At 35.7% G+C, this 72,089-nt stretch overlaps 5 protein-coding genes across 5 annotated transcripts in view; 3 read left to right on the plus strand and 2 right to left on the minus strand.

Annotated features, from left to right (window-relative positions):
• The window catches only part of OR4C11 (olfactory receptor family 4 subfamily C member 11), a 933-nt gene extending 554 nt beyond the window's left edge, over window positions 1–379 (minus strand). Inside the window, exon 1 of the mRNA XM_002755253.5 lies at window positions 1–379. This exon is cut by the window's left edge and continues 554 nt beyond it. Coding sequence (XP_002755299.3) covers window positions 1–379 — 379 coding nt within the window.
• A 17,593-nt stretch (window positions 380–17,972) lies between these two features.
• OR4P4 (olfactory receptor family 4 subfamily P member 4) lies at window positions 17,973–19,989 on the plus strand. Its single transcript, XM_002755323.5, has one exon. It carries the CDS (start codon window positions 17,973–17,975, stop codon window positions 18,900–18,902), a length of 930 nt encoding a protein of 309 aa, XP_002755369.3. The 3' UTR covers window positions 18,903–19,989.
• A 14,007-nt stretch (window positions 19,990–33,996) lies between these two features.
• Window positions 33,997–36,806, plus strand: OR4S2 (olfactory receptor family 4 subfamily S member 2). Its single transcript, XM_078339316.1, has one exon. It carries the CDS (start codon window positions 34,035–34,037, stop codon window positions 34,959–34,961), a length of 927 nt encoding a protein of 308 aa, XP_078195442.1. The 5' UTR covers window positions 33,997–34,034; the 3' UTR covers window positions 34,962–36,806.
• Window positions 36,807–41,982: 5,176 nt separating this feature from the next.
• LOC100404315 (olfactory receptor 4C16-like) lies at window positions 41,983–43,569 on the minus strand. The gene has a single exon (XM_009008191.4). It carries the CDS (start codon window positions 43,542–43,544, stop codon window positions 42,603–42,605), a length of 942 nt encoding a protein of 313 aa, XP_009006439.4. The 5' UTR covers window positions 43,545–43,569; the 3' UTR covers window positions 41,983–42,602.
• A 28,046-nt stretch (window positions 43,570–71,615) lies between these two features.
• The window catches only part of OR4C6 (olfactory receptor family 4 subfamily C member 6), a 4,384-nt gene continuing 3,910 nt past the window's right edge, over window positions 71,616–72,089 (plus strand). Inside the window, exon 1 of the mRNA XM_002755254.7 lies at window positions 71,616–71,663. The gene's annotated coding sequence lies outside the window, so the exon portion shown is untranslated. The remainder of the gene's footprint in view (window positions 71,664–72,089) is intronic.

The following is a 72,089-nucleotide window of genomic DNA, read 5'->3' on the forward strand; positions in this document are numbered from 1 at the left end:
GCTTACAGATGGCCACATAGCGATCAACGGCCATGAGGATGAGAACAAAGACCTCCATGCAGCCAAAAAAATGTAGTGCAAAGACTTGTGTCATGCACTCATTGTAGGATATAATTTTCTTTGCAGAGAGAGTATCCACAATTAATCTAGGGGCTGTGGAAGTTGAAAAGCAAGAATCAGCAATGGACAAATAAAATAGGAAGAAGTACATGGGACTTCCCAGAGTATGGCTAGACTTGATGGTCACAATAATGAGCATATTCCCCACCACAGTTCCCACATAGAAAATTAAGAATATTATAAACACAATTTTCTGCCTCAAGGGATCCTGTGTTAATCCTAACAGTATGAATTCAGTCACACTGTTATTTTGCTGCATTGTTTCAGTTGGTGTGGAGAAGCCACAAATTAGAAATAGTTAATCTGCAAGGGGAAAAAAAAGGAAAATAAATGCTAAATTTGGAGGTCAAGTACTTATTCTTAGCAATGAAATTGCAACTTTACAATGAATTAGTATTTTTTTTCTGAGTAAGATGGAATTCATAGTAACTATTCAATATATTTACCAAATTACTTTTTTTTTTTTTTGACAGAGTGTTGCTCTGTCGTCTAGGCTGGAGTGCAGTACCAAGACAAAATTACACATGAAAATAATGCAATGAGGAATAGAAAATAATTTAAAAGCAAAGGATTTTTTCAAACAATGTAAACATTAATTTAGGGGTTTGGTATGAGTAGATATCTTTCTAAGCTGAATGTGTTTCTTTAGCTTATAACCAGGAATAATAAATATTTTGTACTGTGTTGCAATAACAGAGGAAAATGTACATGACTTACTTCAATAAGCTTTCACACTATTTGAACCTGATAGTACCATTATAATATATTTACTTAGTAAATATACTGATTATTCTAATAAAGATTGTATAAATACCTTCATTAATAAAATCTACATGTATATGCACACATACACACATACAGAGGAGAGAAAAAGAATAAACATAAAATTTTTGCAATGAGCAACAAGTCAGCCATTCCAGTCCAAACTGAGACTTATTTTAACCTCTTGGCTTGACTATCTTTATTTCCTTTTAATTTACCTCTGAAAATTTTCTAATTTTTTTCAGTTCTAAATTCACCCTTTATTATTCAACTTGGCACTGCTTTGTTATACTGTGTTGTCCAAAGTTAAATTCTTCCCTCTTTCATTATTTTTTCTGGGTTCTTCAAAAAATTTTCTTAAGAGACAAGTAAACACTGACAATTGACATGTAAATCAGGACATTTTTTCAGATTTACAGGTAAGCATCAGAGATTTAGAAAATGATATCTATGTGCACCAAGTCAGGACTGATACTTTCAATAGAATTTTTAGTTTGTATGTTCTTGAGTATTTCATATTCTGACTGCAAGAAAGAGAAAATAAATGTATAAAGGCCATTAATATTTATGTGCATATTTCAAATACTGAACAAATTGCTCTATATACCTTTTCACATATATATTCCAAATAGTAACACAGTAAAAAATCAAAAGGTAAAGTGCCAATATGATAAAATACATTTACAACACATATGCCAGAGAAAATCGTAATTTTTTCAAATGTAAATGGAATTCACAGGTAAGTTTCTGAAAAACATGACACAAATGAACATTAGGAAAAGAACCCATTTTAAAAGAGACTGTTCTTATTATAAAGCTTAAGCATATGGAAACATGCTCAATTTCATGAACAGTTAAATACATTCAAATTAAAATTCCAGTCAGCTAATTTTCATCTATCAGGTAAATAAAGCGATCCTATTGATAACTATTTTAACAAACAGTGTTTTTTTATTTTGATGAAAAATAAAATAATTTAATACATTTTTTTTTTTTTACAAAGTTTGTTCCCAGAAGAACTTCTGATGTCAGTAAATCACAATCCCACCTGTACATTTTAACATTCATGGAGTTGTAATGATGATGGTAAAAGCTAGCGGCCTAGTAAATATACTTACTTTATTTCAATTTCATGATAGGACAATTTCAAAGTAATTATTCAGAATTCTGAATATAAAATAGCCCTAGATCTTAAAGGACAAAAAGTCAAATTTGAAATAAGAATTTAAATCTTTGAACAAGCTGTTAGGGCTTAGTGACTCCTCTTCTACTTTGAGCTTCTAAAATACTGACTGTTCAAAATAGCAACCAACTCTTTTAGACATAGTAATAAACATGGTCAGAAGTTCTGGCCTATGACTTGAAACAAATAACCCTGAGCATACATTTTTGAAAACGTTCTCAGATTCATAGCTATAATTATGAAGAGTTAATAATCTAGAAGGGAACCATTCTTAGGCCAGAGTGGAATGGGATAGGAGGTGCCGAGAGAGGACTGAGGCTGCTGGGGACATGGAAGCGCTGCAACCTTGGAGCCAGGGATCCGGCAGTGCAGCCCTAGCGGCGGCCTAAGAGCTCGAACACTTTCAGGCTCGCACAGGAGGAGGAATGGCGGCGGCGGAACAAGACGGACCTCACTTACGTGGCCGCGGTCGCCGTGGGCATGCTGGGGGTGTCCTACGCCGCCATACCCCTTTATCGGCTCTACTGCCAGACTACTGGACTTGGAGGACAACCACTGTTGACAAAAGTGTGGGAAATACTCAACCCGATGAATTTTTTTTTTGTTTTTGTTTTTGTTTTTTTGTTTTTTCTTTGTTTTTTTTTTTTTAATTTTTTATTGGATTATAGGTTTTGGGGTACATGAGCAGAGCATGCATGACAGTTGCATAGGTGCACACATGGCAGTGTGCTTTGCTTTTCTTCTCCCCTTCACCCACATTTGGCATTTCTCCCCAGGCTATCCCTCCCCACCTCCCCCTCCCACTGGCCCTCCCCTTTTCCCCCCAATAGAGCCCAGTGTTTAGTACTCCCCTTTCTGTGTCCATGTGTTCTCATTTTTCATCACCCACCTATGAGTGAGAATATGCGGTGTTTCATTTTCTGTTCTTGTGTCAGTTTGCTGAGGATGATGTTTTCCAGATTCATCCATGTCCCTACAAACGACACGAACTCATCATTTCTGATTGCTGCATAATATTCCATGGTGTATATGTGCCACATTTTTCCAATCCAGTCTATTATCAATGGGCATTTGGGTTGATTCCAGGTCTTTGCTATTGTAAACAGTGCTGCAATGAACATTCGTGTACATGTGTCCTTATAGTAGAACGATTTATAGTCTTTTGGATATATACCCAGTAATGGGATTGCTGGGTCAAATGGAATTTCTATTTCTAAGGCCTTGAGGAATCGCCACACTGTCTTCCACAATGGTTGAACTAATTTACACTCCCCGATGAATTTTTGGTGGGAATGTAAGTGGGTGCATGCAGCCCTCTAGGAAGTGACTTGAGTATCTATAATGTGACAACTGCATATAGATATTGATCCAGTTATTCTGTTTCCTATAGACATACTCATTCATAGAAACAAGGACAATCATTGTGCCTTTTTGGATGGTAGCAAGAGATAGGAAACAACTTGAGTGACCATCAGAAGGGATATTAGTGAATCAGGGATGGTATTTTTTATGCAAACATTAATTAGAATGAAGCAGATACATATATCTGTGTGTGTACACACACATCCCCCCACACACATAATGGTCCCTGACATATGGTGTAAATTGAAATGTAAGAGATCAATACTGCATGCTTAGAATGGTAACATTTTCCTTAACACCCATACAGTATAAACTACACACACCTACATATTTACATACATGAATTATAGTAGAAGAGTATGAAAAAAACGATAATGTGTCTGAGTGGGGAAGTTGCATTCTTGACCTTAGAGATGGGAGAAAGATCCTACTTTCAAAAATATTCACTTTGATAATATTTGAAAGTATGTCATAATGTTACATCAAAAATGATGCTTTAAAAGCTTTACCTTGGGAGATGGGTTGTTATTCTCCTTGTGATGGGATATCACTGAGCCATCACAACTGTCTTCTGTCATAGACAGGAATTCTAGTGGTATTCTTAGGGCCACATTAAGCTTCATAAATTTGAGTAAGTCAGGTATAGAGTAGTTTTGAAACTCAGTGCTCTGTAAATACAACATATGCAGACAGATTGTCACTAACTGGAGCTTCCCTTCCTGTATTGAAGGTTTGTCAAAGCTCTTTAGCAAATAGAAATAAAAAATTGCGTTTGTCTTCTATGAATGAAGAATAATAAAAAGACATACATGCACACACATCTCCAGAACAGATTTGAATAAACAGGAATAAACAGACATAAATAAAAATCATTACATGTTTTCATGGTACTATACATTAGAATGAAGCAATATAAGGAAGATAATTTTTATCTGTTCACTGCTGAATTTCAGCATTTATAAAAAAGAGGATGTTTGATAAATATCTGTTGAATAACTCAAATAATTAAGAGAATTTCCTATAGATCCAAATCATGAATGTTTTATACTATTTTATACTTAGCTGCCATTAAGGAGAAGGAAAGCATTTATTAAAAAGAGGATGTTTGATAAGTATCTGTTGAAATAAATCAAAGAATTAAGAGAATTTTCTATACATCCAAATCATGAATGTTTTATACTATTTTATACTTAGTTGCCATTAGGGAGAAGGAAAGCCGGCATCCTACCATGGGCGGCATCGTCACCTTCATGGAGCCCATCCTGCAACACCTCATTCTATTTTATTCCTGTTTGTTTGTTTATTTATTTATTTACTGCTCCTTGCAGAGCAGGGCTACCCATGGGCAGTGTGCCCAGAATAGTCTGTTTCTATTTAATTATCTCCTACCCAAATCTACTAGCATTTCTTACCTGGTAGTGCCTATTTCCATCAAGAAATGCTGTGCGTGAGTTTTATTCCCATGTTTTCACTTTAGATTGTAAAGCACTCCTAGAAAAGTCCTTGAATTTCCCCACCTTTCACCAGTGTCTTGTATGTGTTAGTTCCTGGCTATCGAATTGATCACATCCATCTTCTCTGGACATTAAATACAACTAAGTTGTTCTTCTAGACAGACCTTATCAGCTTTAGTTAAAGAATATGCTACATTAGGATGTTCAGTTGCCCTCTTTTCTTCCCAAAATAATTTGGAGCCTCATTACTCAAATTTGAAATTTTGATTACTCAAATGAGAATTTTAACATGCTTATAAATTAATATCTGACTATTCTGATATTAGGATCTCTTTGATCTCACAATGAAACTTACATTCCCATCCTAATGCTAGAAGGCAAACTAAATTGTTTCCAGAATCATCCAACACTTTCTGAAATCTACCCTCACATAGCATTTTGACTGGAAAAATTTTCTCTTTTGCCTTCCCAGGAGAAGAACTTAATATAAATTATATGTAAAATTTAAGAGTCTGGGGAAGGTCATTCCCTCAAGGGTCCTTTCCCTCCCAATTATGGAACATGAGCCAGATGTGATAAATAACTTAATCTTTAATTTGACTTTGATTATGGGAAAAAGAGGTAACCTGTTCTTGCAATTAGAGATGTTCATCTGGGTGATAAATGACATTTTTTGACTAGAATTAAAAAGGATCATCTATCAACCAAATCTTTGTTTCTAATACCATTCTCCAATAAAATGATCAGGGTTTCTTGAAGAAATGTTTGATTCTAGATTTTGAAGTGAGAGTGTTAAAAATAAACGAGCGTTTAGTAGTAGAAATATGGAAGTGCTAACACATGGACACAAACAGTGATGAGGACATGGGAGTCAGCTGAAAGCCTATAATGGCCAAAGCTGTAAAAATTTTTAGCAAAAAAATAAATAACACAGTATTGAAATATAACCTTAATTATAAAATATATATCAAAAACTTCATGTTTATAAATAATTGAATAATTAAATAAAATGGAATTATAGAATAATTACCTTTCTTTAATTTTTTAGTAGATATGTAATAATTCTATTTATTGGATACAAAGTGATATTTTCATATGTCTTTACAATGTTAAATAATAAAATCAGGGTGATTAGTGTGCCCATCACCTCAGATATTTATTCTTTATTTCATCATTTATGGGTTCAAGTTTTTTCATCAGAGTTTTCTTACTATCTCTGTGGTTAAAATGATATTATTTTAATGACTAAGATTATCCTCACTTGACTTTTCACTTTTCCTTTTACCTCTGCTATCAACAGTAATGATTAATCATGTTCTCTTAAATACTGAATGACAGATTAAGAGGTAGTAGAGATTAACTGCCAGTGATGATCTAAAAAAAAGCAATGACCTCGACTTAGGAATTTACATTTTGGTAAACAGAAGGGAAATTATTTTAATATGATTTAGAATCAGATAATTCTGAAACACATATTTGTATTAAATGTACAATATTATTTTTATATACATACTCAGGAAAACAGATGGAGTGTTCTGGTAACCTGTCACTTTGCATATTCTTCTCTCCAGAAATGAGCTTTCAAAGTAGTTACAAAATAGTTCAAAATAAATGAGCTTTCAAAATAGCCTCCATGCGACCCTTCCCTCCATCCCACCCTGTTTTCAAGCATGGTATGCAGCCCCAGCAGGACTGAGAAGGAGCATGTGTGTTTTCCGATATCCATAACATGTAACTTCAGATCATGGGAAACTGCTTAGATCTCTTGATTTGCGTTTTTTTTTATTTAAAAGGCAGAGGTTTGAGGTAATCAAATGATTTCCACTTTTAAATTATTCACCGTCTACTTATGTAATAAATCTTTTAAAATCAAATTGTTTTAGGTACATGAATGTATGTGAAAAATTAACACCTCAGAAACAAAGAATCACTATCAGAGGTAATAGAAGAATGTAAAACACGTGTAAAACACAGTTCCATCCCAATTTTTCAATACTTTTTAATTAGTAACTTCTGAACACTGTGCAATAATTATTTTTGTTTTGTTATATAAAGGAGGCTAGAAGGCCTTACAGTGATACTGATGACAAAGTAGGAACAAACTGAAAATTCTCTTTGCTAAAGCTGGAGGTTTGAATATTGAAATAGAATTGGTGTCCTATGATATAGAACAGCTTTTAAATGTCATAACTGTTACTTATTTGCCATCTACAATAATCTCAAGCACTATAACACAGATATTGATTTATGAATTACTAGATTTGATGTCTTCTAAATAATTTTGTTACACAAACATTTTATGTTTTTACAATAGACACCCAAAGGCCCAGACATGATTGCCATGTTAGATTCAGGGTAAAGTAAAATGTGTACTGGAGCCTTTGCATCCCCACTGGGATGAGAAAATTTCTCATCAGGGGTGTATTAGTTCATTTTTATACTGTTATAAATAAATACTGGAGCCTAGGTAATTTATAAAGGAAAGAGGTTTGATTTGACTCACAGTTCAGCACAGCTGGAGAGGCCTCAGGAAACTTACAATTATAGCAGAAGATGAAGGGGGAGCAATGCATCTTCTTCACAAGGCATGAAGAAGGAGAAGTGCAGAGCTGAGCCAGGAAAAGCCCCTTATAAAATCATCAGAGCTTGTGAGTACTCCTTCACTATCATGAAAACAGCATGGGGCTGCCCCATGATCTAATAACCTCCCTTGAGCCCCCTCCCCCAACACGTGGGGCTTACAATTCAGATTACAAATGAAGATGAGATTTGGGTGGGGACACAGAGCCAGACTGTATAAGGAGGTAAAATAGCTCCTGGAGTGCATTCTCAGTATCCTATATGCTCTTTGCAGCGACTAAATAAATGTTTTAAGATTATGCATAAGATGCAAAAGATGTGTATCCATGACATTTTCATTTATTCATCCATGCAAAAAATATCACTAAGTACTAACTAACCACAAAATTTGCCTTAAGTTGACCATTTCTATCATTTCCTTTTACTGACACTTGTTTCCTTGATTGTGTATGAAATATATGTTATTTCTAGGGAAGGCTATTACATATGCATAATTCAAACATACTTAGGGAATTCAATGTTTATATATTTCCTTTGCTTATTGTCATTTGAAACTTTAAAGACAACATAATTTCTTAATGCTAAGAAATGATAAATGATTGAGATGATGTACAGGCTAATTACCCTGATATGATTACTATACATTATATGTTTCAAAACATCACTAAATCTCCATAAATAAGTACAATTTTTATTTGTGAATTCAAAAAATAAAATTAAAAGATATGTCTTTAACACAGGGAATGTAAATAGGTTAATGAAATAATTTCCTGATTATTTTTCACAACTTCAGCCATTAAATGACTTTTTTCCTTCTTTTGCTATGTAGTTTTCAAAAAGTTTTTGCTTTTTAATATAAAAGCAATTACCTTGGTTTAGGATGACCCATTGACAATATTTGCTGACCTGGTAAAAAGAGTGTACTCTACACAAATGTAGAGTTCGGTAATCAAGCTTTAGTCTTTAAACATATTTGGAATTCTTGAGAATTTACTCCTAGAAAATTTGGAAAATTTGACCAGATTATATTAGAAGAAGGAATGTTGACCCTATAAATAAATCAATAAAAACATATACAAAACCCCTTTTTTTGGTTTAAGGTTAATTAAGCCTTTATGCTTATCTAAACAGTATGTTTAATCAGCAATAAATTGATTTTTAATTTTAAAATAACATTTAAGTGTTTTCTAATCATTACAGATAATATTGAGTAGAAATCATAACTTTCCCATTATAATATTATTCCAAATATATCTGTAAAATGAGATAAAATAAAAAAGATTATACAGCTTTATTCTATAAAGCAATAATAATGGGTAATATTCTATTCATGTATTCATTTCAGTGATTTTTATATTATTGGGAGCATCTTTAATTTTTTATACACACTTATGTTTTCTTTCTTTCAGAAAATTAGTATACTTCTGCATAAAATACACCAAACTGAAATACATAGAAAACCAGAAAAATATCTCAGAATTCATTCTTTCGGGACTTTCTTATGCTCAGCATATATAAATATTTTGCTTTGTGCTCTTCTTATTATGTCACCCTTTTGGTAGAAAAACCTTCTGATCCTTGTCTCCAATCACTGTAGTCCTCTTTTTCACCATCTGATGCACTATTTACTGAACCATTTATCCTCTGTGGACATCTGTTATACCTCTAGTATTGCACCCAAATTAATTAAAGACCTGCTTGGGGGACAAAAATTATTTCCTATGGTAATTGTGTGTTACAGGTTTTTGCCTTGCACTTCTTTGGAAGACTTGAAGTCTTTATTCTTACTGCCATGGCATTTGATCACTAGGCTGCCACCTGCACACTTCTCCACTATATGATTATCATTAAAAAAGACAAGGTACAACTTCCTAGTCTTAGCTGTGCGGGCTGATGGTGCTGCCCATTCTTTTTCTTAGTTATCCATAGCAATTCAATTGCTTTTCTGTGGTCCTAACAAGATTGATCACTATTTTTGTGATATTTTTCCTTTGCTAGAAGTTACCTGTACCAATACCTACATCATCGGTGTCTTTGTGGTTGTCAATTCAGGTATATTTTCCTTAGTTATTTTTGTTGTCTTATTTGTTTCATGTCATTATCTTATTCACTTTCAGAAATCGTTCAGCTGAGGGAAGATGCACAGCTCTACCTGTGGGTCTCATATCACTGTGGTTGTCTCGTTATTATTATTTCTTTGGTCCTTCCATACTTGCCCACCTTAGGCACTTTCTTTGATGATAAAGTATTTGCACTTTTTTACACAATCATTGCTCCAATGTGCAATCCCTTAATCTATTCTCTGAGAATAACATTTAATTAATTATGATTTTAAAAAACTTAGTCCTATTTCCTTCATTCATTCCATTCTAGTTAGTGAGGTAGCACATTTGTAAGTTTTTTAGCCTTTTTATTCATATCTAGCCCTTTTAAAAATAAAGTTGCTAAGTCAAGATTCTATAAATTAATTGTGTGCTTCGTTTAAAAATAATGTTTGACATCAAACTTTTATCTTGGTGTTGTTCATCTTTGTTTTTCTCAGAGTATGAATATTTGGTAGAGTTCAGCAGTGAAGCCATTACGTCCTGGGGTTTTCTTTGATGGGAAACTTTATCATTGATTCAATCTACTTATTTGTGGATCAATGTCCTTGTTCATAGATCAGACACCAGGACTTTATTATGACATCTATATACTTCCTTTTAATTAATCTCAAAGTAATTCCCATCAAAAACAGAGCAGGTAGTTTTTTTCTTGAAATATTAAAGTTTATTCTAATATTTATATTGACATTGAAAAGATATGTATTAGCGTATGCAATGTTTTAAACAAAGACAATGAACTTGCACTACATAATTTAAATTTATATCATAAAGATATAGTAATTAAAGCTTTGTTATTTCCACAAATGTAGGCAAGTCTCAATGAAAGAGACTGGATAGTTCAGAGATAGACTTACACATTTATGGTCTAATTCTCAGCAAAGACTTGTAGGCAATTCTACAGAAAAGATACTTTTTCAACAAATGATGATGGAACACTTGGACATCTATATAGAGCAAAAGTAAACCTGTATCTGTATATTTTACATAAAAATCCACTCAAAATTGACTTGATGTTTATAAAATATAAAATGATAAATCTTTAGAATTAAAAAGAAGAAAAGCTTCATTATTTTGGATTAGGCAAAGGGTTCTCAGATATAATACCAATAGTATTATCCTAAAAAGAAAAAAAAAGCGAGTTGAACTTCATCAGAATTATATTTTTTTGCTGTAAAAATGAGATCTTTAATAGAATTACATAACCATACTACATGCTGGAAGAAAATATTCTAAAATTATACAATAACTAAAGAACTACTCTTCTGATTGTATAGCGATATCTCAAAACTAACTATAAGAAAATGAACAACGCGGCTGGTTGTTGTGCCTCACACCTGTAATCCTAGCATTTAGGAGGCCAAGGAGGGCAGATCATTAATCAGGAGATTGAGACCATCCTGGCTAACATGGTAAAACCCCGTCTCTACTGAAAATACAAAACATTAGACAGGCGTGGTGGCACGTGCCTGTATTCCCAGCTGTTAGGGAGGCTGAAGCAGGAGAATCACTTGAACTTGGGAGGCAGAGGTTGCCGAGATCACGCCACTGCACTCCAGCCTGGTTGACAGAACAAGACTCCTTCTCGAAGAAAGAAAAGAAAAGAAAAGAAAAGAAAAGAAAAGAAAAGAAAAGAAAAGAAAATGAACAACCCAATGGAAAAAAAGTAAACATTTTGAACAGACTGTTTCTCAAGAAAAAAATACAGGTTGCAAATAGGTATATGAAAAGACGCTAAAATATCATCAATTATTAGTTAAATGTAGATTAGAACCACATGATACCACTTCATACTCACTATAAGGAGTAAATGTAAAGACGGACCATACTAAATGTCTGCATTACAACCCAAGGAACTGGGGATATAAAATGGCACAACAATGCTAAAAAACTTTTTGAAAATTTCATCAAAATATTGAAACATATTCTTCCTATATAACTAGAGATTCTGCTCCACATTTACTCAAGATAAGTATGGCATTTGTCCATAAAAATATGTGTACCTGCATTACTGTAGCAGGTAATAAATGTTAGCCAAAATATGGACACAATCAATATCTTTTTAAAAAATTAATTAAATGTATTTATTTGAAAACAATCTCAAAATTACCAAAAAAAAGTGGGGGTACATACAATATAAAGAATGTTTTTCCCTGAATCATTTGAGAGTAAGTTGCCAACCTAATACCCCATAACCTGTCACCCTCAAATAGTTTAGTATTTTCTTTTTTAAAATTTTTTATTGCATTTTAGGTTTTGGGGTGCATGTGCAGAACATGCAAGATAGTTACATAGGTACACACATGGCAGTGTATTTTGCTGCCTTCCTCCCCTTCACCCACATTTGGCACAATCAATATCCTAAATTTGAGAAACAGATAAGAATTTGTGGAATTTTCATGTAGTCAAATAATTTCAGAATGAAAGAGGAAGGTACTATTGATATACATAAAGACATGGCTAAATGTCAGAATACACAAATTGAGTGAAATAAGCTAGTTGCCTTTCCCTAAAAACAGTGTATACTATATTCTTCCATTTTATAAGATTCTACAAAATGAATGTTAATCTACTGTTCAAGAAATGGATCAGTATTTTGCTGGACATAAGAAAGAAGTTTGAAGACAGAATTACAAAAGGATACAGGAAAACTTTTGGGGGTAATATGTTCATTGTCTGGATAATGGTTATGGTAACATAGATATAACTGTAGGTCAAATATTTCATGTGGATTGTACATATGGTACTTCAATTATATTTCAACACAGATTTTAAAAACCTATATTCTTGGAATTGATCCTTTTGCATTTTCTCTGGCCATTCTGAGATTTCTAAAATTAGAAGAAAATTCAGTGACTAGTCTCACATTTATTTGCTGAAGGATGTATATAATACTTATAGATATCATGCAAATTTACCACCTTCAATCATTTAAAAAAGTATAAAGAAATCTGCTTTTTGGAAATAAGTTCACATAATTTATAATCAAAAGTTTTTTAAATGGATTCTAGAAGAGGAAAATGAAGAGAATGAAATCAACTATAAGCAGAGCAAGTTAAGATGACCTGTGACAGATGAATAAATAAAGAGAATGTGGTATAGATACATAATGGAAAACTATTCATCCATGAAAAAGGAACCTTGTAATTTGCAACATAGTGCATGAAACTGGAGGACATTATGTTAAGTAAAACAAGGCAGGTACAGAAAGACAAATGCCTCATGATCTTACTCATATATGGATTCTCAACAAATTGATCTCATAGAAGAAGAGAGTGGAATGGTGGTTCCCAGGGGGTGGTGTGGCTGGAAGGTGGGGACCGGGGACATGGTGGTCAAAAGATACCAAGTTTCAGTTAGGTAGGGGAAATAGGTTCAAGAGATCCATTGTACAGCATGGTAACTATAGTTAATAATGGTATATCCTTGAAACATTCTAAGAGAGTGGATGTTGTGTTTTCACCACTAAAATGATAACTATGTGAGGTAATGCATATGTTATCTATCTAAATTTAGTCATTCATAATATATGTATACTTCAAAATATCACAGTATACATGATAAATATATATAATTTTATGTCAATTAAAATAATATAAAATAACTTTAAAAAGAGAAAATAAAAACATGGCTTGAGATGGATTCTATAATTGGAGGGTTAAATGAGCCAATTGAACACATCTTTAAGGTGTATATTAGTGTGTGTGTGTGTGTGTGCAGGTTTGTATGAACTCATGTACTGATGGTTAGAGACATGATCAGATAGCTCCTTCTGTGAATTGACATGCAAGATGGATTAGGCATTATATTTTAATGGAAAACCAGTAAAACAATGGATTCTGATAGCTTTCATTCCGAAGGGGTAGAATGTTTTTCCCTAGGGTTAATTAACTTTCAAAGCTTGAAAGTAAGTAATAAATTTAGAAATACTAATTTCTTTTACTCACTGAAGATAGAGTCCTAGGCCCGTTTCTGCTGTTTAGGAGCGTTTTGAGCTAGTCGCAGAAATTCTAGAGGCTTGTGTTCTTATTTTTTATTTTTGAGACTTGTGTTCTTATCTGTATAATAAAGCTAATAATAATTTTGTCAAAATGTGCACTATTGTGAGAAATAATATAATGAACTTAAAGCACTCAATAATCTCTCAATACATTGTTATTTTTGTTATTTTGCAATAGAGAAGATACTGTAAAGTTGATTTCCTGAATTTCTACAGGTTTGAAGGAAACTTTTCATGTATAAATATATAAGATAGAGAGTGCTACGATTAGACTGTGTCCCCCTATCTTCCTTATCGAAAGCATGTGTTGGAAAAACAAATATTTCTGATTATATTTCTTAATTATGTTATAACATCTCAATCTTATACACGCATAACAAGAAACTTAGGTTAGCACTTATCTCAAGTTTCACAAATGGTATGAAAAAAGAGAAAGTTAATTTTGTTTACTGAATTCCTTGTTAAGAGTTTTTGAGATATAAGAAAGTGAGAGGCTTCATAAATTGGTGATAATAATGTTTGGACAGCATCTATGTTTCTACTGGGTGACTGATTTCTCTTAGAATATTGTCAAGATTTCTCTGTTTTGAATTCTGACATTAAAAATACATAACTACAATTAAAGTGAAAATAAGGTAATTTTAAGGGCAACTTTCACTTAATATAAAATTTCTAAATATTTCATTGATTGTACACCTCACAATTTACTAAGGAATAAAAATAAAGTATATAAGAACACATATTTCTTCCCCAGAGAACATGATACAAACACTGCATGGGAATTGATGGAGATCATTTCTTACATAGGAACCAGAACTATAGTTTCCCTCTGAGATTATAGAGAATGGAAAAAGAAACTCAAATTGCATACATGGCAGATCTCAGCCATCCAGAACTTTGTAATAAATAGGATTCATGTGACATGCTCTGGTAATTTGGGTCTAAGAGGATGGTAACTGGTCAGTTAATTATGTGGGTGACATATAAATAATTAACTGTAAGTAAATAAGCAATGCCTTGGGAAGAAATAAAAATGTACCTGCAGAAAGAGCCTGAGCTTGAACACCTTCAGAAATCATTTGGTTCTATTTGGAGCATGCTTTGAGTAGTTTTTGAAATCAAGGCAAGTACTCCTTTTGCCTTCAAACTTTTTTCTATGGGGTGGCCTTCTGTCATTTATTTGATGTGGTGATATGACATGTAGTTACTGATGTGGTATAAATTTTGTATTTGTTTGTGCATAAATTGGGGAAAATAGGAAGTGAAATATTGGTAGCACTCAACATGCTGGAGAAGATATCAAATCAGATGTTGCAAAGAAATGATTTAAATGGTAAGTGAATGACTAATTTCAATGAAGAGAGGACAGAATCAACTGTAAAGGAAAAAGGAATAGATTCCAAATAAATTCAGAGCATATTTGAGTAAATTATTTTTTTCTCTCTTAGCATTACCCTCATAAATATGTGACATTTGTTGAAAATATTTTTTTTTTACTCCTATGTTAAGAAATCATATTCAGCAGTAGCTACTTTTTAAACAGGCTGTACTGCAAATCCTAAGAAATTTTAGGATTAAATGAACCCTAAATTAAGGAGGACTTGGTTGTCTACTGGGGATGAGATGACATATGCTAGGAAAATACAATCAATGTCAAAGGATAATACTGCCTACTCTCTTGGAGAACCGCATGTGAGAAAAGGGACATGCTGTTACAACTCTTGAGAGACGGTCTGAAACAAATTGACAAAAGAGAAAGTAATTCTGAAAATGACATTATTGTGAGAAGAGTTCTTAGATACAATTAAGGCTAGCTTCCTCATTTTGCAGAAAGGAAACATAGGGGCCAAGAATATAAGGTCATAAATCTAAGTGGCAGTATTAGGGTATACACTCAAATCACTTTTCCCCTAGCAATTTTTCTTACATGGACAATAGCTGAAAATGCAGTATTGCTGTTCTTGCTCGAGAGAACAAAAGATATCTTGCTTCCTACAGAAGTATGTGAGCTGTACTTTTGTGGCTTTCTAGAGCTGGCCTATGTAGGAATCCGGAACTGATTCAGTTTGTGTTTTTAATAGATAGTTGGCCTAATTCATAGTTTATATTTCAACTTAGACATTGTCCATTTAAGTTTGAGTGTCTAAAGTGAAGCAATGACTGAAAATCAAAAGAGTTCCATAAAGAGATTTAGACTCAACAAGACAGAAAATTGATGAGGACAACCAGGACTTGAACTCAGATCCAGGACAAGTAAACTTAATAAATATTTATAGAGCTCTCCATTTCAAATACAAAAAATATACATTCTCCACTTTAAATACACAAAATATTGATTGGCCATTGTAAATACCCATTTTTAGAATAAAGCAATATTCCCGTTCTCTCTCCCTCTTTTTCTTCCTTTTTCTTCCTCTCCTTCACTCCTTTTTCCCCTTTTCTTCTAAAAAAAAATAAACAAAATAAAAAATAAAAAAAGAAGAAAATCAAGAGGCATCCTACTTTGCATGAGAAATTAAGGTATGTATGCAAACTTCAGAGTTGGGACAGTCAGGATTAATGTTCAGTTTATCCGGTGTGAATTTGCTCATTTTTTTCATGGACATACAGTGGGATGTTTGCAAACTTAGGCTCTGAAGTCAGAAAACTCAGATTTTAAGCCTTAGTTTGCTATATACCATTTATGTTACTATGTACAATTTCCCAAATTACTAGAATCCTAATGTAATTTTAATGTCTTTTTCTTTGTGATACATTAATATTAGCACAGTGATATTGTCCCTTGTCCACTATTTTATTCTTCTAAATATCTTTTCTCACCTATTACTGAGGTTGAGCTTCAGCATCAATCTCTAAGTACAAGGATGAAGACATATTTCCTTACATTTAAAATGAAGAGAAAGTGTTTTAAGGCAAGTTAATAAATTTGAAGGTAACATTTGAAGTTAGTGGCTAAATTAAGGCAAGTAACAGGGATTGCCTCCAAATTATAAAGCATGATTAGATGTTTACCAGCAAATGAAAAAAAATAAACACCAACGTAGTAGTTAAACGTGGTGTTTCTATGTCTATAAACAAGTTGAACCCAGAAGAAAAATTGCCAGTAGAGAACTTAGTTATCAGCTGTAGCTGATGAAACCAAGACAGCAATTACAGGGATTCAAACGATGTTTTTAACAAACTTACAATAAATGGAGACAGATTGATGCACTGGCTTAGTCTGAGAACATTCTATGTATGCCTTTTTTTACTTAGAGGCTTAACTTTATGTAAGAGTCTTAATATCCTTATGGGGGTTAAGAAGTATATTTTATATTTCAGGTGGATTTTTAAATAACAAATATAAATTTGTTTGTGAAAATGAAAACATATAAGAAAAAATTTTAAGAATAATTCAAACTAGTAGTATATTCAATATTATTATTTTCTTCAAATAAAATGAAATTGCCTTTCTTATTGGCAAAGATTAGTCTGATTATGGAGAAAATAATAATCTATTTCTCAAAAAAGTGCCTTTAATTCTAGTTCTTAAAATTCTGCTATGAAAATGAATGTCTTTTTAAAAATTTAATGTCTATTACAATGTAATTATTTGTTGTATTGGTAACACTGTATTGGTTAATTTGGTAATGTGGAGAGATGAAGAAAGTTAAAGAAGATTTAATTGAGAAATCAAGAATGAGATTAGGGCTGAAAATGTAGACTATAAATTCACAGTCATTTTGAGGACATCTGGTAAGAATTAATTAAAATACTTTGATGTAAAATTATTTTTAGAAAGCAGTGAAACACATTGTGAGTAATTCAGTATGATCTTTTCAGTCACATCCAGGATTCTAACAACTTAAAATACGTTTGGTCACCACCTACAACATTGGCTTTAGTTTATGCAATCAAATCCTATTTGTTTGATATCAATATTGCTGATGCTTAGTGCTGAGGTCAATTCAATAAATTGTCTGCATTATTATAAAATAGTATTTGTATGACCTCTTTCCTTAATAAATTTTGAGTCCCAGAGAGTAAAAACAATATCCTTTGCAAGGATTTACTTTTTATTGTAATACTGTATATTACATTCAACTTTGGAAATAAACATTCCCTATGATATAATTTTAATATTGTTGATTGAGCAATAGAATTCATACCTACTAGGGCAGGGATTGATCACAATTTGCTGGAAGAGCTAATGGAAATCATCTAGTATATATTCATGGAGAGTTTCATTAGTGAACCATTTTAATTGAATACCAGACATTTACTCTCTGAGCCACTTGAATGAAGCTGATTAAATCTAGCTAGTTCCTTGAATAGAATATGATCATTATATTTCTCAAAAAACACTTGTAAGTGTAAGCTTGTGAATTATGTCATTTCAGGTGACTTACATGTTCTATCTTCACTGGACCATGGAAAAAAGCAGTAATATCACTGTCTTTATTCTCTTGGGGCTTTCCCAAAATAAGAACATTGAATTCCTCTGCTTTGTATTATTTTTGTTTTGCTATATTGCTATTTGGATGGGGAACTTACTCATAATGATTTCTATCACTTGCACTCAGCTCATTCACCAACCCATGTATTTCTTCCTCAATTACCTTTCACTCTCCGACCTTTGCTACACATCCACAGTGACCCCCAAATTAATAGTTGACTTACTGGCGGAAAGAAAGACCATTTCCTATAATAACTGCATGGTACAACTCTTCACCACCCATTTTTTTGGAGGCATAGAGATCTTCATTCTGACAGGGATGGCCTATGACCGCTATGTGGCCATCTGCAAGCCCCTGCACTACACCATCATCATGAGCAGGCAAAGATGTAACACAATCATCATAGTCTGTTGTGCTGGGGGATTTATACATTCTGCCAGTCAGTTTCTTCTTACCATATTTGTACCATTCTGTGGCCCAAATGAGATAGATCACTACTTCTGTGATGTGCATCCTTTGCTGAAATTGGCCTGTTCTAATATACACGTCTTAGGTCTCTTAGTCATTGCTAATTCAGGGTTAATTGCTTTGGTGACATTTGTTGTCTTGATATTGTCGTATGTTTTTATATTATATACCATCAGAGCATACTCTGCAGAGAGCCGCAGCAAAGCTCTTTCCACTTGTAGTTCTCATGTAATGGTTGTGGTCCTGTTTTTCACACCTGCATTATTCATTTACATTAGACCGGCTACAACGTTCTCAGAAGATAAAGTGTTTGCCCTCTTTTATACTATCATTGGTCCCATGTTCAACCCTCTTATCTACACGTTGAGAAACACAGAGATGAAGAATGCCATGAGGAAAGTGTGGTTTCGTCCAATAGTTCTGAAAGGAAAATAACTTTTCTGAATCATTTCTGCTTTTCATGCCATAGTTCCCAGAGACCACAACACATGAGTGAGAAAGAGTCACTCACAACATGCTCTTGTCATTTTTAGGATAGAAAAGTGAGCAAACAGGAAGTGTATCTATTCTGAGGTTTTATACTTCTACAGTGACATCTCAATAACAAATTGAGCATTACTCCTATCCATACTCTCTTCCACCTTTCTTTTCTTTTCTTTCTTTTTTTTTTTTTTATGAGACGGAGTTTCACTCTTGTTACCCAGGCTGGAGTGCAATGGCGTGATCTCCGCTCACTGCAGCCTCTGCCTCCTGGGTTCAGGCAATTCTCCTGTCTCAGCCTCCTGAGTAGCTGGGATTACAGGCACACACCACCACGCCCAGTTAATTTTTGTATTTTTAGTAGAGACAGGGTTTCACATTACTATTGTGCTCATGTGATATGAAATAACCAGAAAATTTTATAAAAATAAAGGATTACATGGTGTCATGTTGAAAAATTAAAAGAGATTAGGTGTTTTTCATGCCTTAAACTTCTAAGAAGATGAATGAAATATTACCCTCAACTTTTTACATTTTTACCGAAGTCTAAACACAAAAAGTGCATGTATTTCCTGTGTACAGCTCGTGAACTTTTGCAAATTGAGCATGATTGTGTAATCAGCAACTGGATTAAGAGACAGATGTTATCAGCACATCATAGGCCCTCCTCAGTCCTCTTTATAATTCATACCTCCCAAAGCTAAATGCAATATTTATTTCTAAAATAATTAGTTTTTATCTGTTTGTGTACTTTGAAGAATAAGAAAGATATATTTGGCTACTGAATATGTGTCTTCTCAGTATTTCATTTGTGAATCATTTCTCATGTTTGTAAGTTTTCTGATTGTTTCCATTGATGTATAAGGTATCGTATTTTATGAATATATAATGACTAATTTATTCATTTCCTCATTGCCAGACATTTGGGTGGTTTCCCATTCAGGATTATTATGTATAGTGCTGCTTTGAATATTTTGAAACATGTCTTTTTGGTGAATATATGTCTTTTACAATTTCATTTTACTTTATAAAATGTAATTAAAAAGCAATTTTAAGAAATTTAAACAATTTTAAGTAGTACTGTATTTGTATTGATATTCTTTCATAACTCATTACTGATATAAAATGAAAGGTAATAATTGAGAAAAATAATTATCCATAAAAAAAAACTAAGTAAAAAAAAGATTTAGAAATAAATGTGTAAAACTTCCAAATTCCACACAATAGATTAATGCAAACCTATCTGTCAATCATGGGAAAAAGGAAGAAATTCTCTTAAAAAGGTAGTTTACACCATGAAGCTTAGAAAAACTTCCAGAGATGCAGCACTGGATTATGTTAGCAAGATTAACACACAGGTATCACTACTGAAATACGTTATCAAATAGAATATTCATTGTAGCATATGAAGACATTTGCCATATTAAAGGAAACTTGGGAAATTCTGTATTTAGCTTCTAAGAAGAAAAGAAAATGTACTTCATTGAACTCCCAATAAGGGCAATGATGCCAAAGGAAGAAGGCATGCTATGAATTTATGCTAACACTGGATTGCACCACACACAGTCAAACAAATACACACGTGTATGTGCAGACACTTAATGCGGAAAATAAAGTCTTTTCAGGAATTTATATTTAAGGCATAGTTGAAATAAATCTGCTCATATAGAAAACCAAAACATATAAGAAGAAAAAATATGCTCAAAAGCAAATGATCACACAACAAAAATTACTAAATATAGGAGGAAATTAGGCTGGAAACAGCTATGCCAGAGCACAGCATATGAAGACTGGGTTTATTGTAGTTGTTGGACACAAAACATAATATAAATGGTGATTGAATAAAATAGAAAATACTTTTAAAGTTAAATTGCATCATTAGTCTAAAAATTTTCAGGGCTGTTAGAAAACAAAATAGCTTCAATTAATGAATAAAAGAATATTTTTATTAGAAACTCAATGGATAAAACATAGGAGCATATCCTAATTAATCTGTGAATTCCAGATATCAACAAATTTACTCAGAAAACCAGAGAGACACAAAGATATAGAAAAAGTTAAAGGGATATTAAGAGACCTTAGAGATGGAATGAAAGGGAGCAACATATGTCTACCAGACTTCAAAAGAGTTGCTCTCAAAAGAGCCATACAAAATATCACTTCTAATTAATAATAATTTAAAACACAGAAAGACTAGAAGCTAGAAGAAAATAGAATTACATTTTAAAAGTGCCAATTTTAAGATATTGTCCTCGAATTCTGTATTTTTTCAAGAAAAGTGAAGTGGGCAGTCTTCAGTAGAATAAAACAAAATAAGCCGCAATTTAAACATGGCCAAGAGTTTACTATACAGACACAGTCACTTAAAGTAGTTGTAAATATTAATTTTTATTAAGAGGAAAGATGTTCCAAGAAGGAAGATTTAAAATCCAGAAAGGAATAGTTTATCAGGAAAATACTAACCTTATGTGTAAACTAAGATATTGTGTTAAAAATATTAATTATGTCTAATATGTAAGATGAAACATAGAAGAGAGAACAAAAGCCTTAGTCCATGACATCATGTAATTTGAAAAGAAGTACTCTTAGTAGGAGAGAAAAGACACTGATCAAATTCAGACTTGGTAATATTCATGTACAGATATGATTGTATTTCAGTAATTACTAAAATAGCATAAGAGGGAGAGAAAAAGAGACAGAGAAATGTATTTTTAAAAAGAATATCATTCCAAATAAAAGGCAAGAAAATAGGAAGGAAACAGACTAATTGGACAAAAGCAAAAAACAAAGGTAAAAAAAGATTATACAAACCAATTAAAATATATAAGTGAAACAAAATTAACACATTGTACTAACTTCTTCAGCAGAATAGTAAAAATTACCATAATGGTTTAAAATACAGCTTGTAAAATGTGCTTTCACAAAAGATGCACCCATAGGTTACCTACAAAGGGAAGCCCACCAGACTTACCGAGTATCTCTAAGCAGAAACCCTACAAGCCTGAAGAGAGTGGGGGCCAATATTCAACATTCTACAGAAAAGAACTTTCAACCTAGAATTTCATATCCGGCCAAAAAAAGCTTCATAAACAAAGGAGAAATAAAATTCTTTACCAACAAGCAATAGCTGAGAGATTTTATCACCACCAGGCCTGCCCTATAGGAAAAGTTCCTAAAAGAAGCACTAAACATAGAAAGTAACAACCAGTACCAGCAACTCCAAAAATGTACCAAATGGTAAAGAGCATCTACACAATGAAGAAATGGCATCAACTAATGGGCAAAACAACCAGCTAGCATCAAAATGGCAGTATCAAATTCACACATTAAATGTAAATGGGCTAAATGCCCCAATGAAAAGACACAGACTGGTGAATTGGATAACAAGTCAAAATCCATTGGTGTGATATATTCAGGAAACCCATCTTATGTGCAAGGAAACACATAGGCTCAAAATAAAGGGATGGAGGAATATTTACCAAGCAAATGAAGAGCAAAAAGAAGCAGGAGTTGCAATCCTAATCTCTGATAAAATAGACTAAACCAGCAAAAGATAAAAAGAGACAAAGAAGGGCATTACATAATGGTAAAAGGATTAATGCAACAAGAAGAGCTAACTATCCTAAATATATATGCACCCAATACAGGAGCACCCAGATACATAAAGCAAGTTCTTAATGACCCACAAAGAGACTTAGACTCCCACACAATAATAGTGGGAGACTTTAACACTCCACTGTCAATATTAGATGGATCAACGAGACAGATAATTAACTAGGTTATCCAGGACTTGAACTCAGACCTGGACCAAGCAAACCTAATACACATTTACTAACACTCCACCCCAAATCCACAGAATATACATTCTTCTCAGGACCACATCACACCTACTCTAAAATTGACCACATAATTGGAAGTAAGTCACTCCTCAGCAAATGCAAAAGAATGGAAATCATAATAAACAGTTTCTCAGACCACAGTGCAATCAAGTTAGAACTCAGGATTAAGAAACTAACTCAGAACCGCACAACTTCATGGAAACTGAACAACTGGCTCTTGAATGTTGACTGGATAAACAATGAAAGGAAAGTAGAAATAAAGATGTGCTTCAAAACCAATGAGAATGAACACACAACACACCAGAATCTCTGGGACACATTAAAAGCAGTGTCTAGAGGAAAATTTATAGTAATAAATTCCCATATGAGAAACAAGGAAAGATCTAAAATCGACACCCTATCATCAAAATTGAAAGAGCTAGAGGAGCAAGATAAAAAAAACTCAAAACCTAGCAGAAGACAAGAAATAACTAAGATCAAGAAGAGTTGAAGGAGATAGAGACAAAAAAATACTCTTCAAAAAATTAATAAATCCAGGAGCTGGTTTTTTGAAAAGATCAACAAAATAGACAGACCACTAGCCAGATTAATAAAAAAGAAAACAGAGAAGAATCAAATAGATTCAATAAAAAAGGGGATATAACCACAGATTCCACAGAAATATAAACTACCATCAGAGATTACTACAAACAACTCTATGCACATAAACCAGTAAATCTGGAAGAAATGGATAAATTCCTGGACACTTGCACCCTCCCAAGCCTAAACCAGGAAGAAGTCGAAACCCTGAATAGACCTATAACAAGGGCTGAAGTTAAGGCAGCAATTAATAGCCTACCACCCAAAAAGAAGCATAGGTCCAGTTGGGTTCACAGCTGAATTCTACCAGACACACAAAGAGGAGCTGGTACCACTCCTTCTGAAATTATTCCAAACAATCTCAAAAGAGGGAATCATTTCCAAGTCATTTTATGAGACCAACATCATCCTGATACCAAAACCTGGCAGAGATTCAACAGGAAAAGAAAAATTCAGGCCAATATCCTTGATGAACATCGATACAAAAATCTTCAACAAAATATTGCAAACTGATTGCAACAGCACATCAAAAAGCTTATTCATCACGATCAAGTAGGCTTCATCCCGGGGATGCAAGTGTGGTTCAACATACTCAAGTCTATAAATGTAATTCACCACATAAACAGAAAGAACCAAAGACAAAAACCACATGATTATCTCAACAGATGCAGAGAAGGACTTTGACAAAATTCAACAGCCCTTTATGCTAAAAACTTTCAATAAACTAAGTATCAGTGGAATGTATCTCAAAATGATAAAAGCTATTTATGACAAACCAATAGCCAATATCACACTGAATGGGCAAAATCTGGAAGCATTCCCTTTGAAATCTGGCAATAGACAAGGATACCCTCTCTCAACACTCCTATTCAATATAGTATTGGAAGTTCTAGCCGCCAGAGCAATCAGGCAAGAAAAAGAAATAAAGCGTATTCAATTAGGAAAGGACAAAGTCAAATTGTCTCTATTTGCAGATGACATGATTGTATATTTAGAAGACGCCATCGTTTCAGCCCAGAATCTCCTGAAACTGATAAGCAACTTCAGCAAAGTCTCAGGATACAAAGTCAATGTGCAGAAATCACAAGCATTCCTATACACCAATAACAGACTTCAAGAGAGCCAAATCAAGAATGAACTGCCATTCACAATTGCGACAAAGAGAATAGAACACCTAGGAATACAATTAACAAAGGATGTAAATGACCTCTTCAAGGAGAACTACAAACCACTGCTCAAGAAAATAAGAGAGGACACAGATGGAGAAACATTCCACACTCATGGTTAGGAAGAATCAATATCGTGAAAATGGCCATGTTGCCCAAAGTAATTTATAGATTCAATGCTATCTTCATCAAGCTAACTATGACTCTTTTCACAGAACTGGAAAAAACCACTTTAAACTTCATATGGAACCAAAAGAGAGCCCACGTAGCCAAGTCAATTCTAAGCAAAAAGAACAAAGCTGGAGGCATCACACTATCTGACTTCAAACTATACTACAAGCCTACAGTAATCAAAACAGCATAGTACTGGTACAAAAACAGACATATAGACCAATGGAACAGAACAGAGGCCTTGGAGGCAATGCCACACACCTGCAGCCATCTGATCTTTGACAAACCTGACACAAACAAGCAATGGGGAAAGGAATCCCTGTTTAATAAATGATGTTGGGAAAACTGGGTAGCAATGTGCAGAAAGCAGAAACTGGACCCCTTCCTGACACCTTACAAATAAAATCAACTCCAGATGGATTAAAGATTTCAACATAAGACCTAACACCATAGAAACCCTAGAAGAAAACCTGGGCAAAACCATTCAGGACATAGACAAGGGCTTCATGACTAAAATGCCAAGAGCATTGACAACGAAAGCCAAAATAGCTAAATGGGATCTAACCAAACTCCAGAGCCTCTGTATAGCGAAAGAAACAATCATTAGCGTGAACCAGCAACCAAAAGAATGGGAAAATTTTTTTGCAATCTACCCATCTGACAAAGGGCTAATATCCAGAATCTACAAAGAACTAAAGCAGATTTACAAGAAAACAAACAAACAAACCCATTCAAAAGTGGGGGGAGGCTATGAATAGACACTTTTCAAAGGACACATATAAGGCCAACAAACATATGAAAAAATGCTCATCATCACTGATTATTAGAGAGATGCAAATCAAAACTACATTGAGATACCACTTCACTGCAGTTAGAATGGTGATCATTAAAAATCTGGAGACAACAGATGCTGGAGAGGATGTGGAGAAATAGGAACACTTTTACACTGTTGGTGGGAGTGTAAATTAGTTCAAGCATTGTGGAAGACAGTGTGGTGCTTCCTCAAGGACCTAGAAATAGAAATTCCATTTGACCCTGCAATCCCATTACTAGGTATATATCCAAAGGATTATAAATCATTCTATCTTAAAGACACATGCACACGTATGTTCATTGAGGCACTGTTTACAACAGCAAAGACCTGGAAGCAACCCAAATGCCCATCGATGATAGACTGGAAAAGGAAAATGTGGCACATATACACCATGGAATACTATGCAGCCATAAAAAACGATGAGTTCATGTCCTTTGTAGGGACATGGATGAATCTGGAAACCATCACTCTCAGCAAACTGACACAAGAACAGAAAATGAAATACCGCATGTTCTCACTCATAGGTGGGTGTTGAACAGTGAGAACACATGAACATAGGGAAGGGAGCATCACACACTGGGGTCTCTTTTGGGGGACTAGGGGACTGACAGCAGGGAGTAGGGAGTTGTGGAGGGATAACATGGGGAGAAATACCAGATATAGGTGATAGGGATGGAGGCAGCAAACCACATTGCCGTGTATGTATCTATGCAACAATTCTGCATGATCTGCACATTGCCCAGAAACTAAAGTGCAATAAAAAATATACATATATATATATATATTAAAAAAAGATGCACCTAAACCATCAATTACAGTTTCATCCGAAGTAAAACTGAAAGCATGACAAGAATAGGGCAGGGAAATATATTAAGATTTGAAGCAATATTATTTACTATGTCTTTAAATAATTAAATATTAATAGAATTTGCAAGAAAGAAATCTTTATGAATTTTACCTTTGTATGAATGGAGAAGGATATGGGGGATTTTATCCAAAACAATAAGCAGCATTAATAGACATATAGAGAACAGTATAGTCAACAAATAAATTGAAGCAATTTATCATATTTTATAATTTATTCTTCCACAGAATAATTAATTATAATTAATCTGCCACAAATTAATTCTTCACCAATGTCAAATAATCCACATCCTGATCTATATCTGGGTTTTATACCCTTTACAAAAATGATCTTAAAATCATAGGCCTAAATCTAAAATATAAAACTAAAAAGTTCTTATGTGGTAACATTACAGAAAATTTATATGACCATCACATTGGTGATGACTTTTTATATATAACATCAGAAATGATCAACCTTGGGAGAAAGAGTTGATGGTCTAGATTTTGTAAAATTAAACATTTCTTTGCTGTGATAGATAATATCAAAAGAATAAAAAGACAAGCCACAGATTTGCAGAAAAGATTGACCAAAAATATCTGATAAAGGACTATTATCTAAAATATAAAAAGAACAAACTGATCAGAAGAAAACAAACAACAAGGAATAATCTAAATGCCTATCAATGATAGATTGGATAAAGAAAATTTGCCTTACATGTATACCATGGAATATTATGCAACCATATAAAAGAAAGAGATCATGTCTTTTGTGGGAACATGGATGGAGCCAAAGGCCATTATCCTTAGCAAACTAATGCATGAACAGAAAACCAAATACTGCATGTTCTCACTTATAAGTAGGAGCTAAATGATAAGAACACATGGGCACAGAGGGAAGCAACATACACATAGAGGAAAACAACACACACAACAACAATACCACTTTTAGGGATTGGAGGATGGGAAGAGGGAGAGGAGCACAAAAAATAACCATTGGGTACTAGACTTAGTACATGGGTGACAAAATAATCTGTACAACAAACTCCCATGACAAGAGTTTACATATAGATGTATATAAAGAAAAAATAGAAAATAACCAGACTAAAGAAATAGGCCAAAGTCCTTAATGGACATCTCACCAAAGAAGACATACAGATGATATGTAAGCCTATGAAAAGATATGCCATATCATGGGCCACCAGAAGAATACAAATTAAAGCAACAATGATATACCACTGCCTATCTATTAAAATGACCAGATCCGTAACACCAAAAATGCCAAATGCTGATGAGCATTGTAGAGCAAAAGGAACACTCATTCGTTGTTCCTTGGAATGAAAAATGGCACAGCCACCATAGATGACAGTTTGGCAGTTTCTCGAGTACTAAACATAATTTTACCATTAGATACAGCAATTATACCACTTGATATTTACCCAAAGGAGTAAAAAACTTATGTCCATGCAAAACCCTGCGTTCAGATTTTTATGTTAGGTTTCTCTGCATCACCAAACTTGGAAACAACCAAGATGTCTTTCAGTAGGTCTATGGATAAAGAAATTGTGGCATATTCAGACAATTGAATATTGTTCAGCACTTAAAAGAAATAAACCATCAACCCATGTAAAGACATGGAGGAGGCTTAAATGCATATCATTAAGTGAAAGAAGCCAATCTGAAAATACTAATAATGCAGATCACAACAAAGGCAAAGTTATTGAGATAGTAAAAATGTGTTAGGAGTGTGGGAAGGATGAATAGGTAGAGGGCAGGCAATATTAGGGCAATGAAACTATTCTATATGATATTATAAGAGTGCAGAGATGTTTTTATAGATTGTACAAACTCACAGAATATACAATACCAAGAATGAATCCAACTGAATCTCATTATAAAACCCTGTTGTATAACAAGAATAAACCCTATGTACTTTGAATGATAATGATGTGTCAGTGCAGATTAATCAGTTGTAAAGAATGAACCTCTCTGGTGGGACAATTTTAATAATAAAGGAAGTTAGGCATGATTAGGGGCAGAGGCTATATCGAAAATGTTTAGCCTTCTGCTCAATTTTGCTGTGTGAGAAACTAAAGTGCCCTGAAGATAGTCTGTTTTTTTTTTTTTTTTTAAAAGCCAAAAAAAAGGATAGAATTTAATACTACACAAAAAATCTTCTTGATTAGGTCAAAATAATACAGAAAATTGAGAAGAAAGTTATAGAGGGGACAAAGAAAACTGCAGTAGTACAAACTTAAAAACCAAGTTTTTATAAGATTAAATATAATTATACTGCATTTAAAAGACAAAATTTGTTACAGTAAACATTATAGGATGCTTTTCAGCAAACACTCTCCTGCAAAGGAAAATAATGAACTAATGATACACAAAACAACATGATAAATCTCAAAATAGCGTCCAGACACAAACGAATAATTACTTTGATCAATCTTAATAAAGTTCTAGAATTGGAAAAACTATAATTGAATAATAAAAATTAGAAAAGTAGCTGTATCTGGGAGAATGAACTGAAAAGGGGCATGACAAAACTTCTCAGTTGTTGAGTTTGCTATATCTTGAATTTCTTAGTGGTTACATGAATATATACACGTATCAAAACTCATCAAAGCATATACTTCAAAACATTGCATTTCATTGTATGTAAATTTTATCTAGAGAAAACAATGTATGACAAAAAAATGTTCATATCTCTCGGTCTCAAGAAAAATATCTTTCAAATCCCACTTATAAGGGAGAACATGCCTTATTTAGTGTTCTGTTCGTGTGTTAGTTTGCTAAGGAAATGGCCTTCAGCTCCATGTTCCAGCAAAGAACATGATCTCTTTCATTTTTACAGCTGGCTAGTATTCCATTGCGTATATGTATCATATTTTGTTTATCCAGTCTCATCATTGATGGATATTTAGGGTGATTGCACAATTCACTATTGTGAATAGTGTTGTAATAAATATATGTGTGCACATGTCTTTATAATAGAATGATTTATATTCCTTTGGGTATATACCCAATAATGGGATTGCAGCAAGGAATGGTATTCTGCCTTTAGGTCTGTGAGGAATTTCCACATTGCCTTCCATGATGGTTGAATTAATTTACATTCCCATCAATGGAATTATCTTTAAGAGCCCTGGGGTAAGTGAAAGAAGCAAGTTACAAAAGACTACATATTGTATGATTATTTTTTGTAAAAAAGTCCAGAAATGCAATCTATAAATGCTAATATATAGAAAATAGATTAGTGTTTGCCTAGAACTGGAGGGGATGGTGGGAGAGAGGAACGTGGAGTGATTGCTGATGGGAATGGGATTTTGTTCTGAGGGGATACAGATGCAGGAAACTCGGATTGTGTAGATTGCACAATTGCGTGTACGAAACACTGGTTAAACTGATAAATTACATAGTATATGAATTATATTCCAATAAAGCTATTATAATAAATGAATGCTTATTGATCATCTCTGTGTATGTACTACTCTTATATCTTTTATTAATTTGTTGTCATTCTCCTATCACATGACATGTAGCAGTCTTTTTTATCTAAGAGATTATTCTCATCAGATATCCATCCTTTGCACACATTTCTGTTATAAAATATGGACATTAATATTTCATTATTTATGTATAATATTTAGCATTTGTTCCAAAACATATTTTTAAACATCTCCTAGATCTCAAAGTACATTTTGCAAAGTAGGAATAGAAGATAGGTTGACTTTCCCCAGTCCTCATCTAAATAACTGAGTAGCAGAATAGGGTCCAATGATGTTCACATCTGTGTCCCCAGAACTTATCAATATATTTTGTTACATGATAAGGTGATTAAGATTGTAGGTAGATAAAAATTAGTTTGGTAATTAGTTGACCCTAAACTGCACTGTCCATATGGACTCAATGTATTCTCAAGGTTTATTTAAAGTGGAAAAGTGATGCAGAACAAGTGCAGAAAAGTGTAGATTTGAAGATGCTACACTGCCTGCTTTGGAGATGATGGAAAGGGGTCATAAGGAAGCAGGTTGATTGTAGAAGCTGGAATTAAGGGAATGAGTCTTCCCCTACAGAATTCTGAAGGATTTATCCATTCCAGTGCTTTGATTTTAGCCCATTGAGGCTCATTTTGGACTTACCACCTCCAGAACTGTGAAATACTCACTTTGTACTGATTTAAGCCACTAAGTTTGTGGTAATTTGTTATAGCAGCAATAGGAAACTAACACACTAGCTTAATCATGATGAATGTTTCCATAAACCTGGGCATAATTGCTCTTTTACTTCCTGCTCTTTATTTTTCACTTATTTTTTCTGCTAACTCCAGATAGTGAAAATATAAGTAGGATCTCTTTGACATTTTGGGTGTTGTTTGAAATTTTAAAAAAGGTGAGATAAGGTAAGAAGAGTAAAGTAAAAAAGTCAAGCAAGGGGGAAATGAAGTAATAGGAACAGGAAAAGAAAAAGCGAGATTAATATTAGTGGTCAAGCGTCAAACTTAAGGATTTACAATAAAAAAGTGAATACATTAAATTACATTAAATCCATCACCATACTTATTCCAAGCATAGGTCAGGCATGTACCTTATCCCATCCCTTTCTCCATAAATCAGCACAGAATCAATTAAGAAGAAAACCAATGTTCCCAAATAGCACAATCATACATGCTGCTTTCTATTCAAATAGAGCTTTCAAGAAAGAACAATTACAATTCAATAAATAACATAAAACAGATACCTTAATATGTTACATCAAATATAGACTATTTAATACATATAATGAAGCATATTAATTCAAACAACAAGGTTTAGAATGATAAAATTATCACTTCTCTTTGTTGAGTTGCTTTGGATTAGGGTTACAGTCATTAATGTGAGAATGGATCGGTTTTTGTGTTTGACAATAATTTTTAAAATTTAATTAAAAAATTGAACAGATACTAGAGATTAAAGTTCATGATAGGTATGCAATTTGGTTTTGACTATGGCAGAAGACTTTGGGGAAAAGTTGTCTCCAAGGTCATTTACCATTTTGCATCTTCCTCTTTAAATAGACCTATGAGAACAGAGAAAAGAGCATTTATTGTCAAAGACCCTGTGAAATGGCAGATATCATTAGGTGAGAAAACCAGGAAGAGCAAAGACTCATTTCCACCATCCTTTCAGATTAGGGGGTCAGGTATTTTCTGGTACTAATCATTTACAAAGCAACTCCTCCAGCATCATGGCTACTTTATTTTGGGGAGCTGCATCCAGATTAACTCAAGAAGAGATAGAAACATAAAGTGAACTCAAGCTCTGGAAAATATTGGTGAGATTTTTTTTTCTTTTAAAACTAATACAGAATACTTGTGGGAAAAGATAATTAAAAGGTTAGATTTTGAACATTTGTAATATAATTAAAATATTGTTCTTGAAATTCAGAGAGAATGAAGTTATTAAAATGATGATAATAAGGTAATAATATGTACCTAAACATGACTATGAGATAGGGTAGGATGGATACGAATAAGAACATGTCAATAATTTCAAAGGAAAGTGAATCATTACGCCCAAAATGCTCAGAAAAGGGAGGATGGCATCCTTGTGATGGATATTGGGTTAAGGAGAGAAACAGCATGATGTTACCGCATCAATTGGATTTAAGGGAAGCCACAATTAAGAAGGTTAACAGCCTTTACTAGGGTGTAAGTTCTGTTAAATGCAACTTTAGATTTTAATCCTCCAATTAAGATAAATTAATACCTGAATAAAATACCTAGATGAATAAAAGAACATTCTTCTAGAACCTTGTGATGTGGACAGTAGGGAAAAAACCCCCAGGCTTGTGTGTAGCAGTCCAGTTTCTTCTAGATGACAGCAAAACAACATAAATAATTGTTGCCCAAAATGGCTATGATGTGAGTTTCCTTAAGTTGAGGCCCTCTCTTAGTGGAGGATAGTATGTTTCTTTTAACTGAGCAGGAAAACCGAAGGGGAATGAGAATGTAAAAGCAGGCGCTGTGCTTGAGTCTGTATCTAAATCATATTATTACTATTACTCTTACAATCATTATTTTGTAATGCACAAGAGATCCCACACCTGTAATGACTACTGTGTCAACTCTAACATAAATACCTGAAGAAACACAGCCCTGTAGTTTCCCAAATGCTGGAAGTGTTAGGCACAGCGTTACTGTACAGGGATTGCTGAGCACAATTCAGTAGGAGTTGTCAGAATTCAGCTGGATGGATCTTGAGAGGATATTCAGGTCTCTGTTAGACAACCTGTAATTGGAGGAATCATTTACATCTATGGTTGATTTGAGAAAGAATCCTAAGTTTCTTTAATAAAAACTGTTTCACATACCCTTTTCCATCCAAACATGCCAATGACCCCATTGTAATGCCTGAAATTTCACCATTGAACATTTATCCATTTAAATAAATGTTGCCATTTTCCTAAACCCTGTAAAATTATCATTCATAAATGATCAGTGATGATCTCTTCCAGCAATATTTAATTCAACCAAACTGGGAGAATGAATATAACCAGAATTAAACTAGAAAGATTAGAAAGATGTATGAAGCAATGTTGACATTAAGGGACAGTCTTCTCTTTTTAACACCCATCTTCTTCACTTCAGTTAATAGACAAATGCTTAAAATACAAAGCAAAGTCAGTCCTGGAAAATCCTAAAGTACTCTGAGTTTGTACATGGAGAAATTACATAAGATGTCACTTCCCCTCCTTTCAAATCAATCAGGTCTTGCTTTGTTTCTAGATCTTTCTTTTATTGCTTTACCTTCTTTCTGCCTTCCTATCAGGGTTTTATTAATATTTCATGGAGTGATTTAATTTCATGGTTGAAATAACAATTAATATAATGTGTAATAGTGAAATTGAAACTGTCATTTTGCAAAGGGGATAAGAGAATTTCCATTAAGTTAAATAATTTACCTGTGGTTACAGCACTATCATTTTAGAATCAACTTTGTGTAATTTTGATCCTCTTTTTATTACACCACACTACATCTCAGCTATCAGGATTTGAGACCACATCGGTGGAGGTGCATACATCATGTGCAGAAAAACAGAGTTTCATGAGAACTTGCAAAGCCCATGAGTGGATAAACTTGCAGAGAAATTGCAGAGTATTCATGAGTGGATGTGATAATCAGGTATGGCAATATTCAGAAGGTGAAATGTGGGCATGTGTTTTCATTTACAGGTCGAAAATAAAGCAAACATTTTAAGATGTTTGCTGGTAGATAACATAAACGTAACCATATCACAAAACACAGAACTTCTTTTAAAACTGATCATCTTACACAAAATAAATACTAAATAAAGTTTAGAAGCAGCTAAATAAACCTTAAAAAAGGGTGAGAGAAGTGAGGCACATGGTAATATGTATGTGAGATTGAGGGGACTTACTTTACCTCTCTGAATTTTGCTTTCTCACCTGAAGTGAATAAATGTGATCTTACCTTGAGGTAAGATGATCAAAACAGACGCACTTCAATTTCTTTAAGTATGCATGCCAATCAGCATTTTTTCCATTTCCACCTACTGGGATTATATATTGGTTCCATGTTAGGAATAAAAACTATAGTCCTTTTAATGTTTTCTTTTTTTCAGGTAGTTTAATTGCCTCCTGAGAACTTGACCCATTCATTCCATTGAAAAAATGAACAATGTAACTGAATTCATTTTCTGGGGTCTTTCTCAGAGCCCAGAGATTGAGGAAGTTTGTTTCATGCTGTTTTCTTTCTTCTACATAATGATTCTTCTGGGAAATCTCCTCATTGTGCTAACAGTTTGCCTGAGCAACCTGTTTAAGTCACCTATGTATTTCTTCCTTAGCTTCTTGTCCTTTGTGGACATTTGCTACTCCTCGGTCACAGCTCCCAAGATGATTGTTGACCTGTTAGCAAAGGACAAATCCATCTCCTATGTGGGGTGCATGTTGCAGCTCTTTGGAGTACATTTCTTTGGTTGCACTGAGATCTTCATCCTCACTGTAATGGCGTATGATCGTTATGTGGCTATCTGTAAACCCCTTCATTATATGACCATCATGGACCGGGAGAGATGCAATAAAATGTTATTAGGGACATGGGTAGGTGGGTTCTTACACTCCATTATCCAAGTGGCTCTGGTAGTCCAACTACCCTTTTGTGGACCCAATGAGATAGATCACTACTTTTGTGATGTTCACCCTGTGCTGAAACTTGCCTGCACAGACACATACATTGTTGGTGTTGTTGTGACAGCCAACAGTGGTACCATTGCTCTGGGGAGCTTTGTTATCTTGCTAATCTCCTATAGCATCATCCTGGTTTCCCTGAGAAAGCAGTCAGCAGAAGGCAGGCGCAAAGCTCTCTCCACCTGTGGCTCCCACATTGCTGTGGTCGTTATCTTTTTCGGCCCATGTACCTTTATGTACATGCGCCCTGATACCACCTTTTCAGAGGACAAGATGGTGGCTGTATTTTACACCATTATCACTCCCATGTTAAATCCTCTGATTTATACACTGAGAAATGTAGAAGTAAAGAACGCAATGAAGAAACTGTGGGGCAGAAATGTTTTCTTGGAGGTTAAAGGGAAATAACTGAACTTAATAATTTAAGCTACATGACCTTAAAAATTCTCAGCCTTGGTGAACTCATCTGTGCAATGAAGACAATAATAACAACCTCATAGGGTTTAGAGTGGAAAAATGAGAGAATAAAACATTCAAAAGAGTAAGCTATTATTTTTATTGTTATTGTATTTATTCTAATATCTTATAATTAGATAACTTCCTGAAATATCTATGGCAGAGAAATATTATTAAACATAGAATCACAAATGTGCAGAGGAGCAATTCTTCTTGGCTTTCCTTTGAGGACTGGCTTCTATTACCCTGTCTTGCTATTCACTGATCTTGCCACCATCCCCGAAAGCAGAAACTCTTCATATGTTTAAAGTGGAGGAAATAAATTTAAAAAATTTAGAATTTCCAAATGTGTGGACACCGTTTGCATATTTTGGGGCTTAATTTATGAGCTGTCAGGCACTATAGTATCAGTCAGGTATTTCCTCCTAAAAAAACAATCCTCTACCCTGCTGCTTAGTCTATGTAAGTAGCGGTGGGGAATTGAGAAGGTTATAATGTGTGCTGGCTGCTGACATCCTGGGAACAGGGAGAGGAAAGGGCCCCACAGCTCACAGTGTAGATCTTGCTTATCCTCATATATACTGTTGTGTGTTTCATCACTGTCCTTCACATTAATACCAGGAATTATTTAGCTCAGTCTTTATTATTATTATACTTTAAGTTCTAAGATACATGCGCAGAACCTGCAGGTTTGTTATACAGTCATACATGTGTCATGGTGGTTTGTTGCACCCATCAACCCATCATCTACATTAGGTTTTTCTCCTAATGCTATCCCTCCTCTAGTCCCCCATCTCCCAACAGGCCCAAGTATGTGATGTTCCCCTTCCCATGTACGTGTGTTCTCATTGTTCAACACCCACTTGTGAGTGAGAACATGTGGTGTTTGATTTTCTATTCTTGTGTTAGTTTGCTGAGATGATAGTTTCCAGCTTCATCCATGTCCCTTCAAAGGACATGAACTTGTCCTTTTTATGGCTGTATAGTATTTCATGGTGTATATGTGTCATATTTTCTTTATCCAGTCTATCATTGATAGGCATTTGGGCTGGTTCCAAGTTTTGCTATTGTGAACAGTGCTGCAATAAACATATGTGTGGATGTGTCTTTATAGTAGAATGATTTATAATCCTTTGGGTTTATACCCAGTAATGGGATTGCTGGGTCAAATGGTGTTTCTGGTTCTAGTTCCTTAAGGAACTGCCGTAGTCTTCCACAATGGTTGAACTAATTTACACTCCCACCAACAGTGTAAAAGCATTCCTATTTCTCCACATCCTCTCCAGCATCTGTTGTCTCCTGACTTTTTAATGATAGCCATTCTAAGTGGTATGAGATGATATCTCATTGTTTTGATTTATATTTCTGTAATGATCCGTGATGATGAACTTTTTTCATGTTTTTTGGCTGCATAAATGTCTCCTTCTGAGAAGTGTCTGTTAATATCCTTCACCCACTTTTTGATGAGGTTGTTTTCTTTTTTCTTATAATCATTTAAGTTCCTTGTAGATTCTGGATATTAGTCCTTTGTCAGATGGAGAGATTGCAAAAATTTTTTCCCATTCTGTAGGTTGCCTGTTCACTCTGATATTTTCTTTTGCTGTGCAGAAGCTCTTAATTAGATCTCACTTGCCAATTTTGGCTTTTGTTGCCATTGCTTTTGGTGTTTTAGTCATGAAGTCTTTGCAGAGCTTCAAAAGAATAAACCTCCAATCTTTTGTGAAATAATACAAAGGAATTCTTACCTGAATGTGTAGAAAACGACCTATGGAAATAAAATAATTCTGAAGTATACAATGTATGTTTGACTACTACATTCTGTAGAATAATATGCTACAAGCATTTAACATCTCAGGAGTTTTGCAGGTGAACTAACTTGCTAGTTCTGTCTGTCTTTGCTCAGATGGCTGTAACTTCCCCCACAATGCTAAGTCAACTACCTGGTAACACTGTTCTCAGTCTTTCAAAAAATGTGTGAAAATCTTTTACCAGCTGGTATTTCCTGCCTACTTTTTTGTCATTGTGGATTAACATATAATTTCTCTTATTTTAGCGACAATTCAGATGGCAAAGGAAATATATTTTTGTAGATAGTTTACTATGTGTAACATAAATTCTATTTTTAAAGTCTCTATCAGTTTTTGTCCTAATACAATGACATAAAAGGAAGAAAATAAAAAATACATAATATTGCCATACAGAAGTCTTATTTACATGAAAATATAAAGGAACACATGCATATTGAACTGTTTGAAAACTCAGAGTTCAATAATGTAAAAAATGAAAGAAAAAACGTAATCACTTTACTATGTTTTCTCAGAAACATTCCATTGTTAGCAGTTTTTATGATTCATTTCATTAAAAATAATCTTATACCTATATTCACTTATAATTTCTATTTTATGTTTGTAGTCACAGAAAGGAATAGCATAAACATTGACACATAACTTTTTTCCTTTAGAGAATAATATACTCTGACTGTCTCTTCATAACAGCACTTACAAGTGAAATCCCGGGGTCTAGTCAGATTGGACGTGGTGCTCTCCACAGTCCCTACACAGCAGGTACACTGGAGACCATGCCAGAAAACAGTCCTCTCCCAGGGAAGGTCAAAGTAGCCGGCAGTGTGGAAGGCTGAGCTGAACGAAGTAACAGTGTTTGCAATTGAGCATGTGGCCAGAGTCTGGGAGGTAGTCTGAGAGTGTCCTTAGGATTGTGACCAGTCCTGTTTTCCAAACTAGACCTAAAGAAAAACACAACTGAGATACCTTCCTTAATGCTGCAGCAATTCCCAGAACCATAATGATAGAGAACATCTTCCTCTTCCACCACCCATTTTCTTACCCCGATTTCTTCCACTCTTGGCCAGAACTTGGTTGGTTTGGGTTGTCTGTCTTGCGGTGATTGAAAATGTCATCCATAAGAGTTTGATCCCTGGTTGCCTTGTTCTTATTTACTGTAGTTGCTGCAGTTGTGCAGTTACAGTTATCTCTGGGTGTGCAAGTGCTAAGAGAGATTCCACTACATTCTCCTTATTCTGGATATAATTATCTCTGTGTCCTAAACCATAAAAACAACACTAGCTACTCATCATAACCAGAATCAAGTATCCCAGCCAAAATAGTAACTACTTTTTTGCCTGCTGGTCCATTTGTATAAGGAACACAAAAAACTGGTTCCTGCTATGTTCCTGGAAAATATGTTTTTCTCTCTATAAACCACGACTTCTATCGTCATGAAAATAAAGACTAAGAAAGTAGTTATTGGGAATATAAAACACAGAAAACACTACTTTCACCCCTTGGATCTCAGAATAATATATTGCAGGCAAATGGTGACTCCACACTACATAGAGACTATCCATTCAGCATTCAGTGCATACACTGAATCTGGAAAACAGCATCTTTTCACCTCCAGAGCTGACTTCTAGCTAGTCCCTTAACTGAACTCTTAACAGGCCTTTCCCCTCTTCCATAAGCTGGATGCTTACAGGTGATGGGCTATATGGGAAGATCAGTGAATTCTGAGATCATGAGAACATTTTATATCTCTTTTGCCCCAAAATTGGTCCCAGGTCCCAGGCAATATTTAAGGGATAATGTCCATGTATCAATTTGTCTGCAAGCTGTCAAATGTTGTTGTAGATGAAGGCACTGCGGTTATGGAAGACAAATCTACATCTATAGTGTCATTATTTCTGATTAGGACCAATTGCTTTCACTTTCATGGTGGAAGAGGTCTTGTATAATCATCTCGCTATGAGGCACATGAATGTTTTCCCAGGAACTGGCATCACATTGAGTGCTCAGGCATGGAATCTGCTACTGGCGTGTTGGGCCCTCAGAGGTGGCAGAAGGCAGAACAGCATTTATGGTAGGGAGCTCGTGTCACTGAACCCAGGCATAACTCACATCCTTGCCAGTATAGACACTCTGTTCATGTGCTTAATGTGCAATCACTGAAATAGCTTTAGGCCAGATCATGTCAGAGCACAGACCATCCCCATCGTCTGGATAGTGAAAGCCTGCTGTCTTGTACATGCTTTCTAGTTAGTTCCAACTTCAACAGGTCTATTCACATAACTTTTCCAGATCTCTTGGTCCAGTCCTCTGACCTTCCACCCACTTGATCAACTAACCAGGCCTTTAGTCCTGACTCAATTCAATGTATATTTATTATCTGGGACTCTTCCCCTTCGATACAAAGTTGAAAACAAGAATATTATTCAGGGTTTTGCCCACTGGCAGAAATTCTCTATACTAAATCCCTTTAAGGCCACGATTTAGGGCACTGATGTCATTTTGGGTTAATGCCAACATACTGTGGTGACTTGTATGTGAACCTGACCAGAACCCTTTCCTCCTCTGTCAGGTGATCACAGAGCACTTCCTGTGAGGCCATATGTGTGACTTGAGGAAGAGGCATTGATTTAACAGAGATGAATAATATGCGAGTCAGAACCATCCACTTGTTCCTGAACCACTCTTGTCTTCTGATCTGCTCAGGCCTAGCTTTTACCATTTCAGGCTTGTGTGCCCTGAAGAAATTAAGACTTGTTGAGCCATCTGATATCTAGTTCACAGTGGGTAGCTCAGGTTGCAAAGTCTCCTGGCATCCCTTGTCAGTCACTCACTATCTTCTGCACTTGTTATGTAAAAGTGAAATGATTTTATCCTTCCTATTTGTGAGGATCAAGAAGTATTCATTGATCTAGTGCTAAAATTTCTGTGACCATATTAAATGTAAGGTATTCAGATTGAGAAGCTATGATTGAGACTCTGTCATTACAGTGGTATGCATTATTCTATTCAATTTTATCACTTAGAGATGGAAACCTGGCCTTCTCCAGAAGCTTTGTGAGGGTCACTAGTCTATATTAAGCTTTTCTGTAATTTTTTTTGTGATGTAATATTTTCAAAATTTCTAGCACCTATAGCTCTCAGTGAGGGCTGAGCTTGCCAATTACCTTAAGAAAAGCATCTGTGGCCCAGCAGCAGTGTCTCACACCTGTAATCCCAGCACTTTGGGAGGTCAAGGTGGACAGATCACTTGAGGTCAGGAGATGGAGGCCAGCCTGACCAACATGGCGAACTATCTCTGCTAAAAATACATAAGTTATCTGGGCATGGTGGCACATCCCTGCAGTCCCAGCTACTCCAGAGGCTGAGGCAGGAGAATCACTCAAACCTGGCAGGCAGAGGCTGCAGTGAGCCAAGATGGCACCACTACACTCCAGTCTAGATGATGAAGTGAGACCCCATCTCAAAAAAAAAAAAAAAAGAAAGAAAAAGAAAAAAGAAAATAAAAGAGAAAAGCATTTGTGAACTTTTATTCATTTTGCCATTTCAAGAAATTGTGACTAGCCTTGAGACATGGGAGGCATCCTTTTTCTCACATGATGGCGACCGCACATACCTGAAACTCATAAGGTATTTGTTGAGTTCAAAAGGTTGTTTCATTCCAAATTTTATATTTTATTCTCTTTGTTTCATATATTAATCTTAAACCTTAAAAATATTTGATGATTTATTTTTTCCTGTTCCTTTCTTGGAGTATGTGAAAGCAGTATAGTCACTAGTCATATGGCGAGATATTATTATAAAAACAATGTTACATTAAACTATAATTATGCCTCTCTGAGCTTGCAAAGATGATGATAATATGTCACTTGCCTATTAGAAGACTCTAAATTAGTATCAAGTCTATCTCTTTTTGAAAGCAGCCTTCCCATATAATATCTGAAAAAAAATTCTGCATTTCAGAGGGAATATTTTAAGGTGTGATAAAAGATATTAGCATCCTAGACAATATTATTCCCTAAAGATTCTTTATTTTATGAATTGAAAACAATTCCAATATTGTAATAAACAAGTTTGTAATTAAGGACTTTGTTCACAAGAATAATTTCCCTATGCCGCTTACCTTTGAGACCACCTTTGAATTATGCTGTATTGGGCAGCTGTTCTTTACAGGTTAACGCACATGTGTGGAGATGACTTGTCTGAAAATGCAACCAAAATCCTTTCCTCCTCTGTCACAGAGTACTCCCAATGAGGCCATATAACATGCGCTTGGAAAGAGGCATTGATTTAACAGAAGTGAGTGATATGAGAATTAGCATCATTCATTTGTTCATAAATTACTCTTGCTTTCTGACCTGCTCAGGTCAACCTCTTACCAGTTTAAGCTGCATATCTGTCAGAACTCAAGATGTGTTGAATCCTATAATATCCAGTACATAACATATAGTTGAGGTTGCAAAGTTTTTTTGTATTCCTGGTCAGTCACTTAGTATCTTTTGTATGTGCGATTTTAAAATGAGCTGATTTTGTCTTCTGTATTTATAAGAATAGAGAAGTATGTATTCACCTGCTGCCAAAATTTCTGTGATCAATCTAAACGTAAAGTACTCAGGAAAAGGAGCTGTTATTGAGAAACCATCATTATCCACTATAATCCATTTGGTTTTAGCACAGACCAGACAAGTTACTAAAAGAGACAGAAGGTGATAACCATCTCCACTGAAGAAATATAGTTTTCATACAAACATCTCCATTGCTCTATCCAAGTGCCTTTCTTCTACGTTATTTAGAAATGTCACTGAAATAATTCATATCTGTGATGCAATTATTTCTGTTTCAAATCCTAAAAACATTTCTCTGGGTTATCACATTTCTTGTTTAATCTGGTAATATTATCAAAGTTTCTACCACTAACGTGTTGCACTCTTTGTTTCTAGCCTGCATAAATATCTCTACCTTCACTTGAGCTGTCTATCTTGTAGTCATAATAGCCCTCTCCTATAAACAAATTACTATCATTGTTATGATTCAAGAGAAACATGAATGCTTCCCAAAATTAGAAGAGATTCCATTAACAGTAAAAAGTAGATTTTATAAAAGGAATAATTATATGACTGCAACTCCAGCAGTGAGAACCTTCCTAATACCAAGAACTCTTTCAGATGGGTGACTTTTCTCTCTTGGTTCCATCACTGTTGTAGAAAAATTAGGTACACTTATGAAAACTTAGGCTAAGATTTCAGCATATCACTCAAGGAATTGAAAGGGAGATTACTTAAGTTATGTATACTGTCCCTTACAACATGAAACTTCTACACTTATTTAAATCTAGCGCTTTCTGCTGAGTCAGGTAGAACAACTAAGTTGATCATCAGACATGACAAAACCAAAGTATCTAATAAAGAAAACCATTCAGAAGAGGGAAAACCTGTTGGACTGGAGGAAATTGATGGATAACTATTAGCAGGGAACTCCAGAAGAAGTCAACATGGAGAAGAACAGACAAACGTCAGACCAAAGCCATAAATGACCTTCAGCAGTCAAGAGCCAGAAACACAGCAGTGAAGGCAATGAACTTTATGTATCTCTTTGAACCACATGCAGTCTCTTCCTCCACATAAAACTGACTCACCATTAATCAATGATATTTATCCATACTGCCTTTTTTATGAAGGAACTAACATTCATGTTCCAAGATGGAGTTACATGAAATCAGCAGTAAAGAGACAGTATTCTTTATTGACTTCTTCCAGGCCACTCCAAACTATAATGAAGGATTTGAGATCTTCATTTATGTTTTTATATCTGAGATCAGTTTCTTGCTCCACAGCTTCCTCATGGCACTTTTCACTTCTGCGTTCCTCAGGGTATAAATCAGAGGGTTGAGCAAAGGTGTTCCGAGTGTATAAAACACAGCTATCATCTTATCCATGGGGAAGGTGGTGGCAGGCCGTGTGTATATAAATATGCAAGGTCCAAAGAACAAGATGACCACAATGATGTGGGAAACACAGGTGGAAAGGGCTTTCTTTCTCCCTTCAGCACTGTGGTTTCTCAGAGAATGCAAGATGACAGCATAGGAGAACATCAGCATGACAAAACTCACTGTACAAATGGCCCCACTGTTGGAAACCAGGAGTAGGTTGACCACATAGGTGTCTGAACATGCAAGTTTCAACAAGGGCTGCAAGTCACAGAAATAGTGATCGATCACATTGGGGCCACAGAAAGGCAAACTCAGGGCAAGAAAAATCTGAGCTAAAGAATGCACACAAGAACCCACCCAGGCCACAGTCACCAACACACCACAGACCCGGTGACTCATGATGGTCATGTAGTGCAGGGGCTTACAGATGGCCACATAGCGGTCAACAGCCATGAGGATAAGGATGAAGATCTCCAGGCAGCCAAAGAAGTGGAATGTAAAGACTTGGATCATGCACTCGCTGAAGGAGATAGTGCTCTTCTTTGAAAGGGCATCCACAATCATTCTGGGGGCTATGGAAGTAGAGAAGCAGGTATCAGATAAGGATAAGTAGAAAAGAAAGAAGTACATTGGACTCTGAAGTGCCCGGCTGGTCTTGATGGTAGTAATAATCAACAAGTTACCCAACAATGTCCCCAAGTAGAAGAAAAATATAATAACAAACACTGTTTTCTTCCAAAACGGATCCTGTGTCAATCCAAGCAGAATGAACTGAGTCACATTGTTATTCAGCCGCATGGTTCTCATGAGTGAGGGGAAGTGGCCAGTGTGAAACGGTCTATCTGCAAGAAATAAAGAATTAACTTATGATATGCTACGTAATATTATTCAGTATTTTATGCAAAATTGAGTATTTCTCATCAGAGACATTCTGTTAGAGGTTTCTTAATACGTCACTTCAACACTTTGTTCCTCAATTTTGATGATCATTTCTTAGGGTTTTTAAGAGTCTCAAATATGCTACTTTGCTGTAGCATTCTTCACATGCAAATCCTTGTTAGCTTTGGCATCATTCTGATTAATTTTGCCAATTCAGTGAATGTAAAAAGCTATGAATCTATTGTAAATTAAGTTCGTTTTTTTCATTTTCAGTAAATATTAGTGTCTATATTTTGCATGGTTTATCACTCAGCATTTAGGATATACTAAACTGCCCTTGGGGATCCATGATATAAAGCCCCACACCACCACCACCGCATACAGAACGTCTTATTTATACATAGTTTATAATTACAGATGCATACAGATATATATTATTCATAAATACATAATAATCTCAACTTCTATGCAAAAATTTCCCCACATATTCCAGGTTTAAAAGTGGCAAAGTCAACACTTACAGCCTCTAATTAATACGCTCCTACCTTGAAGTGTCATTATGATTGTACTGACTTGAACCCATAAATACAAATAAATATTCTTTCATAGTTGGTAATATCCTTAATTCTCCATTTCTAATCTTCTATTTCTAATTCATTAAAGCACCTCTTGGAACTCTCAGAAGTCCTGAATTTATATTTATATGAAAAGAAATGAGGAGGGGGTATTATTACTCACTGTTTATGATTTCACAATTTAAGTTTTCAGCTTGAGCATTTTGTAACTGGGGTGGTTTGGAGGAATGTCAACAGAAAGTTGATGTAGGCCCAGATCATAGTTGTAATCCCCAGTCGAAGTTTTATTATCCACATATCTGAAAACCTCATGTTCCTGGAGCAGAGCAGAGATTCAAAGGAGGGAAGAAAATGGTGAAAAGGGAGATTATACTTAGTAGTTGACTTCTTCAATTTTTTTCTTTTGCAGAAAAGTCACTGATTATTCAACTTTGAAATGTTACTTCTTTCAATGGAGATATGTTTATTTTAATGTTACTACAATATTATCACAAGTCTTCACTTTCAAGAACGAAATCTTTGCTCTAGATCTTTCTTGTTAAGATGATATTGGAAGGTACATATATAAACATCAAAGTACTACTGGAAGTGTAATTTATTTAAGTATAATCTAGAAGACATGCTTAGGCTATTGTGTTTCACCCCAATCCCATCCTTACCTTCAAAACACTGTGTCGAAAGTTGTGAGTTGGCCAAAGCAAACAATATGATAAAACAGACACAGAATTCCCCTAATATGTATTTTTTACTCTCCCTGGATAAATTTTCTTCTCCTGAACAGATTTCAAATATACCTATTTTCCTCCAAAACAAAAAAAAAGTCTTGAGAAAATGATGAAGTTATTCACTTTGGAGTGCTCAAAAAGGTATATGTATCTTTGGATTCCATAACCTCTGAAAAGTGTCCAAACTATATAGGAAGTGAGTTGGTATGTTAATCATTACAATAGGCTATTTTTCCCTTATTCATTTAAAAGAGTGAACCCTCATAAGGTGTTTGTACTTGAGAAAATGTGGTAGACTTCGGAGGCAATGGTCACTTTTGCCTCTAAGTTTCCGTGATTTTGAGCATTCCTTTGAGTGTACAGCTGTTGGTCTGCATATTAGCAATCCCATCAGGTTATTTCCAGAACAAGCTTATTTACATTACATATTTAGACATTGTCTTTGTAGGTAAATTAAAATGATATATATATATAATTTAATTAACAGTAATAATTATAAATCCTCATCAAATATTTATTTAATAGTTTAATCAATGGTCAATATCTGTCTTCCTCTCTGGAATTTCTTTCCATTTCTAGCTACTTCAACCATCTTGAAACTTCAGGACAACTGTGAAGAAACTTCCTCTAAGTAGTCTTCAACAATTGTGTTGTGATAAAGAAAATTATCTCTCCTGTTCCTTAAGGTTTTCCCGTATAGTTTTTCTTATACCATTACACATAGTTGCTTCAAGGCAATTATTTGTGTGTTTCTTTTAGCTTCCTTCCTGGAATAAGAATATTGGAAAGCTAGGGATTCTCTGGATATTATTTTCCGCTGTACCAATCCCAATGTCCAGTAGCTTGGTGTTTCTGGCTTGAACATTCTCTTACCTCTAAAAATGTAATAGTAGTTTCTGCTTATTTTAATATTATTCTGATTGCAAAACACATTCACGTCATTAATTTACTGGAGCTATTAAGAATAGTAGATCAACAAATATGCTCCTCACTTAAAAAGCCAAAAAAAAAAAAGAGTCTGAGATCAATTTTTGTCAGTTTGTTTTAGAGATGAAATCTCGCTCTGTCACCCAGGCTGGAGTGCAGTGGCATGATCTTGGCTCACTGCACCCTCCGCCTCCCAGGTTCAAGCAATTCTCCTGCCTCAGCCTCCCGAATAGTTGGAACTACAGGCACATGCCACCACACTTGGCTAATTTCTTTTGTATTTTAGGAGAGATGGGGTTTCACCATGTTGCTCAGGCTGGTCTTGAACACCTGACCTCAGGTGATGCCTGCCTCAGCTTCCCAAAGTGCTAGGATTACAGGCGTGAGCCACCATGCCTGACGAGATCAATTTTAAATAACTCAGTTAATTAGTTCCATGACCTGGAGTAGTACTTGCACAGTACCACACAGTCATGAAAGATTTTGGGATTCTGACTCCCATAAAAATGATCATCTCAATAATTTTGTTTCTTTATATGAATCGTTGGCCCTTAAGAGATCCAAGGAGAGCCTTTTCATTTTTCATAGCATCCTGATGGTAATGAACACTTTTGCACATGTCTGTGTGTATGACTTTACATTCATTTTTTTCCCCAGAGGAGTGTTAATAGCTTTCATCAAGTTCTCAAAGGAATCAGACACAAAAGTAGGTTACAATGGTCTGGAGACGAAGTAGCACCAATGATACCGCATTTGCTTCAGTTTCTCAAATAGGATTAGCTAACTTTAAGATGACTGGCTACACTGGTCAAACACCAGCAAACAGTGTTACAGGCAACGTGTTGGTGTTGGAGGGAATAGAGAAGAGCTGAAAGAAAAGCAACCAGGAAACGGTGGAGGACAGATAAGGGTAGAATCCAGGGTTAGGAGGCTCCTCCTATGCTTCTATGTGGCATTGCAGAGCCCACAGCGAGAAGCAATGTCTTCCTTAAGTATTCTCTTAAACTACCCAGCCCTCTCTAAATCAGTTTTGCTAGACTTCTATATTTGACAGAATCCCTATCCTTCTTTATTTCTGTGCATAATTTACCATTCGCTGCGGTAAAGAAAACAGGTTGTCCCAAGGTGCTGTATCCTTCAAAATGCCAAATTCGAGCCTGATATAATCCACCCTCCTTGGGCTCCTCACTGTATGTCAGTGAATCCCATGATTCCTGCCACTCAGCCATAGAATGCCCTGAAAACAACCCGGCCCGAGAATCAAAAGGTTGTCATATAATTCAATACTCATTACTATGCTTCCTTCCTATATCAGGTTGTTGTTCCAAATGTCATATAGTTAGTATGTGATTCTCTCTCTTTCCAAATCTTACTAAATAGAGAGAAGGAGAACAAGGGAGTAATGAGGGTGTTTAACATGACTTGTGGACAAAGGTTGGGTGGGGACAAATATTGAACGAGAGGGAATATGTTTATAACTCAAAATATTCCCAGCAACATTCCTACCACATATATAGCACATTATCTTTCATCTTCAATGTTTAACATTAGCCTCCACATTATCAGGATTGCTCTAAACACTTTCTGAGAATTAGTTATTTAACTTTTCATACGAAGTCTCAAATATGTATTAATTACCAATTATATTTTATGACACCTTCTAAGAAATGAGGAAGGAGCAATAATTCTATGCTGTGGTATACAATATGCTTTTCAGAATTTTCACTGTGATGAAAATCTGGCATTCTGCAGAAACTTTGTTAAGGTCGCTATTCCCTAAGAGCCCTTTCTCTGATTGTTGGACAGGCATAATATTTTCTAAGTCTCTAGTACTCATCAACTTTTAGTGAGTAGTTATCTTCCCCAGGTAGCTTACATTTTTTAAATAGTGAACTTTTATTCACTCTGCCATCTCAAGAAACTGTATTAAACCTTAAGACATGGAAAGTATCCTTTTCTCCCATCACAAAAATGGTGACTTTTCATATGCCTGATGCTCATAAAATGCTTTCTGAGTTCAAAAGAGCATTTTATTCCAAAGATAATGTCTCATTCCACATTAACAGTACACCTTAAGACTTTGGCTTGTTTTTTTCCTGTCCTTTTTTTCTCAGAGAATGTAAGAACTGTACAGTCACAAGACATATGGAAATATATTGTAAAATTATTTTGAATTAAAATTTGATGATAACTCTCTGAGTTCCCAAAGCTGGAAATAATCTGTCACTTACATGTCAGAAGAGTCTCCAAATTAGTGTTGCCTGTACATCGTACATCCCTTTTTGAAAGCAGTCTTCACATAGAAGAGTTTTAAAAATGTTTCTTTCTACATCTTGAGTGAATAGTGAAACACTAAATGACGTAAGAGATGAGCATCCTAGAGAGAATTATTCCCTAAAGTTTTCCTTCATTTTGCTAATCAGAAACTTCTCAGATGTCGTGATGAGTTTAGTTTTTGCTTTGTGTATTTAGTTAAAGCAAAAATTAAGTTAATACAAGTTAACCCTTCTCATATCCAGTAACCAGGTAGGTACAAGCATGAGGAGCTGTTAGGTGCCTCAGGTCCACCAAAGGTAACAGTGAAACAGAGGAGAAATACAAATGGGTGATGGAGAGGGTAAGAGAGAACAGGAAGAAGAAAAAATAGTGTTACTAGTTACGAAGAAAAAGTGGTTCACCAAGAAATAACTCTGCACCTACCCAGTGCCCTAACTTGTCACTCCCTGCATTAGAACAGAAACTTTTTTAGCTCCTGTAACACATTCGTAATATACTTGCAAGTACAATATAGAGAAGGCAGAGTGGTGTTCTGAAACTAGAGATTCTATTCTGTGGGCTAAAGACAAATCCCCGCCAATGAATCACAGATTTATAGTAAGTCGCCTGAGGATTGATATATCTGATCAACACTGAATCTCATACTTTTTTTCAAATTTATTTCCAATTTATTTAGTAACTCATGTTAGTAAAAAATAATTAAGGAATAAATTTTGTTGGTTCACCCAATTGTTATTGAATGTCTTTTATATACTTGGCTCCATGCTTGTCACTTTACATAAGTTGCATCTTTGAATTCACATAAGTATCCCATGAGGTAGGTTTTAATGTTGACAGAAAGAGTCAAACTCTGTAAAATATTTTTTTTCATTGTACTTTAGGTTCTGGGGTACATGTGCAGAACGTGCAGGATTGTTGCATAGGTACATACATGGCAAGGTGGTTTGCTGCCTCCATCCCCCCCGTCACCTATATCTGGCATTTCTCCCCATGTTATACCTCCCCAACCTCCCTATCCCCCCACTGTCCCTCCCCTAGCACCCCCAACAGACCCCAGTGTGTGATGCTCCACTTGTGTGAGCTCCTTGTGCTCATGTGCTCAACACCGACCTATGAGTGAGAACACGGGGTGTTTGATTTTCTGTTCTTGTGTCAGTTTGCTGAGAATGATGGTTTCCAGATTCATCCATGTCCCTACAAAGGACACGAACTCATCATTTTTTATGGTTGCCTAGTATTCCATGGTGTATATGTGCCACATTTTCTTTATCCAGTCTATTCTCGATGGGTATTTGCGTTGGTTCCAAGTCTTTGCTATTGTAAACAGTGCTGCAGTGAACATATGTGTGCATGTGTCTTTATAATAGAGCTATTTATAATCCTTTGGGTATGTACCTAGTATTGGGATTGCTGGGTCAAATGGAATTTCTATTTCTAGATCCTTGAGGAATCACCACACTGTCTTCCACAATGGTTGAGTATTTTAAGAAATTTATTCTAAGCCAATTATGAGTGACCAGAGTCCGTGACACAGTCCTCAGGGGATTCTAAGAACATGTGCCCAAGGTGTTTGGGTTACAGCTTGGTTTTATATATTTCAGGAAGGCATAAAACACTAATCAAATTCATTTAAGAAATACATTGGTTTGGTTCAGAAGGGCTGGACAACTTAAAACAGGGGTTTTCAGGCTGTAGGTAAATTTAAAGATCTGGTTGACAGTTGAGTTTATCTGAAGACTTGGGATCAATAGAAAGGAGATGTTCAGGTTAAGATAAAGGATTGTGAAGACTAAGTTTTATTGTGCAGAGGTAGCTCTCAGTAGACTTTAGAGAGAGCAGATTGTAAAATGTTTCTTATGGGACCTAAAAGGGCGCCTGGCTCTTTGTTGATTATCTCCTGGATCTGGAAAGGAAGGAAAACAAAAGGGGAAAGGAGATTCTTTATAGAATGTGGACTTTTCCTACAAGGGACAGTTTTTCAGGGCCTTTTCAAGATTTGACAGAGAAACATGTTTTGGGGTAAAATATTTTGATGTTTTTCCTTCTTATACTAGAGTCAGATTGGAAAGTAAGTCATGACATACAGGATCAAATAAAACCCATCTGGTGAGAATTTATAGTGTGTAGGGCATGACTCCCCAGACCCCTTAGATAGAAATTTGGGCAAGATAAAAAAATCAGAGCTTAGTGCTCAGTAATAACATTTCACGTGAGAGAAAACTGAAACTCACAGAAGCTTGCCCAAGTTACATATTTAGTAAGTTTGATATTAAGATCTCTACTAATGACTGTTTTATTCTGTGTTTTTTCCTCTTTCTACATATTTCTTTTTACACTAGCCTAAGACCAGAGACGACTAGAAAGTGATGATGATGTAAGATATTTAAAATATCTGAGTAGTGGTATCTCAGGTTAAGGATCTTAGAATTAAAGTAAGACAATGAGGACAGGTTGAAATTCAGGGAACCACGGCATATATGAGTAAAACTATTCAGTAGATAGTTGAATTTTTTAAAGTATAAATTTCAAGTCAGTTACAAGAACAGAAAACCATGTGGTGGCATGTTCTTGCTCATAAGTGAGTGTTGAACAATGAGAACACATGGATACAGGGAAGGGAACATCACACACCAGGGCCTGTCAGGGGTGGGGGGCTAAGGGAGGGATAGCAGCGGGTAAGGGGATAGGGGAGGGATAGGATTAGGAGAAATACCTAATGTAGATGACAGGGTGATGGATGCAGCAAACCACCATGGCACATATACACCTATGTAACAAATCTGCACATTCTGGACTTGTACCCCAGAACTTAAAGTATAATAATAAAAAGAAAATAACACACATTTCAAGTCAGTACTGCAGAATTTGATTTGAAAATCATTATTTGTGAATGGCAGTTTAAATCATGAGATTGTGTGAGGTCATCCAAAAAAACAACAACAGATATTGAAGAATTGAGCCAAAACCAAAATATTTCGTTGCAACAACATTTAAAAGGACCCCCAAAGGATTTCAAGATACATGTTCGAAGTATCATAATAAAGTCATGAAAATATAAAACCAAATGAGGAGACTTTCAGCAATCAGCGTGTGAGTTTTATGCATAAGACCACATAAGCACTATGGCCTGAAATTCACACACATACAAATCCTGACTGAGGTTATCAATGACTGGAGAAATGTAAAATAGGAAAATTTTATATCAGGCGAGAATCCAGAAAAGAATTCTTATTTCATCCTCAAACTCTTGGCAAGTATGTAAATTGTAAGTGTTTATTGAGGGTAGGAATCCCGTCTATGTTGTTCTCCACCATATCTACCATAACAAGCACTTATAAACTACAATTTGCAGTATGCAATTAATAATCAATAGTAATGATTTGTGAAATACTATAATGGATTAACGAATCACCACTGAAGAACTTACTCATGTAACCAAATACCACCTGTACCCCAATAACCTAAGGGAAAATATGAAATAAATAAACAAATAAATGAAACAAAAAAAAACGAGAATAGAAATAAAAAATCAATGGTAAATAAATAAAACAAAACCAAACTGAAAAAAATTGATAACAATATATAATTATATTTTCTGTAAAACTACCTCTGTTATGGTAAATGAAATAAGAATCTTTTGTAATTCTTTCTGAACTGCACTAAGACCACTAATTAAGAAGGCAACAGATAGAAGAGAGGTCTGATCCTCCAACACAACAAATACTCCTTCAGGAATCCCTTTCATAGAAGTGATTTATTGACACAACCAATAGCACTGTGAGACATCAAGCCTATTATGGAACATTGAAAATGTTAGGTTGTCTTCATGATAGAATATAGTTTCCATGATGTGTGAATGTAGTATCAATAAGGAGGATGCGTTCAATCTTTGCAGGACATTTGCTGTTGTGCTGCACAGCATCTAAATACTTTTTTAGGTACATCCAACCTACTTCATAATGATGGCTAGAGAGGAGTTGTAAAAACCGCCTCAGTGAGCCCTGATTTGCCATGCCTGACAAGAGCCTGTCTTCTTGCTTGGATAACAGAACCCTGATTTTCCTCTGAAAAACCACAACTTGCCCAAATTCTGTACATGAGGTTTGGGTAGTACTGCCTCTCGAAAATGGAAATATGGCTCCTCCTTGGTCAATTAGAAAACATTTACACAAAGCTATGATGATCAGATCAGGAATCTAGTAGCAAATGAGATGTAAATTCAGTGCTTTCATTTGAAATATTGAGAACAAGTATTCGTGTTTTTTTTTTTTTTTTTAGTTCTGAAAGGACAGACCCACAACTCCTGCCTATTATGTTACCAGGAGCAGAGAAAGTCTCATCAAAAATGAAACCAATACAGAAGGAGGCAGAACCAACAGACAAGTGGAAGGAAACAGTTCTATTAATGTCAACGGCAGAGTTCACCTATTTCCAAACTACTCTATTTTATTTATTTTATGTTATTGCTTTTTCTACCTTTATTTAAGTAGCACAACAAATACTTGTAAATTTACACCCATGTCCAAAATTAAAATATTACTAATGATTAAATCTATTTTAATCCCTTTCCTATCCTGCCCCTGCCTCACCCTAAAAGTAACCAGTATCCTAATTTGTTCATGCATAGCTATCTTGTTTTTAAAAAAATTATCTTTATCACGTGTATTTTTTAAAATTTTCACCTGGTTTTGAATTTTAAATAACTTATACTGTATGCAGAATTTTCACTTAATATAGTTACTAAGTTTTGTATCCATTGTTGAATGTACTTGTAGAATTATTTTCACTGCTATGCCATGTTTTATTGTGTGATCATTTCAAAATGTACTTAACCATTATCCAGTCAATGAATATTTGACTAATATGAATAGTCCAACTATGAGCATTTTTAACACGTCCCCTTGGAATGAAATTGAAAGCAATGCATTACAGAGTATCCCAATATTCAGTGTTATAGGAAAATATTATAACATTTATAAAAGCAGCCCAGGAAATACAATCTCACTATGTGCAATAAAAGAAGAGGGCTGGAGTATTTGCAAGCAGACCTAAGAGTCTCTGCATTATAAGGAAAGAATCAAATGGAAGAATGCTCAATTTTGTTTTTGTTTTTATTAGGTACATGAATAAATTTGTAATCCACAAAAAACATGGGCTTGATTTTTGCATGTCAGTTTTAAAATATCAATACTTAGTCACTTGATATGTGTCATATTTAGACTAAAATAGATGTCTAAATAGATGCCTAGTAAAAGAAGTAGAATTTCTTTAAGCCATAAAGATGTCACTTTGCTTATTACATAGCTATGTGATCTGGGACGTTAGATCTGAGGCATATAATTATGTTTATATTAATAGCAACCATATTTACAAAAATATTTCCTTCTACCCCCACATACTGGCATTAAAGATGATTTGCCGAGGTTAGCAGAGGCATTTTAGAATACTGTATGATACATTAGGGTTCTTAGTTTTCTGGAATATAGCCTGGGTTCAAAAGCCTGGCCAAGTAGAATATGATTTCCTGCTTGGAAAATGGTAATGAGATATTCTCTCCTACAGGTTTGTTAGACAGCTCAGTAAATAGATGCACTTCCAGAATTGTGAGTCTTAAGCAGAACTGATAGCTTCTACTGGCAGACTGTGTACAGATACTTTTGCCTCAAAGATAGATTTATCTTTATCTCATTTGATAATATAAAACTTAATATAATGTATTAGATGATGTATAAATGTCAATTGCATATGCCAAGTGTTTCTCCAGGGTGTAATTTCTTGGGGCCAGGAGCTACGCTGAGGTGATGGCAATTATATATTCTTTAGATCAGCCTTGCTTACAGATTCCTTGGAACTTCAGCCTCTGCCTCTGGCTCATGAGGCAGGGAAGGGAAAGTGCACTCCCTGAGGTCTATGGCAAACTGAGGTCAACATCGCCTTCCAACATGGTCTCTTGGTCTCCAAGTCTGACCCAACACTTTAATTACTCAGAATGTTTGCTGCCAAAACTACTTCCATGTTAATGCGCACTGTTGTTTATCGACTCCCCTCTGATAACTTCTAGCAGCCAATCATTTCTTGGCCAGAAGCTTCAGTGCTGAATCCTACTAATGAGCTACCAAAAATGGTCCCTACTAGCAGGCCCCAACTCCCCTAACATAGGGAATATTCCCTGAAGTCATTACATCAGCCACCCTCATTGTGTTTCCCTATCCAGTACCCTACTCAGTCAAGAACTCTGCTAAGTCCTCATTCCTTTCTTCCAGTCTATGAATTCACACCAATTCTCTGCCTTGGCACAGGGTATCTTCCTGTTAACATTTTCTCTCCTTCCTTTTATGCAGATCACAGGCAGAGATTTACTGTCACTCGAGAACATCATGTCTCTTGAAGGTTTCCATTAATTATACACATGGTACCTGTGGGTACCTTTTTAAAGCATAGACAACTGTTTCTCAAACTTGAATACCTCGTAGCAGACTTTTAAATAGGAATGCTCTGAAGTTGAACTTTAGTCTTAATATTTAGCCAAAATAATTTGTCAGCTTAGACTTCAGTATTGAAAGGGCTAAAGAGCTAGATGCCTACATCCATGTCACTTCTGACATTTCTGCCCTTTAGGGATATGACTACATAGGTTACCAACAAGTACCCACAGGTACCATGTGTAAATTAGTCATGACAATCAGACTCACTGTTAAAATGTGAATGCTGACTCTCAGATAATGATATCAAATATTGATAAACATTCTAGAGTAACAGGGAGAGAATATCTCTTATTTGTTTTACCTTTTACACTTCGGTTTTTTAAAAATATCAAACACTAACCAGATTTACATTCTGATAAGATCAGTAATTATAATACTAACCTCTTTTCCAAAATGAGAACACAGGAATTATAGCCACAGCTGCAACTGACACTAAATCATTTTAGTAATATACATGAATAGGGTCACAAAGCAAAATGAAATTGAACAAATTGTTTTAGCTTTACATCTCCTATAGAATACAATCTTATTTTTTTTTCTTCGTGCCTCACACAAGTTAATAAAATTACCTGATAGGACTAACATAGTTCTGTAATATTTGTAAGTGGGCATGCATAGACACAGAATCCATTAAGCTCTCTGAAATTTGTCTTTTAATAATATTTTTACTTTTTGTTTGGTTGGGACGTTGTGGAATATGATGGCCACTGGAAGGAATCTGAATGAATTTCTCCAGTAAGATGTTGAAGAAATGTCTCTAGGACAGGGAAGGAGAGAGGAAGGGGAGAGAGAAGAGTTAGGAAGCAGGATACTGGTTTAAGTTACAAATGCAGTCTTCGGAGAAAAGGAAAATACTTCTTTCATCCATGGGGATGGTGAATGTTCTAGGCACCAGTTCTGGTACCCACCAGGATTTCCAAAATGATGTCTCTTGCTTGATTTTCAGCAGGGAAGGCCACAGAAGAAACTGATCTATGGTTTCCAGCTACTGAAGAACTAACAATTGTCAAGATTTCTATGCTTCCTATGTGGATCAGCCAAAGTGCTGAGTATGTAGGAGAGGCCACTATAGTATCAGAGGTATAAGTGGTGTATGGTTAAGTTAATCGATTAGGGAGTCTATCTGAAGTCAGCTTTGTGGGGTATACCATGTGGGAGCCGAGGCCTGTGGGAACATGGGATCAGAGCTTCTTCCATAGGTCATAGATATCCATAATGAAATGCACTCATATTGGAATGGAGTTTATTTGAGCTAAGAGTCATTAGTCTCCTTCTGGATAACCTTGGTGTTAGCTTTGGCAAACTTTAACCTCAGGATCTATAGCTTCTTAGTGTGGGAGCAAATGCCATGCAACACATATACGGCCACTTCCCCTGTCACTTCAGCTGCCCAAGGTGACAATCTTGGTTGCCTGGATGTAACTTTTATCAATGACATTGGTTAACTTAGCTATTCTTGACTGTTTTGAAAAATTCCTACTTTGTGTTTATTATGTGGTCTGAATTTTTCAAAACTACAATTTAGTATGTACATCATTTTGAATATTTTTTTCTTCTAATATTTTTATGATGGTAAAGTGAGCATTCTGTTTTTTCTTTTATCACCATCCTATGTGAAGAATTTGTTTAAAAATTCTTTTTCCTAAAGAATTCCTGACATAAATAAATTAAATATTTTAAAATAAAATAAAGTTATTAACAATTATTTTATATTTTAAATTTCAATATTATATAAGATTAGACTTTTGACACACATTAGCTTCAATTATTCTCCTTGATTTAAAATTATTTAAATAAAGAAAATTCTTGACTCAAAAAGTCTCTAAAATTCTTTCCAAAATTTTATGTTATGAACATGCCTTCTTGTTTCTTGGAAAGGCCCTATGTGAAAAGTGACTTCCAAACACAGAATGAACTGAGAAACCAAAGGACGAGGCAGAAAAATACAGTTTATTGATAAAAAGGTGATTTATTGGGGAAACTTACAGGCAGAAACATGCCACAAGACAGATAGATTTCTACACCAAAACCGTCAAGACCCAGGGATTATATCTCAGGGAAAACTTATATATGCTCTGGGAAGAATATTTAGGTGACTAAGAGAATCTACAAGCATCACAGCCTATGATGTTTTCAACAATATCAAGGGTTGTCTTAGAAGAAAAGTGAAACTTGCAGTGAATAGGCATTTCTACATAAATAATAATACATCAGCTAGACATCTGGGAGGCATTCTCAGACAAGGGGTTAATCAGCAGTTGCATGAAGGATTAGCATCTAAAGTAGAGTCACTCTTGTTCCCACACCTTTAATATTTCATTACATATCAATCTATTTTCCTATTTATTTAATTACTTGAAATATCTTTTTTTTTTTAAATTTTTTATTGGATTATAGGTTTTGGGGTACATGAGCAGAGCATGCAGGACAGTTGTGTAGGTACACACATGGCAGTGTGCTTTCTTTTCTTCTCCCCTTCACCCACATTTGGCTTTTCTCCCCAGGCTATCCCTCCCCACCTCCCCCTCCCACTGGCCCTCCCCTTTTCCCCCCAATAGACCCCAGTGTTTAGTACTCCCCTTTCTGTGTCCATGTGTTCTCATTTTTCATCACCCACCTATGAGTGAGAATATGCGGTGTTTCATTTTCTGTTCTTGTGTCAGTTTGCTGAGGATGATGTTCTCCAGATTCATCCATGTCCCTACAAACGACACAAACTCATCATTTTTGATTGCTGCATAATATTCCATGATGTATATGTGCCACATTTTTCCAATCCAGTCTATTATCAATGGGCATTTGTGTTGATTCCAGGTCTTTGCTACTGTAAACAGTGCTGCAATGAACATTCGTGTACATGTGTCCTTATAGTAGAAGGATTTATAGTCTTTTGGATATATACCCAGTAATGGGATTGCTGGGTCAAATGGAATTTCTATTTCTAAGGCCTTGAGGAATTGCCACACCGTCTTCCAAAATGGTTGAACTAATTTACACTCCCACCAACAGTGTAAAAGTGTTCCTTTTTCTCCACATCCTCTCCAGCATCTGTTGTCTCCAGATTTTTTAATGATCGCCATTCTAACTGGCGTGAGATGGTATCTCAATGTGGTTTTGATTTGCATCTCTCTGATGATCAGTGACGATGAGCATTTTTTCATATGATTGTTGGCCTCATATATGTCTTCTTTCGTAAAGTATCTGTTCATATCCTTTGCCCACTTTTGAATGGGCTTGTTTGTTTTTTTCCTGTAAATCTGTTTGAGTTCTTTGTAAATTCTGGATATCAGCCCTTTGTCAGATGGGTAAACTGCAAAAATTTTTTCCCATTCTGTTGGTTGCCGATCCACTCTAGTGACTGTTTCTTTTGCCGTGCAGAAGCTGTGGAGTTTCATTAGGTCCCATTTGTCTATTTAGGCTTTTGTTGCCAATGCTTTTGGTGTTTTGTTCATGAAGTCCTTGCCTACTCCTATGTCCTGGATAGTTTTGCCTAGATTTCCTTCTAGGGTTTTTATGGTGCCAGGTCTTATGTTTAAGTCTTTAATCCATCTGGAGTTAATTTTAGTGTAAGGTGTCAGGAAGGGGTCCAGTTTCTGCTTTCTGCACATGGCTAGCCAGTTTTCCCAACACCATTTGTTAAGCATGGAATCCTTTCCCCATTGCTTGTTTTTGTCAGGTTTATCAAAGATTGTATAGTTGTATGTATGTTGTGTTGCCTCCGGTGCCTCTGTTTTGTTCCATTGGTCTATATCTCTGTTTTGGTACCAGTACCATGCTGTTTTGATTACTGTAGCCTTGTAGTATAGTTTGAAATCCGGTAGTGTGATGCCCCCCGCTGTGTTCTTTTTACTTAGAATTGACTTGGCTATGCGGGCTCTCTTTTGGTTCCATATGAAGTTCATGGTGGTTTTTTCCAGTTCTGTGAAGAAAGTCAATGGTAGCTTGATGGGGATAGCGTTGATTCTGTAAATTACTTTGGGCAGTATAGCCATTTTCACGATATTAATTCTTCCTAACCATGAACATGGAATGTTTCTCCATCTGTTTGTGTCCTCTCTGATTTCGTTGAGCAGTGGTTTGTAGTTCTCCTTGAAGAGGTCCCTTACGTTCCTTGTGAGTTGTATTCCAAGGTATTTTATTCTTTTTGTAGCAATTGCGAATGGCAGTTCGCTCTTGATTTGGCTTTCTTTAAGTCTGTTATTGGTGTAGACGAATGCTTGTGATTTTTGCACATTGATTTTATATCCTGAGACTTTGCTGAAGTTGCTTATCAGTTTCAGAAGTTTTTGGGCTGAGGCAATGGGGTCTTCTAGGTATACTATCATGTCGTCTGCAAATAGAGACAATTTGGCTTCCACCTTTCCTATTTGAATACCCTTTATTTCTTTTTCTTGCCTGATTGCTCTGGCTAGAACTTCCAGTACTATATTGAATAGGAGTGGTGAAAGAGGGCATCCTTGTCTAGTGCCAGATTTCAAAGGGAATGCTTCCAGTTTTTGCCCATTCAGTATGATATTGGCTGTTGGTTTGTCATAAATAGCTTTTATTACTTTGAGATACGTTCCATTGATACCGAGTTTATTGAGGGTTTTTAGCATAAAGGGCTGTTGAATTTTGTCAAATGCCTTCTCTGCGTCAATTGAGATAATCGTGGTTTTTGTTTTTGGTTCTGTTTATGTGGTGAATTACATTGATAGACTTGCGTATGTTGAACCAGCCTTGCATCCCCGGGATGAATCCTACTTGATCATGATGAATAAGTTTTTTGATTTGCTGTTGCAATCGGCTTGCCAATATTTTATTGAAGATTTTTGCATCTATGTTCATCATGGATATTGGCCTGAAGTTTTATTTTCTTGTTGGGTCTCTGCCGGGTTTTGGTATCAGAATGATGTTGGTCTCATAAAATGATTTGGGAAGGATTCCCTCTTTTTGGATTGTTTGAAATAGTTTTAGAAGACATGGTGCCAGCTCTTCCTTGTGTGTCTGGTAGAATTCGGCTGTGAACCCGTCTGGACCTGGGCTTTTTTGTGTGGTAGGCTCTTAATTGCTGCCTCAACTTCAGACCTTGTTATTGGTCTATTCATAGTTTCAGCTTCCTCCTGGTTTAGGCTTGGGAGGACACAGGAATCCAGGGATTTGTCCGTTTCTTCCAGGTTTACTAGTTTATGCGCATAGAGTTGTTTGTAATATTCTCTGATGATGGTTTGAATTTCTGTGGAATCTGTGGTGATTTCCCCTTCATCATTTTTTATTGCATCTATTTGGTTGTTCTCTCTTTTCTTTTTAATCAGTCTGGCTAGTGGTCTGTCTATTTTGTTGATCTTTTCAAAAAACCAGCTCTTGGATTTATTGATTTTTTGAAGGGTTTTTCGTGTCTCAATCTCCTTCAGCTCAGCTCTGATCTTAGTTATTTCTTGTCTTCTGCTGGGTTTTGAGTTTTTTTGGTCTTGCTCCTCTAGCTCTTTCAATTTTGACGATAGGGTGTCAATTTTGGATCTCTCCATTCTCCTCATATGGGCACTTATTGCTATATACTTTCCTCTAGAGACTGCTTTAAATGTGTCCCAGAGGTTCTGGCACGTTGTGTCTTCGTTCTCATTGGTTTCGAAGAACTTCTTTATTTCTGCCTTCATTTCGTTGTTTACCCAGTCAACATTCAAGAGCCAGTTGTTCAGTTTCCATGAAGCTGTGCGGTTCTGGGTCGGTTTCTGAATTCTGAGTTCTAACTTGATTGCACTATGGTCTGAGAGGCTGTTTGTCATGATTTCAGTTGTTTTGCATTTGTTGAGCAGTGCTTTACTTCCAATTATGTGGTCAATTTTAGAGTAGGTGTGATGTGGTGCTGAGAAGAATGTGTATTCTGTGGATTTGGGGTGGAGAGTTCTGTAAATGTCTATCAGGTTTGCTTGCTCCAGGTCTGAGTTCAAGCCCTGGATATCCTTGTTGATTTTTTGTCTGGTAGATCTGTCTAGTATTGACAGTGGAGTGTTAAAGTCTCCCACTATTATTGTGTGGGAGTCTAAGTCCTTTTGTAAGTCCTTAAGAACTTGCCTTATGTATCTGGGTGCTCCTGCATTGGGTCCATATATGTTTAGGATCGTTAGCTCTTCTTGTTGTATCGATCCTTTTACCATTATGTAATGGCCTTCTTTGTCTCTTTTGATCTTTGTTGCTTTAAAGTCTATTTTATCGGAGATGAGAATTGCAACTCCTGCTTTTTTTTGCTTTCCATTTGCTTGGTAAATCTTCCTCCATCCCTTTATTTTGAGCCTTTGTGTATCCTTGCATGTGAGATGGGTTTCCTGGATACAGCACACTGATGGGTTTTGGATTTTTATCCAATTTGCCAGTCTGTGTCTTTTGATTGGTGCATTTAGTCCATTTACATTTAGGGTTAATATTGTTATGTGTGAATTTGATACTGCCATTTTGATGCTAAGTGGCTGTTTTGCCTGTTAATTGTTGTAGATTCTTCATTATGTTGATGTTCTTTAGCATTCAGTGTGATTTTGGAATGGCTGGTACTGGTTGATCCTTTCTATGTGTAGTGCCTCTTTTAGGAGCTCTTGTAAAGCAGGCCTGGTGGTGACAAAATCTCTGAGTACTTGCTTGTTCACAAAGGATCTTATTTTTCCTTCACTTCTGAAGCTCAGTTTGGCTGGATATGAAATTATGGGTTGAAAGTTCTTTTCTTTAAGAATGTTGAATATTGGCCCCCACTCTCTTCTGGCTTGTAGTGTTTCTGCCGAGAGATCTGCTGTGAGTCTGATGGGCTTCCCTTTGTGGGTGACCCGACCTTTCTCTCTGGCTGCCCTTAGTATTCTCTCCTTTATTTCAACCCTATTGAATCTGACGATTATGTGCCTTGAGGTTGCTCTTCTTGCGGAATATCTTTGTGGTGTTCTCTGAATTTCCTGCAATTGAGTGTTGGCCTGTCTTGCTAGGTGGGGGAAATTTTCCTGGATGATGTCCTGAAGAGTATTTTCCAGCTTGGATTCATTCTCTTCGTCCCCTTCTGGTACACCTATCAAACGTAGGTTAGGTCTTTTCACATAGTCCCACATTTCTTGGAGACTTTGTTGATTCCTTTTTGCGTTTTTTTCTCTAATCTTGGTTTCTCGTTTTATTTCAGTGAGTTGGTCTTCTACTTCAGATATTCTTTCTTCTGCTTGGTCAATTCGGCTATTGAAACTTGTGCCTGCTTCGCGAAGTTCTCGTATTGTGTTTCTCAGCTCCTTTAATTCATTCATATTCCTCTCTAAGTTATCCATTCTTGTTATCATTTCCTCAAATCTTTTTTCAAATCTTTTCTCAAGGTTCTTAGTTTCTTTGCATTGATTTAATACATGATCTTTTAGCTCACAAAAGTTTCTCATTATCCATCTTCTGAAGTCTAATTCCGTCATTTCATCACAGCCATTCTCCGTCCAGCTTTGTTCCCTTGCTGGTGAGGAGTTTTGGTCCTTTCTAGGAGGCGAGGTGTTCTGGTTTCGGGTGTTTTCCTCTTTTTGCGCTGGTTTCTTCCCATCTTTGTGGATTTGTCCGCTGGTCGTCTGCGTAGTTGCTGACTTTTCGATTGGGTCTCTGAGTGGACACCCTGAATGTTGATGATGAAGTATTTCCGTTGCTTGGTTTTCCTTCTACCAGTCCAGCCCCCCTTCGCTGTATGACTGCTGAGGTCCGCTCCAGACCCTGCTTGTCTGGGGTGCACCTCTAGCAGCTGTGGCACAGCGAGGGATGCTACCAGTTTCTTTTTCTGCTATCTTTGTCCCAGGATGGTGCCTGCCTAATGTCAGCCTTTTGGATATAGAGGGGTCAGGGAGCTGCTTGAGGAGACAGTTTGTACTTTATAGGGGTTTAATTGCTGAGCTGTGAGCTGTGTTGTTCATTCAGGGCTGTTAGGCTGTTATGTTTGATTCTGCTGCAACAGAGCTCATTAAAAAAACCCTTCTTTTTTCTCAAATGCTCTGTGTTGAGGGGTTTGGGCTTTATTTTTGGATGTCCGTTGAGGTCCTGCCCAGGTAGGATGCAGACTGGCCACTGTTTGCCTGCCGAGGCTCCGCCCTGCTGTTGTGAGGCTCGCCCTGGCTCCGCTGTTCTGCTGTTCTCCGCCACGCCCTGCGGCGGAGTCTCTCTGTTGTAGCGGGTTGCCTCGGCAACAGCTGGCTGCGTCAGCAGTGGGCGTGTATCTCAGTAGGGACGGGTTGCCTCGGCAACGGCTGGCTGCATCAGCAATGGGCATGTATCTCAGTTGGGGCGGGTTGCCTTGGTAATGGTGGCCGCCCCTCCCCCTCAGAGCGTCTCAGGCCGTCTGCATGGGGCTTGTTTGAAATCGCGGTTTTGTTCGTCCCACTGGGCCAATCCTAACGCTCTGTTCCTGCAATCCCCTGGGCTGGCCCACTGTTCAAGTCTAGCTCAGTCTCAAGTCCAGCCCTCTCACGTCTCCAGTTGCCGGTTCAACGGGGCACTCGGACAAGTGCGCCCTGTGGGGAGCGCTGGGTAGGGCCGGCTGCCGCCACCGCCAGGCGGAATATCTGCCTGGCATCCCGCGTCTCCTCTTCACTTGGGAATTTCCCCGTTCCGTGAGCAACAAAGATCAGTCTGGAAATGCGGCTCAGACTCACCTCTCCGCAGACACGAGAACTCCAATCCTGGGTTGTTCTCACAGCGCCATCTTGAGTCCTCCCCCCCTACTTGAAATATCTTAATTGTGTTATGTCTTTCTTGAACTGCTATAAAGAAATACCTGAAACTGGGTAATTTGTAAAGAAAAGAGGTTTAATTGGTTCATGGTTCCACATGCTGTACAGGAAGTATGGCAGCATCTGCTTGGCTTCTCAGTGGCCTTAGGAAATTCCCAATTATGGCAGAAGATGAAGGGGAAGCCAGTTGTCTCTAGTACATTTATGGATATTTTTATTTTAAATTTGTATCTTTTAAAAATTTACCATGTTGCAGGTAATATTTTTCCAGGTAGTCGCACATTGCCCAGCAACTTTCTGGAATAATAATAATTATTTTTCCAATAATTTGAATTATTAAGATACCTACTACCTTAATCTTATTCTAAAATTTGGTATCTGTTAGGGTTAGGGGTTTGTGTTCAGTTGTAGTTATTGAAGTTTTGTGCTATACTTTAATATCTCATAAGCCTTTCCTCCAATTTTTAGTCTAAAGTTATCAGACAAAATTTTACATTTTTTTAATATAAACAAACCTGGCTCATTAAAAATATTTATTAATTACTGGAAAACTCTTTAAGGTGTAAGTTAATTTGTGGAGAGTTGAAGTCTTAGAATGTTGACACTTTTAGGGCATCAGTGAAGACTAGTGACATTAGACAGAGAATTCCTGGAACTTACACAGGACGTGGTGCAGTTTGGGTTTCCCACTCACCAGAATAGAAAAACATAATTCTCAGTGCCCCAGGGAAAGTAATCAGAAGTGGTTGGCCTCAGTAGTGAGTTAAGAAACTATCATAAACCAAACACTGCTCTAGTCTACTAAACAAAGTTCAAAAATACTTATAGGAATGCAAAATATCTGGCAAGCAAGGTAAAGTTCATACTGTTTATCATCCAAAAACCTTACCAAATATGTAAAGTAGCAGGACCACATAATCCACAATCAGAGGAGAAACCAGTTCAAACCAACACAAAAATGACAATCGCTTTTGAATTTGTAAATTGAACGCATTTAAATAATTATTATAACCATGTTTAATATTGTCAGGACAACAAAAATAAGATTGAACATGCTGTGCAGCTGTATGAAAAACATAAAAAGACCCACATTGAAATTTTAGTAATTAAAAAATACAATAACTGAGATAAAAACACACTGGATGGAAGATGAACCAAAGATTGAACACTGCCTAAGACTGACCACTGTGGCAAGAAATGTTAGTGAACTTGAAGACATACCAGCTATCTAAATTGAAGAAGAAAAATGATGAACTGAAAAATAAATAAACATAACTTTGATGCACTGTGAGAAAATGTCAAATAGCTTAACATGTAAGTAAGTGGAATCCTCACAGAATACATTTGGAGAAAGAACAGAAAAAAATATATGTGAAGAAATAATGGCCAACATTTTTCCAAATTTGATAAAAAATATAAACCCGCAGATCCAAGAATTCAACAAACTCTAAGCAAAAATATTATAAAGAAAATTATACTAAAGGGTATTTTACAACAAATTGGTAAAAGTGATAAGAAGAACATTTTAAAAGGAGCCAAAGTGAAGAACACATTATATACAGCCGAATAAAGGTGAGAATTGCAGATTTCTCCCCAGAAACAATGTAACCCAGAAGACTGCAGCAACATGGAATTGACAAACCAGAATCAACACTCAGCAATAACATCTTTTCATACACAAAAAAGAAATTAAAGACTTTTAGATATTTAAAATTCAAGAAATGCATCAGCACCCAACTGTACTACACTAAATGTTAAGCTAGTCTTTCAGTCAGAAGGAAAATAATTCCAGATGGAAATCTGGATCTACTGAATGGAATGAAAGCCACGAAAATCGATCAGTGTATGAGCAAATAGAGATAAGAATTCTATGTTACCAAAGTCAACATTGATTTATGTTTCCTTATTGAAAAATTACATTTTGTGATAAAATGAGAGAATTTGCATCTTAATATTTTTCCATCTATTTATTAAATATTAAATACCAAAATGTAAATGCCAATTTGATGTAGCTACAACACCCCTTTTAAAGCCTCTGAAAGTTAAGTGTGCTATCCCCTATAACACAGAGCAAAACCAGGGTATAAAATCAGCTTATGGTAATTTTTAAATTTTATTTTATTTCAATTGACAAATTATAATTGTATATATTCATGAAGTACAATGTGATGTTTCAATACAAGTATACATTACAGAATGACCAAATCAGGCTAATTAACCTATCCATTACTTCACATACTTATCATTTTTTTGGTAGTGAGAGCATTTAAAATGCAACCTTTTAGCAATTATTAAATACATTATAATTGATTACAGTCACCCTGCTGTGCAACAGATACTGCAAAACACATTTCTCCTAACTGGAACACACCCTTTGCCTAACAGCTCCCTTTTCCTGATCCACCTCCTTTCTCAGCTTCTGGTAACCCCCATTCTACTCTGCTTCTATGGGTTTGACAGTTTTAGATTCCTCATGTAAAAGAGATCACGTGTTTGTCTTTTTAAAAGCCTCATAAACTATGAAAAATATCAAGTAACCAAAACGGCCTTAATTTACGAAGAGTCAGTTAATTTTAAAGAATGGCTCTCTACCTGATAACTCTGCTTTGCACACATTTATCAATATAGATAAATGCCCTGTCCTCTGAGATCAGAAACAATCCTCCCAAGAGTAGAAGCCTGTGGTCCTGGAATTGTAACATACTCTAGGTGAAAATGTAACTGTGTAAGAAGAGTGACTTTAACAGTCTTCTCCATGAAAACTGATTGGAACCACATTTACAATGGCAGGTATAATAAAGTGGAAGAATTTTTCTAATTGTAGGAAGAACTAGAAATAAATACTTGAAATAAAATAGGAACAGATGAAGCTCAAGACTGCTTCTGGGACAGCTGCAGCTGTGGTATCTGGACTGCCTGCAGATTTCAAATATCTTACAATCTCTTGGGAGGGGGTTAAAACAGACCATTTACAGAACTAATAACTGAAGGCCAACACTTCCGATCATTCAGAGAAAAGCAGAAGGATAAAGACTTTCAATCTGCAGGGAAAAAGAAAAGCTTATTAATAAGGGAGTTGACAATGTGTTTTTTAAAACTGGGAAATTTGTCACTTATGTGGACGAATAAGCTAAGGCCATGTGTGGATATAGATAAATTATCAGAACCATTTAATAAACTGTTGCAAGAACAAACCACACACCCTAATCTCTGCTCAGATTACAACAGTCTGGTTAATTGTAATTTCTGTACAAAAACACCCTTTGACTAATTTCCTTCCCACAAGGTGGTGCTCAAGTTAAATAGCAGCCCCTGGAACCTCACCAAACTCAAGTTTAATTTAATCCTGGATGACTTCGTAGATTTACTTATGTCTTCAGAAAATGTTAATGAATTGAGTGAATTTTTTAGCAAGTTCTGCCTCACCCTATGAGTGTTACTTTGAGACCACACTCACCAGTCTCACTTTAAATTCATGACCTAGATCTCAAGTAAGCTTGTGAAGTGGGTGGTTCATCACCCTGGAGGTCCACACTCCATTTATTCTCTCCCTGTCCTTAAGGACGATTTCACACCCCTCCCTCTATCTTTAACAGCTCCTTCCTCTTCCTCAGTTTCAACCGATGACTCTACTCTCTACTTCACAGAGAAATGGTAAATAGATCAGGAAACTATTTCTATAAATGCATATCATCCTATCACTCCCACCCCCCAGCACTTGTGCCCACATAGGGCCCTGTCATTACAGAATCCTACTACCCATAACCTATCTGTGTTACTATCTAAAGGCAGTACCCTCCACAAATGCACCAGACCACATTCCTCTGTGGAATATAAGAGCAATGGTCTAGTAATTCACTGGTCTATCTTCTTAGCAACTTTTTCTCTCTACATGATCATTGCCATCATCATGAAAACATCCCATTATGTCTTCTATTCTACTAAGAGAAAGAAAATTCCTTTCTCTTAGTAGAATATCCTCCAGATTTATTCATGTTGAACACAAATGATAGAATTTCCTTTTTTCATGGCTATATAATATTACATTGTGTATATACCAAATATTTTTTCTATTCATCCACTAACAAACACTTAGGTTGTTTCATATCTTGCCTATTGTAATTAATAATAATGTTGAAATAAACATGGGGATGCAGACATCTCTTTGACTGATTTACTCCTGCCAGGACAGCCGCTCTCTGTGGAAGCTTTGACAGGAGAGGGTGTGTGTGTGTGTGTGTGTGTGTGTGTGTTTGTGTATGTCAGATGAAACACAATGAAAAAGTGAAACCAAAATGCATGAAACAGAAGAAAGTTATGACTCACAGGTTTCAGAGAGGTGAAGGGTGCCCACAAGAGGCTGACCGAAATCCAGAGGAAGAAGGGGGCTAAACCAGGGGAAGCAAGAAAGAGAGAATTTGTGGGACTATGCCTTTATTAAAGTCCATGGACATTATCCTTTAGGTTTTCCAGCAGGGATTTTGAATTGGCTAAAGAAAACTGTTAAGTAAAGGGAGAACTGACTTACAGAACTCTGACACTGACTGTTAGGTTTTATCATAGTCAGCAATTGTAGGGTGTGCATGGTTGTGGGTCAACAAGATGAGGAACAAACAAGATATATCACAAAGCCAGGCCAAAGGTGGCAAAGTGTGACTGAGGTTCAGACAATTTATGTTGGCCCTAAAAATAAATGCCAAGGCAGCAACCTCGTTAAACCCATTTATCACATGAAGGAATGCAAGCAGTAAGCCATTACTTCCAAAATGGTAGAGTATCACTTAAAAATGTCAGTTTTGAAGAAATGGGAAATAATTTAAATAAACATTTTTGCCTTGATGTGTATTTTCTGATCACAGTGGCAGCTTCCTGGGCTCACATATGACTTCTGGGTAGGGAATGGAATCCAGAGATGAGATTTGACTGAGATTTCTGCCAGTTTGTATGTTCTAGTTACTGTAAGATTGTGGCCCTTCTGCAATTCAGGTACAGATCACTGTGGAGAAACATGATTTAATGGTTAATACTGTGGTCTACATTTCTGCTTGTGGAGCAGCATGTGGGTCTGGCCCCAGGGATGTTCTTTCCCCTGAGAACACCCTATCATTAAAGAAAATGGTTGGAAATTCGCTAGATTATGGATCAGCATCTCCATCAGTGGAGAACCAGCCTCAAGGGATACAACTAGAATGATGTGTTTGTGACCTATCACAGCAGCTCAGATGTGCAAAACACACTCGTATAGCCCAGATTACTCACTCAGTCAGTGGAGATCATATATTCATGATGTACCTACTCAGAAATGGATCCCAAACTTTTTCCACATTCATCTGAAAGTACAGTCAACTGGAATTCAAAAGGAAACATGAAATGATTTGGTAAAGGCTGTGCTTAACTACCTTTGCAGCAGTTGTTCTTAATAGGAGATTGTTCTTAGTTATAAATTCCTTGGTCTCTCAGGAAAGTTATTTCTTCATTAGGCTTACAGATTCGTATTACTTCTGCTTTAAAACTCTCTTTGAAAACACTGGGAATCCAAGTTCTATAAATCTGACCAAGATTTAATAACTGAATGACTTTTCCCCGATTTATAGCTGGAAACCTTACTTCCACAGTCGGGAACATCAACTTGAAATAAATTTACCTGGTCTTTGACTTGAAGAAGTAACTTCATGTGAATTAATTTTGGGTGAGATAAGATCTTTCTTTATGACTTAGATGACTTTAGAATCTTTTATAACTCCCAAATTTTAAATGGCTATAAAAACTAAGCTCTAAAATTCATATTATTTGGTTAACTGTTTAGCATATAGATTTTAGTTATTGCATAGAATTATAGCACAGAAATTACTATAAAATTATTAGTTAAATCAATTTCATTAAGTTTATACATCTCTAAAATTATGTCTTTTATATAGTATGTCGATAATTCACACTAATACCTGTTTGCTCTAACTTTAAGCAATATTTATTCCTAAATAAGAAAATTCAAGTTACAAACTTGGGTTTATAGTAGATTTATAATTTAAGGTAGAACACATTATTTTGTTTGATCTACTTTTTTACCCCTTTTAGCAAATTTTTAAAAAATTAAGTGAACCAGACTCTAAGAAATAAAAATTGGTAAGTGAAATAATATGTGTTGTTTTCCAAAGAGTGCTCATAGTAAGCAAGGAAAGGAGTACAACTTTTATATTCTCTTTGTGTCGAAAGATAACTACTAAATTTAGTTATAGGTGCATCTACCTACAGGAATGGCTTTACAGATGGTGCTGGTGCTGGTGATGGTAGTGGTATTGACAATACAGGTAATTTAGGAACATTTCGAAAAGGCACTAACAGATTATAAACTCCAATTTCCAAATTTACATTATTTCCACTTCTACCCTGTAAAATGTAGCATTAGCTACATTGTCGCTAGTCCCTAGTTTTATGAAAAGAGAAAGGAATTGGAGAATTATGTGCAATAAGGGGTTGTTTTGAAGTCCTCCAGAGATAAATCCTAATTGGCTAGTTGAATAGTCATAGAGCTTCATGGTCTATCTAGGTATTCAAGCATTCATTTGGAAAAAAAATTACACATGTATACATATAACGTGTGTGTGTGTGTGTCTGTGTATCGGAACAGAAGTGAGAAAGAAACAGGCTTTCTGGAATTCAAATTCAAGCTACATCACTCATTAATTCTATTAGTATGAGGAAGTGACAAACTCACCATGATAAATTCTAATCATTGTTATTAATGTAGTTTTCAAAATGAGCACATTTATGAATCTACTTAGACCAAAATAATTATCACTGTATTTTATCTAGTAGTATATGTTTGCTGAAAAATTTATGAAATATTTTATTATATACAATGCATACCTATTAGATACTAAAATTGAAAGGTAAGAAATGGAAAAAAGGCAAATGAAATTATAGAAAGGAAAAATGTCTTTACTACATTATTGATGGGAATGAACATTTTGGAAGCAAAATTTAGCAATGCCTATTCATGCTTTAAAATGTTCATATTCTTTGATTCTGCAATTATATTGTTGAAAATTATCTTACAGAAATACAATTTATTCAATATGTATATATATACATGTATATGTATGCATATATATTGCATATATACACACGTGTATACATATATACAGGTATACATATGCATATATACAGTGTGTGTGTATATATATACACATATACACATACCATATATGCAAACTTATGAAGATTTTCAATGCAGCAGAGCTAAAGTAGCCAAAAATAGAAATAACACAGATCTTCATATAGCAACAAGTAGTGCTGTCAATGCTATTTATTAAAATTAGAGTATAACCATTAATTGCGGTTTTCCTTCCTTCTATATTGACTTCTTCAGTCTCAAGTCAGGTGTAACTTGATTTTCAAAACTATCATTTTGTACCAGTTCTGGGTTTTTCCTGTCTTGACCACTTTTGATACTTTCAGTTATTTTCCATTCTTAGCTTTGAATTCAGTTTCGTCGTTTACTTTTTCTCTATTAAGTTCCTCAAATGCACTCTGAGGAGGGAACTTAAGGAACAAAGAGAAATTGTTATCAAATTGGTGCTTCTAATTCAGATTTATTGATGCAGTTGTTAGCAAGCATTAACTCAGTTGCTGCTGTGCCATCCTAGATGTGAAAGAGTGAGAAGCAAAGGAGTAGAGCAGATGAAAAAGGAACCAAGTCACCTATAGATTCCCTAGGATGCAAAAAAAAAAAAAAAAATTACAGTATATGCTTGTATTCATTGGGACCTATTGCTGTATAATTACTAAGCTGCATATACAAATATACTAATTTAGTATTTCTAAGTACAGATGCACATATGAAAGAAGAAGTCATCCTTAGTAATTTGAAAAGTATTCCAGAAGTCAAAACTAGAACCTCATATATGTGACTCGCAGCCCCTGCTCTGTGTCTTACACTGCACAATGTCACTTTGTCCCTCCTCTGGGGCTTTATACAGCGGATCCACCAGCCGGCAATAACCCCTCGTCCTCCATTATCATAGCCATAGTCTACCTTTAAGACTTAAATCATTTCTTTTCTTTCATTTCTTTATGAAAACAGTTCAGTTATTTCTATTGTCATTATTTTACCTGCCCTTTTTTTAAGAAAATGGTTCACCTTTGACAATTTTTTGAAGAATCTGTTGTCTACTTAAATTAGTAGGGAAAGTGAAGTAGACTTGGAAACAAAAAAAAAGAAAGCATTAGTTATAATTTCCCCTATCTTTCCTAGAACAGCTCTTTCAAAAAAGAATTCCTTACTACGCACTGTGAAAAGATATGCCATGAAGGTTGCTGACGATGTGATTCAACATTGAACTGGAAGTTCAAGGTACAGTTTAATTCTTGATGTAGGTGGAGGTGTCTGGGAATACACAGGGTAAAGGATGACAGTTAGAAAATCATTCTCAGTGAACTGACACAAGAACAGAAAATCAAACACGGCATGTTCTCACTCATAGGCGGGTGTTGACCAGTGAGAACACATGGTCACAGGGAGGGGAGCATCACACATTGGGGACTATTGGGGTGGGCTAAGGGAGGTACAGTGTGACGTGGGAAGGTTGGGGAGGAATAACATGAGGATAAATGACAGATAGAGGTGACGGGGATGGAGGCAGCAAACTACATTGCCAGGTATGTAGCTATGCAACAATTCTGCATGATCTGCACATGTACCCCAGAATATAAAGTACAATTAAAAATAAAGAAAATATCATCATTGAGCTTATTGTTCAGGAACATAGCAACCAGGCTG

This window comes from Callithrix jacchus, chromosome 10 (assembly GCF_049354715.1).
Source record: "Callithrix jacchus isolate 240 chromosome 10, calJac240_pri, whole genome shotgun sequence".
Classification (NCBI taxonomy): domain Eukaryota; kingdom Metazoa; phylum Chordata; class Mammalia; order Primates; family Cebidae; genus Callithrix; species Callithrix jacchus.

What these genes read in the sequence shown, in the direction of transcription:
- OR4S2 (XM_078339316.1), top strand. Translation starts at nt 34,035, where the DNA reads ATGAACAATGTAACTGAATTCATTTTCTGGGGTCTTTCTCAGAGCCCA.
- OR4P4 (XM_002755323.5), top strand. Translation starts at nt 17,973, where the DNA reads ATGGAAAAAAGCAGTAATATCACTGTCTTTATTCTCTTGGGGCTTTCC.
- LOC100404315 (XM_009008191.4), bottom strand. Translation starts at nt 43,544, where the DNA reads ATGAGAACCATGCGGCTGAATAACAATGTGACTCAGTTCATTCTGCTT.